General features: G+C 33.9%; 1 protein-coding gene across 1 annotated transcript; it reads right to left on the reverse strand.

The window, feature by feature from the left end:
• Window positions 1-9,582: 9,582 nt before the first annotated feature.
• Window positions 9,583-41,372, reverse strand: LOC131055006 (L-gulonolactone oxidase 2). Its single transcript, XM_057989607.2, has 5 exons — window positions 41,126-41,372; window positions 40,629-40,931; window positions 40,474-40,533; window positions 39,333-40,232; window positions 9,583-9,935 (listed from the first exon to the last, which is right to left on the reverse strand). Exons 1-5 carry the CDS (start codon window positions 41,370-41,372, stop codon window positions 9,583-9,585), a joined length of 1,863 nt encoding a protein of 620 aa, XP_057845590.2.
• Window positions 41,373-72,089: the final 30,717 nt, after the last annotated feature.

Below are 72,089 nucleotides of genomic sequence, written 5' to 3' on the forward strand. Positions count from 1 at the left end.
GTTATAGGAGACACGGAAAGTCATCAGCTTCCGCCCCACAAAATCAGAGAAACCAACCTTAAAAATCATTTCTGCAACTAACAAGTTAAAAGAAAAACAATTATGCACTTTTCATATCGGGTCATCGGCGTAGCCACAAAGCCTGGCTTCCGATGCCCAATAAATCTTCACTGATACTCGATAACCGGCTCCCTTGCTGGCTCTTTTTTTATTGGGTCATCCGGGTAACATCAAATGCCGTTTTTTGATGGCCGATAGCAACTTCTTGCGCTCTGCACTTCCTATCGGGTTTCGAAGTAACATCTACACAACACTCTTGAAGTCCGATGACTATGTCTTCCACTTGCATTTTTCCTATCGAGCGTCGAGATAAGAGGAAATCCCTTCGTCCACTGCTCCGTTATCCGGTTGTGCTTTGTCAGCGGGCCGTCAGCATAAAATGGAAGCAGTCCTCCCGATGACCAATACAAGCAGGTCCACACCACTTCCATTATCATCAAGAGGCTTAGAAGTGAACTCTTGAACCTTCAACCATTTCACAAAGAGTTCAACGGTTCAATTCATTAAAGAAGTACAACAGAGAACAAGTGGCATACAACATAACTGGGAATGAGCAACAACAAAGATTATTAAGCAGACTCGTTGAACCATTTAAACCGCTTGAACCTTTTGAACTGCTTTGAAAATTGGTTCAAAGTTCAAGTACGGAAAATAACTTAAAACAAAGACATCCGCTCGTTATACAACTACACATTGCCACGGCTTACAAAAGACATTTTGAACCTTGAACTAATTTGGTTCACGGGTTCCAAGTTCAAAACAGATGACAATAGAATGCTTGCTTTCACGATGACGAAGACCACTAATGACTCTTTAAAAGCTCTTTGAACCGTGAACGTATTGAACTTTACTTTAGAAAGAGTTCAACGGTTCAAGTACGGAGAAGAACAAAAGACCGACAGAAATAAAGGCACAACACAACAACCCGCAAGTATGAGTATTCAAAATGAAAAGTTGCATGGGAGGACTAACATCTTACAAGAAACCAGAAAGATGAGATTCCATGTAGAATTTCAAAGATGATAAATAAACACAAACTAACCAAAATACAAAAAAAAGGAGTAAAGAAACAACAGGAAAATAGTTAAATTCACATTCAGTACAATTAACCAAGTGATAAAATCACCGCTCAAGGTGATGAGATTTGCATAGCCTTGGGAAGGAGGTGCAAAGACTACCAGTTTTATCACAACAACATGTTCATAAACTCCACTCCCTCTTACGAGAACCCACTGCCATATGCACTAGTAGAAACAACTATTGCTATTGAAACTCCATTCTAGTAAATCATTGCAGGCAGAGCAAGTCCTTCCTTTGCAGCTTCTTCAATAATAACTTTCATCCCCAACTTGTACAGTAATTGTCATTGCATTTTTGTAGATTTCAATTACTGAATTATAGTTTTGGGTGGAGATGATGAGCCCTTACTTTCCTACGCAGGCCAATTTTGATAGACTGTGAGCCAGCCAACACACCACTCTAATCTTTTGCTTGTTTTTCATTTCATGGGCAACTGTCTGTATAAGCTCGGATTCTGATGTGGGCCATGCGGCATTTACAGCCTCACAAGTTTCCCTGATCATCCCAACTACCCAGAGGATTGAATATCTAGCATTCATGGCTTAAATTACTTTCTAACGATTGAGGAAGCACACAAGTCTCATGGTCATCCCAAATGTCCACAGGATTCAAGATGTGGAATCCATGTTTTATTTTGAATTCTATTGAAGGAGGGGGCATGCAGACTGATTGCAAACCCAAGACAAAATCAAAGAGGAGTACAATTACAATGAGAGAGCCAACCATCATAACATACGAATACAGTCACAAATTTTTTGTTGATGGGGAATCAATATAGGAAAAGTTTAATTTGTTGGTGTGCATTTCATGTTCAGGTAGGTGCGGATCTTAGGCTAGGAACCTACACTAATCCACTGTTCAATTTTTAAAGATTTGTATAGATTTCTCCAAGGAAAAAATTAAAGGGTGATTATCAAGCTACCGTTGGGTTCTATCAGTTGATTTTTAGTGTGTGCACACGCTGTCTTAGTTGTTTTTCTTTTTTAGCACAGTCCTCTCTTTAAACAAAATTTTATTCTGATTATAATTATTTCAGCTTTCACTAATATATGAAAAAAAGATTTGTATAGATTTTTCTTCTTATGCCTACATCTTCTAATATTGTCAATCTTAAACTGCTCTTCCTAAATCTTGAAAATGCCAAAAATTAAGTGATTGGTCTTAAGTTCCTTTTCAAAGTTTGGAAAATCCAAAAAGTTGTGAAAGAAAAATCTTTTTTGTACAACAAGACATTTTAGTATTTATAATTTAAATTATTGAATATACTTCACTAGTTTGAATCACATTATTAGATTTAATTATTAAAAGAAAGATAAGTTTTTTATCAGTTAAATGAGGTTATGGTCATTATTATTCAAATAATATATCAAAAGTTTCAAATTGTTTGTATACAATATGAAATTAATGATATTATATTTGGTCATTTTAATTCATAAATTAATATAATAGAGAAGGTTTAAGGGGCAAATAGTGATAATAATAGATAAAGAATTAGCAAACAAAAACACAGAGATTCATAAATTATAAACAAGAAAACAGTAGATTTATAGTGGCTCACCAAATGGCTACATCCACTCTTCAAGAAGGGCAATATATTATTCATCAATGGTTTCTCAGATACATTTCTTGCAGTAGCAATAAGCTCTTTATAAACAACCGTAATCAACATTATCCAAAATGTGAATAGCCAAGAGTTATGAAGGGAAAAATAATTTGACTGTTGGGTTTCACATTCAACAATCTCCCACTTGACACCCAACTTTAATGCTATGAATAATGATATCCCCTGCATTTCCATTCTTAACCTCACATTTTACACAACCTCAAAGAAAATATGCAAGACTTTATCTTCTAAAAAATCTGTTCAGATCAATCTTTTCCAACTCAAATAAGAATTAATAAAACTTAAAAATAATTCATTCATCCATCTAATTGATTTTAAATGTATCCATTAGATCTAACATTTATGTTGTTCTTTAGTCTTAAATATGCCTAAATCACATATAAGAGGATGAGACATGTGATTAAAGTGTTATATAACATCACAATTCACATAGAGAAATCCATAGCCTCCACGAAGAAGGGAGTAATAGAAAGGAATGAATCATTATCTCAATAAGAGAAAACTGTGTTGCTTCCTCTCTAGTGATCTTGTCGAAATTAGTCTTAGGTGATTAGGTCTTACCAAGATGAACATTATAGATTTCCTCTTCATCAAACATATATTATCAAATAATTCTCACTCAACAAACCTTCAAGTTTCTAGGAAATTATGATTTTAGTGCAAATTGTGATCTTGCAAGCATAAATCTTTCCAAAACAAAATATGACAGAAAGAAAAGTTTTATTTGTAAAAATTGATTTTAAATAGTGTAATGTCCCATCTAACTTTTCTTCTATCTTCACAATCTAATGATTATCTTTATGGCTCTTGCATTAGATCGAAGGGACTGATTGATTTTATTACAATGTGATGTTATAACCTTAGAGAACTTGAATTGTGAGTTTTATGTGATTCTTATTTAATATGTTAATAAGTATACAATGAGTCTCAGTTTGTTGTGATTTATAAATTATAAATTCAAAACTCAATTATATAGGATCCCTGTCCCTGATCAATATTTATAATTATGAGAAGGTATGAGTTACATGGATCTGATTTAAATTGGAAGTTCCATTGCTTTTCCTGATATTTATTTAGAAATATGCAACCTTGACGTTGTTCCAGTTATATCTTACTTTATGTGTGTGCCCTTAACCTTGCAAATGGATGGTTAACACCCTCCTTGCACAAGGCTGATAATGGCCCTAGTGAGCACTACAAACTACATACTAAAAACATTGCCTTTGTATATTAAACATATCCTTCACAGGTGAAATCGCCGTCTTCATATTAATTTCTACTTTGAATGATTGCAATTGCTTTTGTTAAATAGATTACTACACTTCAACATTAATCACTTGGGTGTTGTTTATGGATAGGCTTAATATGAAACTAGTCGTTTCTTTGAATGATGATAGCTTCATGAAACCATTGTTGCTAATCAATTTTTGTTATGAATTTAGACTCCATAATGCTCCATAATAAACTACACCCCTTCTTGGTAATGGCTCTTCTTATAGTTTCTATATTAGGTTTTAGTTGTTTTTTTGAATGATGATAGCTTCATGAAACCATTGCTACTAATCAATTTTTGTTGCGAAGTTGACTTCATAATGCTCCATAATAAACTGCACCCCTTCTTGGTAATGGCTCTCTTTATATATTAGGTTTGTTCAAATCACTTATAAAGGTAATACAAGGAGCTTTTTCAAGGTCTCAACACAATATTTATGAAATCTTGTCACCATTCTTTATTTATTATTCATTGCTAGACCATTCATTGTTTCTTCTATTAACTTAAGAGCATTCATTGTTTCTACTACTAGCTAATTTAGAGATGTCTTAAGCCTGCCATGTCTAGATCACACAATTTTCGTTTTAGAAACAGGGATACCAACTTAATACCATTCATTGTTTACGCCACTAACTATGTAGAGATGTCCTAGGTCCTCCATGTATGAAACACACAATGTTTGGTTTCAGAAATGGGGATATTACAAATGGTTTGACCTTGAAAAAGTTATAATTAATTATTAAAAATATACTTCATTTGTCCTTTTCATTGTCCATTACTTACATTAACCATATCATTTTAGCTACATATATAAATGGAAGAAAATAGTAATGACTTGTGATGAGCAAGACTTTGTCACATACATAATAGTTGTGCATATCTTGATTTCCACAATAAACTATAACAATGCACATAATTTAGCCCTACTAAAATAGCATTTAGAAAAACATTACAACTTTCATATTATATGATAATTCTAAACCAATTTATGAAAAAATATAATCTAATATATGTACAATAATATTCAATCATGATATGTTACCTTTAAATTGTCCAAAGACAATAAGGACAAAAATATGAAAGCTACAAATGAATATATCCGGATACTATGAAGGGTGGTTTGCTAATATTATTACAAAAGAATGTGGGTTATGTGCTTTTGGAAAAAAAGTGACATTTTCTCTTATTGTAAGTTGTATTATGCTCTAAAATTATGTCTTTCAACTATCTTAGCTGATTTTCTCCTCTATGGAAGGCTTAATTGTATTGAACCTGAATTATTAGCTTCCTGTCTTTTCTCTTTTGTACATTCCTTTTATTTTAATTAATATGTTTATTTAGCTAGATATATCATAGATTAATAAATCGAGAACTTGACTAATCATCATTATTAAACAAGAGTGATGAAAACAGAGAAATTTTTAACAAACTTGGGTGAAGTTTAACATGGACAACAAATTACACCTCTTTAAATAAGGATGAATTCATGGAAATCCCAACTAGACAGTAAGAATGGAGCAAGAAGATATCAAATTGGTGCAAACTATTGCACCGAATTGACTGCAATCGTTTGACTATGCAATTTCTCTTATTAATACTTTTATGTATTCTCTATAATTTTTATTCTTAATCCAATATTAAAAATTAAGCAAGAAGATATCAAATTGGTATTGCACCTAATTGACTACAATCGTTTGACTATATACAGTTTGTCTTATTGATACTATTGTGTGCTCTCTCTATTTTTATTCTTAATCCAATATTAAGAAAAATAAGCAAGAAGATATCAGATTTCTTGCAATTACTCATAGTTCATTAGCAAACAAAATGATAAAAGATCAACAGGGTGCAAATAGAAACTAAGAGTAACATTAAATGAATCTTCCCCATGATTATTGTAGTGGATTTCTAATATTTAATATTTGCTACTAAATGTGCATTAAAAGTATGTCAAGAGAAGCTTCTAATAACCATCTTTATATGATTATGATCAATTGGTATGTATGACACTAGAAGGTGCATAAGTTAGTTGTTACGCTGGAATACATGATGGTGATGATGACAAATATACTCCCTTTTCTTTATATCATTATCGACATTGCTAGCTAATATTTCATCACATAAAATATATGAGAGAAAATTTGTAATGTCAAGTTCTGGATATGAGAGTAAGAAAATTAGAAGAGTTGTGTTGTTCATAGCTCTAGAACATTGTGTATATCTTGTAAATTCTCTAAAAGTGAGAAATATAGGTCATCTATTGACAACTCCAAAATATCAACTACCAATTCTCTTGCATTCAAAAACTTTAATTCATTAATGGGTATTCCTATTGTTCTATGCTAATATTGTTATCTTTATCTTCATTGCTAGCCGACTTTTTATTACATAAAACATATGAAGGGAATCTATGTTGGAAAGCTATAGATTAGAGATGTGAATATTTAAAAGTGAGAAATCTGGACTTTATGTACACAACTCTAAAACATCCTTTGAATATTGTAATTTTCCCAAATGTCATTGACACTATTCCCCATAGACAACTTTGAAAGGAGGAAGGTATTGGCTTTCCTCCTCTATCATGATCTTTCAATGTTGAAATCTTTGATTCTTCTACAAGTTCAATTTGCTTGTTGTACGATCAAACACTTTCAAATTGTAAGATTTTGTAATTGTTTGATCAACTTAATATTACCCCTCACCATTTTCTAAGATAAAATAAATAATCATATTCTTCATTTTCAACTGCTAAATAAATATTCACACTACATATTAGGAAAGCTTGTAAGCCTTATTTAAATGTCCTTCATGCTCTTATTAAAATGAGATCATATTTTATATGAGATCCTTGCCATTTTCCTCCAATGTCCACGTGAAGTTATGAAAGCCCATCATCAACAAACGTAATTGGTAGGTGATAAAAACATAAATAAAATAATTTCAAAATTTTGATTGCTTGCATTATACATGGACAATATGGAGACACAAAATAAATAAAGAAGAAAAGAAAGCGGAGAAGGAAGGAAATGGCATAGAAAGATAAAAGAGGGTGTGATTCTATAAGGAAGGGTATGTCATCTATGCCATAGAGCCATTGTAAGTTGCAAGTTAAGAAAAATCCTGACATGCCAAGACTTCAATATTTGACTGACAACCTCATTAAAGAGGCATTTTTCTTTTTGGAAAAATTAGAACATCAAGAAGGAGAATCTAAATAGGAGAGGGTAGAGCCATTCTAGGTATGGAAGCGATAACTAGTGATGAAAAGCAAGAGCAATAAAGGCCAATAGGTGAAGAAGAGTGCAAGATAAAGGCTGAGTGTGGGATGTGGTTGTTTGGAGGCATGAGTGAGAGTTGTTTGTGATACCTGGGAAAATTTTAAGACCTTAAGTCTATAATTTATAACTGATGAATATGTCCATTGTTGGGCCACCATAATGAAAACTTGTGGAGAATCGATGTATGCCAATCAAAGAATAAATAAGAGAGGAATTTTGGTAAATATTATAATAAGATCTCTTTTAGTAGACTTGTAGGTAGAAACTCCAATTAGGTACAAGGCATGTGAATTATTTACCATAATGTCAAAAAAATGAGGTTTCATGGAATGGAATGAATTTAGTATACATATAAACTATACTTTTGAAAAGGATTTTGAAACTATCAAGCTAATACAATTAGTATATGTAGAGCTAGAATCTACAACCTGTGCTAGCATACTCCCTGCCTATGTCACCCTTAGAGGGATGGAACAAGGCATGTACATCCATCAATGTATAAGGATTAGAGGGATTCTTCAGTGACAAGGGGAGGAGAGTTACAAGGATGTGTGAAGAGGAATCCCAGTAGTAGGAAGTAAGAAGTGAGAAGAGGAATCCTAGTAGTAGGAAGTAAGATGTGAGAAGAGGAATCCCAGTAGTAGGCAGTAGGATGTGAGAAGAGGAATCCTAGTAGTAGGAAGTAGCATTAGAATAAGAAACACAACAATAGAGGCACAAGGAGGAAGGACTATAGATTTCAATACTAGAATTAAGGATATCTTCAACTCTCCCAAAGCTAAGTATAACATCTTTCAAATACTATTGGGTTTGAAATATTTACTCTTCTCATTATTAAGTAATAATTTTCAATCTGATTTATAATAAAGGATACGACACAAATAGAAAATGATAACTAAAAATGTTAGTGACTTTAAATGATTTTGCAATGTTTTATGAGACTGTTTCATATTAAATTTTAATAGTGATGAGGTAATATTCATATTCCCATGCAGCATGTAGAATGTTGAATAATAAAAAAATATTTTCCAATGTCTCATTCTATCTATAAAATATGTAGAATGTAAAGTAACTTTGACTCACATTATGAGCTTCATTTTTTAATATCAGTAATCAATCAACTTGAAAGCAATTCTATTGGACATATTAATTGGTAGAAGAAGGATACTCAGCGATTTTCATTTATATAATCAATTATGAAATATGTCCACTTGCACATAGAAGCATGCAACTTATGAGCTAATGGGTATTAACTAATATTACTTGATTCTCTCTATGATGAAAGGAATCAGAAAAGGATATTGATCCTCAGAAAAATAACCCCGTGTATGCTCTCTCTCTCTCTCTCTCTCTCTCTCTCTCTCTCTCTCTCCATCCACACACACACAAACACACATATTGTAAGGAAAAGTATTCAAGTAGGGATTTTGGCCTTGTTGAAGAATCCAAGATTATAATCATGCATGACATTACTTAATAAACACTTTTTTGATGACTGTATTTCTTTATGTACGAAACTTCTTATATTGGGTTACAAACATCTCAAAAGATTATAGCTAGCTTAGTGGCATAAAATGTTTGTGTAGCCTTTTTGTTATTATTTCAGGGCTAAGAAATGTACCTAGATCATAACTTCTATCTAAAAGTTTGATTGCTTTCATATGGGAAAAGCTTCCAGCATGCTTGATATTTAATGAAATATTATTAAGGATTATGATGTCATTATTTAGGAACAATAACAATGCTAGATAGTTATTACCCATCTTTCATAAACTTGGTATCAATGTAGCTTTTATTTCAACAAACTATGAGATTTTAGATACTTTTAAATATTGAGAATATATGAAGATGTGATTATAAGCCATTTGTAACCATGTTGTGTGACATATACCAATATCTTATTATTGATCATTAAGATCATAGTTAGATATAAGTGACGATGGATTATACCATAAGGTAGAAGACACTAGAAAGTTAAGAATATTAATATTCATATTATTAAATAAGCATCTCCGTACGATGATACAAAGATATAGTGATGCTGTATGTCCTAAATATGATTTGGTTAAGTTAATCATGCTCAATTAGAGCTAGTCAATTAAATCTTACATGACTTGCATCTGCATATATAGCTTCTTGGATGTAGTGACTATGATTATTATAATGCAATTTATTGTTTATGACCCCATCATGGAATGGTGTCTTGGTCTAGGAATGAGTGTATTTTATGTAAAAAATCAAATCAGGTGATCAACTAAACCTCTATTTCAAGAAGGTGAACCTATAAGAGTTTTAGGATATTCACAATGACAAGCACTTGTTTCAACGCTCATAGCTGTGATTGGACTGCCAACTGCCATATTGAGGCCATCTCCAGGTACATCAACAGAAACAACCTGGTTGGTCACGAAAATTGCCTTCCCATGGGAGGGAAACCATTTTATATCTGCATATTCACTGGCTCTTAGAAAACTCTCGGCTTCTTTTTCTAGATCATTATCATCTTTCACACTGGCCGAAAATGAGGTCTTGAACATAGGCTGCAATGCGAAGGATATTTCAGAGATCGCTCCCAGCGTTCCAATAGATATCTTAGCAGCTTTCAGATCTGGATCTGATTCTATCAAGAAAACAGACAGAAAAAACTCTAAGTCAATAGATCTCAAAAGTATAAGCAATCATAATAGAGAAAACCGAAAAGCTAGGTTGTAAAACTGACTACACAAAAAAACAACCAAAAAAAAAAAGAGTAATGAAACAAAAGGAAAATGGTTAAATTCACATGCAGTACAATTAACGAGTTGAGAGAATCACCGCTCAGTGTGATGAGCTTTGCATATCCTTGGGTAGAGATGATGAGCCCTTGTTTTCCTACACAGGCTAATTTTGATAGGCTGCGAACCAGCCCACTCACCACTCTAATGTTTTGTTCGTTTTTAACTGCATGGGCAACTGCCAGTATAAGTTCGGATTCTGATTTTGGCACTAGTTTTGTAAAGTTATATCTTTGAATCATATTAATATATTTAATTATCAAGGAAATATAGGTTTTTCTTAGGTCGATTATTCTAGATTGTAATCATTATTCATCAATAAATAAATCAAATGGTTTAAAGTGTGTGTCTAGGGCATTTAAAGACATAATCTCATATCTTTCTAACTTATAAATTAATGTAAGAGAAATAGTAGTCTTATTTAATGAGAAGGCTTAAGGGACAAACAAGTTATAAAACATTCATCAATCTAATTGATCCTCAACGTACCCATTGGATTTATTGGCAAGCGACTTAATAGTTGCCAATTTACCAACAATTGTCGAGGTTAAAAACTTCTTGTCATTTTATGCCTCATTCCACTTTTGTTGATAACCAATGTGAAATATCTCCATTTGATTCATGTTAGGGCTTTGTAGAATTTAATTAAGTCCTTGTAAGTTAATTTCGCTAGGTTTCCTTTGTCTAATTGTTAAGTGTGGATATTTGTTAGCCTTTCTCCTCTATTTGTAACATTTGGCCTTTACCTCAAAGGAAGAAGTTAAAGATTTTCCTTTATTAGTGATTTAAGGTGTAGTGGGAAGAAATCAAAATTTAATTTGGTTCAAGAACTACTTAGGTTCTTAATTGATGTATAAGTCCCTTCAAGCATTAGGTTTCCAATGGACGACAAATCTTCAACATAAGGGAACATAAGGAAGAAAGGTATGTTAGCTTATTTCAAAGAACTTAGAACCTGCACCATAGTTTCAAATTGATGAAGAACCTTTGACAAGAGGAAGAAAAAAAAGCGTTGTGGTAGACTTTTGATCCTCTAAGTGCCAAAGAAAATGTTTTATGAATCTTGTTGAAGGGTTATGATTGGGCTGTAAACCTTTAACAAACAAGAAAAAGATAAAAGGGGCTTGTTGGAGCTTCCTTCAAAACTAGAAACCTACAACAAGGTTTCAAGTTCCTATTTTATCTTCAACAAGGTTCTCAATAAGAATTATGTTATGAATGGAGGTTCAAACATCAATATTTTTTTCCAACGAGCATAGAGAAGCAAGTAGATGTCTAGTTGTCAGTGGTTTGTGGTGGTTCCAAAACCAATTTTTGTTGTTGATAAATCCCTAAACTCTAAAATAAATGAATATTTTTAATAGGGTGGCAAACCTTCAACAACTAAGAACTATTAAAATGGTGCTTGATAGGTCCTAAGGAAGGCCATGACGATCGATATGCATTAAAAACATTTAAATATTTTTTAGTTATCAAAGCATTTCGAGGGACCTAAAACTCTATAGAATAGGTCTAGGAGTGCCATTAATACACTTTAACACCCACAAACAACCAAATCAAGGCCAAAGTTTATCATGCCACCTCTAGGTCATTAATTCAATGGATTTCCTAAGCAATTTCATGGTCTTCACACTAAATCCTACAAATATTTATGCATGGGGTATGACTATAACATCTCGTATAATTAGTCTAGCTTAATCATTAAGCTAGTTACTATCTTAATTGTTTAATTACAATCAATTAGGAAAGAAAAATTGAATTATGTTAATTATTACTTGAGGGTTAATTAAGAATGATTATGATGGTGATTACTTACTATGTTAGTCTAAAAAGAACTAGTCACACTCTCTCAAGTTGGAGATAGAGTATCATCACGGAGAAGGTTTTAGCTGATGCCATTAACTTGTCATGATGGAATCACATGCACAAATTAGATTCATGTTGTCATGTTGCATATGATCAGTGTATATATGTGTTGGTTAATTTTATATAGTTCTCTAAAAATGAAATCTAGAGAGCTCATGTTCATGTTGGGTTGTGAGCCAAAATTAGTAAAAGAGTGTGCTACTTGTTGATGTGTTGTTAAAACATTTCATCTAAATGAACCCAAATTAAATGAGAAATAACGTGGAATACAAGTTCATCATTACAACTATGTACATATATAATTGTGATATTTATATATACATACATGCATGTTTATTATCGTAAGTGGCCCAAATTCATGTCAAGCATATTGTTGGGAATGTGTATATCATGCTAAGCTCTATGAATTTTCATTTTTTGGTGTATATCATTAATGTTAAAAAACATTATATTCGATATTAAATTATTATAACAAAGAAATAAAATTAATTTTATTAATGAATACTAGTATACTTGATAGAGATATTATAAGTAATTTTTATTTTATTTGAATATTATTTAAAAGGATAGAATAAAATAAGTATTAAATATATATTAATATTATTATTTTAGAAAAAGATTCCAATAGATTTATTTTACAAAATGTGTATACATTATAAATCTCTCCTCCATGTTTCTAGAAGATGCTTGAACATCTTGCATGAGAGTTAATGAGGAGGATGCTAGAAAAGTTTATAAACTTAAGCTTTATGTATAGTGTTGGAATTTTGTTTTAAGGTATCCAAGGCTTTTTTTTTTGTCAATGGGATTTTTTATATTTTTATTTTCCCTTTGGGAAAAATTATCTAAAGAAAAGGGGAGAGGAAGTAAAACAAGAAGAGGGAGGAATACTAGGATAAGCTTTACTAGGTAGTAAAAGGATTCTTCCGTTCTTATTGCATGTTTGGGGTACATACTAGTTCATACTCTTAAAATTTAATTTTTATGGAATACAAACCATGTTTTTTTGTCTTTAGTTGAATATATGTTCTTGCTTCTTGTGACAAGGGAATGAAGAAACCTTTAGACCATTATGCCAAATTTCCTGGCTGTTATGTTTAAATAGGATATGAGAGGACAATAAATTAATTCAACAAGGATCTAATTGCAACATTCCATAATTATGATGATTTCTTATCATTTTTTTAATCAATTTCTTTGATCTTGAAGGAGTTTTTTAGTATGTGATTTCATCAGAAATGGGCTTGCAAAATCAATTTGCTTAATAGGTTGAACTATCTTAACAAAGACAAGATAGTCTACTTCTTTGAAGATTTTGTATGTTGTATGTCACTAGTTATCTCATCCTATTATCATCAGTAAAATATTTAATGATTGAATAAATAAACTACCTATTAAGTTGGTGCATTTCTAAATAAGATCCTTATAGAGAAAGACTTGAATTACTTCTCCATAATCTTTAGATTGGGCTGCAAATATTTTTTTGGAATAATCTTTGAAAAGCAAAATAAATCTCAGAACATGAAACTTCTTGTTCATTTTTTTTCATAAATTTTGTTCAAACTTCAAGGAAGATATAGGAATTGTTAAGAAGTAAAATTTATCTTCTATATTAATACACTTCTACATTGTTGTCACCAAGGGTATATACAACTTATATCAACTAGCCTTCACATAGATAAAGAGTTATAGTATGTATCAACCAAGTAGATAATGGCGTGATAAGCATCCTAATTAGTAAGCAGGCCATGATAGTTCCAAATGAATGCTCACAAGCTAGAAGCCCATGTCTCGTGTGTTATTATGAAATTGTGTATTATTTAGGTCTATTTGTTTATACTCTCCTTGTTGCTTTGGATTTTGTACCTCCTGTTTCTTTTTGTCTGTCTTATGAAAATTTACGAAAATATTACAAGTCAAGTTGAATAAATGAAAAAAGAAAAGATGAATGTGCAAACCTTGATTTGACATTTAGTAGGAGTTTCATTTAAGATCACTTCCACATCATTCATCCATTGTGATTTAGAACACATTGGAGCACTTTAAAATGTATCTTGTAGCAACATTAATTTGAACTAAATAAGAAAGGTCATTCAAAATTTCTAGAAAAATGTTCACTTATTTGTATGCCTTAACTTATTATAAAAAACTTTAGATTTGGGTAGTTTGAAGCTTAATTTATATTTCATATGGTATAAAACTTTAAACATTTCCCATTGCTCACCTCGTGAAACATTAAGGAGTTTGTTTAAACTCTATTTAAATTATCCTTAGCCAAATGCCTACTTAAAAGATGAGAATTATATATGTGCATACTAAAGAAAAATATTCAGATGTTAGCACAAGATGTGTTTAGCTATCATAGAATTATTGGGGCTTAATTTCACAATAGTATAATGAATAACAAATTTAGGGGTGTTTTTTGAAGAACGATTATGCAAAGTGTATTGAAGAAATAAATGCAAAATTTGTAAGAAATTGTTGTATGGATCATTTATACACATTTTTTGTGTTTTCTTGCTATCTTATTCTGATGATGGATCATGATGCTTAATCCTAAATGATGGTAATAAAGAAACTCACATAGTCAAATCTAGAAAATAGTAAGCAATAACATTTGTTTGAGCTAGCATAAACCTATATAGAATAGATTTGATGAACGTATACGTCAATAAATAGATTGAATTATATGTGATAAAGCTTGTTGAGAATCTAGGATTGATGGTTCCAAGTAGAACTTTAAGCATTTCTTAAGAAATGGTAATCCTGTTATGTTATCTTTTTGTTGTTCTCGAAACCCAGTATGATGTATAGCACATAAACATGTTAATAACCTTCAGTTAGGCAGATAATTCAAATTAAATACATTTCAAAAAGAACTATGCAGGAATTTACTCAGGGACAACACGTTGGAGGTGAAGACTGTAGCCCCTATAATGGATAGTACTGGAAGTAATCCATGAGCAGAAAACTTTATCATTGCAAAATATCATCATCTCAAATATTGATATCGTAGATAGAGAGACTTCAAATGGACTGTAGCTTTGAATATCTTTCCATGACACTCTATCATTAAAACCATTAACCATAAAACTACTCGTGATAAGAACTTACCCACACACCCATTGGTCATGTCTGAATAAATTGATCCAACAACAGATCAATGTACAAGAAGGACAGACTATAGCTTTCAATTTCTTTCCATGATCAACTATTTTTAAAAAGTCTTACCCATAAAACTACTTGTGATAAGGACTTACCTATGCACCCATTGCTCATGCTTGAATAAATTAATCTAATAACAATTCAGTCTACAAAATACTTCTTGGTGCTGCTCATAGATGTATCGGAACAGAGAAATCCACTCCATATTCTAATAAAAAATTATTTCTTTCTTCCAATCCATGATGTCATATCGACTCCTAGCCAAATCCCTTCTTCTAATTCTCCTCTCTGTACATTCTCCTCGGTTTTTCTCACCTCTCAAAAGTTGTCTTATCTTCCTCTACCTTGCCCTTCATCTATTTTTTTATATGCCCTCTTCTCTTGATAGACTTGCTATGCCCTAATTTGGGTCAAAGATAATTATACTTAAGCAGGGGTCTCATGGAGGAGCTTAAGTTTTAGTTTTAAAGAAGATGTAGTTCTATGAAGAAATTATTATTTTCTATTAGATTATTTGGAATTGTTTTCCAAAAAATAGGAGCCCCTATTTTTAGGCCTATAAAATAGGGTGGGGCTAGAAATTGTACCACCAGCTTAGGAATATTTTATGCCACTTGTCAATAATCTGAATTATAGAGAGAAAACTATATTTATTTACCACGAACAACCTTAACACCTAAATCCATTCCATATACAATGTATAGCTCCAATTTTCCCCTTCTTTGTTTCCCCATTTGTTTTCCCAACTACGACTAATGTTGTAATGGCCTTTCCCTCAGTCTGGACAAAATTTTCTATCATTTTATCTTAGATAATCGAAGCCCTTCATCTCGCTTGGATTTTGGTATTCCGGAGGAGGAATGGCTTGGTAAAAGAGTTTCCTACTCACGTGCTAGAGTTTTTGGTTGTGAAGCATTCTCACATGTTCCTAAGGAAAAGAGGACCAAATTGGACCCCAAATCACATCGATGCATCTTCATTGTGTATGATGCAGATCAATTTGGTTTTAGACTATGGGATCTACCTCAAAAGAAAAATTTTCGTAGTAGAGATGTTGTCTTCAATGAGAAGACATTTCTAGCCCTACACATACTAGTTGAACCACATAAGGTATTTGTTCTATTTTTGATAATGGTGACTCACAAGAACCAACCAATCTTAGTTTGCAGTTAGACCCAAATCCATTGGGAGCCTCTATTACTATTTCCAAACATCTTGTGAAGCATTTTGCATTTCCTCTCTCTGCTCATCAACATTATTATTCAACTTATAATGCAGGCCATGAAGTCAGTTTAGAGGCAAAATCATTCATATAACAACCTGGAACAGGGGATTAAAGTTCTCAAAATGATATTGATCGACTATCTAGCTCCCCTATCGAGTTTGGTCTTAGGGAAGATGTTCCTAGTCCCACACAATTCTCTGCTGACTGGGAGAGTGCGTTGGATAGGTTTAAAAAGTGGGATGATATAGCGTTACAGAGTGCCCACATGGAGGGGCCCACTTCATTACCTACCACACACATAAAGTAGAGAAGTGCCTTCAATCACCACCTTGACGAGCTCTCACTACATGTAGATCATGGTGTCACAAAATTTGGGAGGCATGGGAATGTTATTCACACTTCTTAGGCCTCACATGAGGACTCACAAACTCTTCTTGCTACTACCTATGCAAGGCACAACTTGTCACTACCATCACTGTCGGTACTGTAGGACAGAGTTCATATGCCATGGGTTTGTTCACCCTCCACCGTGGCTAAGTCTGTTGTGTAGCCTCCCACCTGTTCTATCCATTCAACGGGTCTGACTGAGGATACATGTCATTATACTCCACCGCATAACCTGCCCTATTCTTTACCATCACAAGAAGAATTGCCTGATAGGTTTGATAATAGTCCCATGCCTGGTTTTGAAATTGTGGGAGGTGATTAAAAAGAAAATTTGTTCCCTGTTCAAAAGAAAACTAAAAACCCAATACCTTCAGTAAGGCGTTCTGCAAGGCAGAGGAAACTTCCCACTAAGTTTCATGACTGCAAATTACTATAAAATAAAGAAGCTACTCTTGAATTGTTAGTTTTTGATTAAGTACAATTTGTTAATTATAGGGATGCTTGTCAAGACTCTAATTCTGATAAATGGATCGCAGCAATGTAAGAAGACATGGGTTCGTTGAAAGTGAATCAATATTGGGATCTAGTGAAGCTCCAACTCGGTTGAAAGCTCTTGAAGAATCATTGGGTTTACAAATTGAAAGAACAAGTTGGAGGCAGGAAATAGTATCATGTCAGACTGGTTGTCAACGAATATGCTCAGAAGAAAGGGATCTATTTTGATGAATTTTTTTCTCTAGTTGTGAGAATGACCACAATCCAGATAGTTTTGGGTTTAGTGGCTGTGTGGGATCTTGAGCTTGAAAAACTTGATGTAAAAATTGTATTTCTCCATGGGGATTTGGAAGAAGAATTGTATATAGAGAAACCTAAAGGCTTTATTAAACAGGGGTAGGAAAACTTATATTTCAGATTAAAACGGAGTTTGTATGGGCTCAAACAAGCTGTGAGTTAGTGGTACCTCAAGTTTCATTAGTTCATGGCTGAGCATAAGTTTGTTAGTTGTGAGTCTGATCCTTGTGTTTAGTACAAGAAGCTTGATAATAGTGAGTTTTTTCTACTCTTGCTATATGTTGATGAAATATTAGTCACCGGTTCTAACAAGAAAGCAAATCATGATTTGAAGCTTCTTTTAGGTCAACGTTCTGCAATGAAGGATTTAGTGACAACAGAGAGAATACTTGGCATGGATATAATTCGGGATAGGCATAAAAAAGAACTCAAATTATCTCAACAAAAATAAGACATATGTTGAGTATTTTTCATTTTATTAAGTTTTGAAGTTCGACTAATTATATTTTAGACATAGGTCTACTTTTGAAAACATAACTTGTTCTATATATATCGAAATTCATTTTTTTTTTTGTTAGAAAGAAGACATCAATAACCAGGACATAGATATTTTTCAGAATTTTTTTGAATTAGTTTACTATTTTTCCTAGTGCGTTGAACAAAGAAGTTCATTTTTGGTGAAAAACCTATATTTAATAAAATTTAAAAGACAAGATCATAATAAACTCACAATGTAATAAAATTATAGTTGTTGGAAAGCTTGCTTTGAGCACTACCATCCTATATTTTTGGGTTGTAAAAATTCTTTTATTTGAGCCTTGAACAAGGGGTTTCAAGGCCAAAGTTCTATAGAAAGTTGAAGAGTTTGGGGTGGAGAATCATAGAAAGGGGGTTCGAATGGACACCCTTTTGAATGAACCCCCTTCAAATGAAGGGGTTCTGAATGAACCCCCTTCTGTTCATTTTATAATGGTTAAAAAAATAGTTAAAAAGGGGTTCACTCAAAGGGAGGGCTTCAAGCGAACCCCATAAAATATTAATAAAAAGGGCGTTTGAGCGAACCCCAGTGATGTCACATGTATGATCAAGGGGGGGCGGGGGGTTCGCTCGAACCCCAAAGGTAGTTTGCTCGAACAACCATAATATGAACAAACACCCGCAAAATTTTTTTTGCCCGTCTGCATTTTTCCTTCATGGGTGAAAGTGGGACCATTATTGTAAGATGATCCAAACAATTGTTCTCTCTTAATAGGTTGAACCATCTTAACAAAGACAAGATAGTCTACTTCTTTGAATATTTTGTATATTGAATGTCACTAGTTATCTCATCCTATTATCATCAGTAAAATATTTAATGATTGAATAAATAAACTACTTATTAAGATGGTGCATTTCTAAATAAGATACTTATGGAGAAAGAGTAGAATTAATTCTCCATAATCTTTAGATTGGGCTGTAAATATTTTTTTGGAATATTCTTTGAAAAGCAAAATAAATCTCAGAACATGAAACTTCTTGTTCTTTTTTTTTTCATAAATTTTGTTCAAACTTCAAGGAAGATATAGGAATTGTTAAGAAGTAAAATTTATCTTCTATATTGTTGTCACCATGGGTATATGAAACTTATATCAACTAGCCTTCACATAGATAAAGAGTTATAGTATGTATCGACCAAGTAGATAATGACTTCATAAGCATCCTTATTAGTAAGTAGGCCATGATAGTTCAAAATGAATGCTCACAAGCTAGAAGCCCATGTCTCATGTGTTATTATGAAATTGTGTATTATTTAGGTCTATATGTTTATACTCTCCTTGTTGCTTTGGATTTTGTACCTCTTGTTTCTTTTTGTTTGTCTTATGAAAATTTACTAAAATATTGCAAGTCAAGTTGAATAAATGAAAAAAATAAGATGAATGTGCAAACCTTGATTTGGCATTTAGTGGGAGTTTCATTTAAGAACACTTCCACATCATTCATCCATTGTGATTTAGAATACATTGGAGCAATTTAAAATGTATCTTGTAGCAACATTAATTTGCACTAAATAAGAAAGGTCATTCAAAATTTCTAGAAAAATGTTCACTTATTTGTATGCCTTAACTTATTATAATATGAGTTCTTATGAAGTATTTGGAATAAGGGTGAAAAAACTATAGATTTGAGAAGTTTGAAGCTTAATTTATATTTCATATGGTATAAAACTTTAAACATTTCCCATTGCTCACCTCGTGAAACATTAAGGAGTTTGTTTAAACTCTATTTAAATTAACCTTAGCCAAATGGCTACTTAAAAATTTAGAATTCTATATGTGCATACTAAAGAAAAATATTCAAATGTTAGCACAAGATGTGTTTGGCTATCATAGAATGATTGGGGCTTAACTTCACAATAGTACAATGAATAACAAATTTAGGGTTTTTTTTTGAAGAACGATTATGAAAAGTGTATTGAAGAAATAATTGAAAAATTTGTAAATATTTGTTTTATGGATCATTTATACACATTTTTTTATGTTCTCTTGCTATCTTACTCTGATGATAGATCATGGTGCTTAATCCTAAATACTGGTAATAAAAAAACTCACATAGTCAAATCCAGAAAATACTAAGCAATAACATTTGTTTGAGCTAGCATAAACCTATATAGAATGGTTCCAAGTGGAACTTGAAGCATTTCTTAAGATTGTTGAGAATCTGGGATTGATGGTTCCGAGTGGAACTTGAAGCATTTCTTAAGAAATGGTAATCCTGTTATGTTATCTTTTTGTTGTTCTCAAAACCCATTATGATGTATTGCACATAAACATGTTGGTAACCTTCAGTTAGGCAGATAATTCAAATTAAATACATTTAAGAAAGAACTATGCAGGAATTTACTCAGGGACAACACGTTGGAGGTGAAGACTGCAACCTCTATAATGGATAGTACTGGAAGTAATCCAAGAGCAGAAAACTTTATTATTGCAAAAGATCATCGTCACAAACATTAATATCGCAGATGGAGAGAATTCAAATGGACTGTAGCTTTGAATATCTTTCCATGACACTCTATCATTAAAACCATTAACCATAAAACTGCTCGTGGTAAGAACTTACCCACACACCCAATGCTCATGTCCGAATAAATTGATCCAACAACAGATCAATCTAAAAAAAGGACAAACTATAGCGTTCAATTTCTTTCCATGATCAACTATTTTTAAAAAGTCTTACCCATAGAACTACTTGTGATAAGGACTTAGCCACACACCCATTGCTAATGCCCGAATAAATTAATCCAATAACAATTTAATCTACAAAATGCTTCTTGGTGCTACTCATAGATGTATCAGAACAGAGAAAACCACTCCATATTATAATAAAAAATTGTTTCTTTCTCCCATTCCATGATGTCATATGGACTCCTAGCCAAATCCCTTCTTCCAATTCTCCTCTCTACACATTCTCCTCGTGTTTTCTCTCCTCTCGTCAAGTTGTCTTATCTTCCTCTAGCTTACCCTTCATCTATTTTTTTTATATGCCCTCTTCTCTTGATAGACCCCCTATGCCCTAATTTGGGTCAAAGATAATTATACTTAAGCAGGGGTCTCATGGAGGAGCTTAAGTTTTATTTTTAAAGAAGAGGTAGTTCCATGAAGAAATTATTATTTTCTATTAGATTATTTGGAGTTGTTTCCCAAAAACTAGGAGCCCCTATTTTTAGACCTATAAAATAGGGTGGGGCTAGAAATTGTCCCACCATCTTAGGAATATTTTATACCACTTGTCAATAATCGAAATTATAGAGGAAAAACTATATTTATTTACCACCAACAACTTTAACACCTAAAACCATTCCATCTATGATGTATAGCTCCAATTTCCCCCTTTTTTGTTTCCCCATTTGTTTTCCCAACTATGACTGATGTTGTAATGGCCTCTCTTTCAGCCTGAACAAACTTTTTTATCATTTTATCTTTTCTTACGCCATACTTTGCATTCTCCTCCCAAAAGTAGAGTCTATATCTACATATTATGGGGTCGTGGGTGATTTAGAGTCTAGCCTGTATGCCACATTTTTCCTCCAATGTGTCCCTGACCTACAAATTGGACATGACTTCACATGAATACTGGAGTAAAATGGTAAGGTTTCCATGCCCCACTAAATGCATCACCTTTGTCTTTCCTTTATTCATGTCATTCTTCATAATTAAGAGATGTTTTCTTATCGATTTGGGCCAGCCTTAAATCATATATTGAGCAACATATTAAGCTTAATGCATGCTTTAAACCATTCTATTAATTTGTTGGTGTAAATGTCATGACTTGGTCTTTGTTTACAAACAGATAATGGAGGATAGTTTTTTTCCTCAGAGTGATAGTTTTTGTGTAGATAATGGTATTCATAGGGTTAAAATTGTTCCCTTTACTCCTCAAGAGAATGGGATAGCTGAAAGACTAAATAGGACAATTCTTGAGAAAGCTCAATGTATGCTTTCTAATGTTGGTTTAGGCAAAGATTTTTGGGTTGAGGCATGCAATACAATGGTGTACTTAGATAACCGAAGCCCTTCATCTCGCTTGGATTTTGATATTTCGGAGGAGGAATGACTGGGTAAAAGAGTTTCCTACTCACGTGCTAGAGTTTTAGGTTGTGAAGCATTCTCACATGTTCCTAAGGAAAAGAGGACCAAATTGGACCCCAAATCATAACGATGCATATTCATTGGGTATGATGAAGATCAATTTGGTTTTAGACTATGGGATCTAGCTCAAAAGAAAATTATTCGTAGTAGAAATGTTGTCTTCAATGAGGAGACATTTCTAGCCCTACATGTACCAGTTGAACCACATAAGATATTTGTTCTATTTTCTATTTTTGATAATGGTGACTCACAGGAACCAACCAATCTCAGTTTGTAGTTAGACCCAAATCCATTGGGAGCCTCTATTACTATTCCCAAACATCTTGTTAAGCATTTTGCATTTCCTCTCTCTGCTCGTCAACATTATTCTTCAACTTATAATGCAGGACATGAAGTCAGTTCAGAGGCAAAATTGTTCATATAATAACCTGGAACACGGGATTCAAGTTCTCAAAATGATATTGATTGACTATCTACCTCCCCTAGCGAGTTTAGTCTTAGGGAAGATGTTCCTAGTCCCACATAATTCTCTGCTGATTGGGAGAGTGTGTTGGATAGGTTTAAAAAGTGGGATGATATAGCATTGTAGAATGCCCACATGGAGGGGCCCACTTCATTACCTACCACGCTCATGAAGCAGAGAAGTGCCTTCAATCACCACCTTGATGAGCTCTCACTACATGTAGATCATGGTGTCACAAAATTTGGGAGGCATGTGAATTTTATTTACACTTCTCGGGCCTCACGTGAGGATTTACAAACTCTGCTTGCTACTACCTGTGCAATGCAGAGCTTGTCACTACCATCACCGTCGGTACTGTAGGACAGAGTTCATACGCCATGGGTTTGTTCACCCTCCACCGTCGCTAACTTTGATATACTGTGAGTCGGCCAACCCACTACTCTAATCTTTTGATTATTTTTCATTGCATGAGAAAACATATGTATAAGCTCAGATTTTGATTGGGTCCATTCAACATTTGACGTCTCACATCTTTCCCAATCATCCCAACTACCCAGATGACTTAATATGTTGCATTCATGGATAAAATTGCTTTCTACTAATGTAGGATGCACACATGTCTTATGGTCATCCCAAAAGTCCAGAGGATTAAATATTTTGAATCTAGGAGGGTGAACTCACAATAATGGTTCCCACTTTTTTGCCACTTTTGACACTGAGATGAACACTTTTAAAATAATCTTCAACTTCCGATAGCTATAACTTTTAAATCATAAAGAATTTGAAGATGATGTAAATTAGTGATTTGTAGTATTTTGTCTCTAGATTCTATATATATTTTTTCCATTTTTTTGAAGTATTTTTTTGAAATTTTTCCATTTCCCTTGAAAAGTAGTTTTTTACAACAAACTACATTTTTAAGAGTGATGTGTCTCCCGAAACACATAACTTTTTTTTTCTATAAATGATAAAAACTCAATTCTTTCAAATTTTGGTTTGTAACATCAATATCCAGGGCTTGTAGTTGGTTTGATAGTGATATGTTCAATATATTTCATTTGATTAAGTTTTGAAGTCCGACTAGTCATAATTCCGACACAGGTTTAAGTTTGAACACATAACTTGTTCTATGTATATCGAAATTCAATATTTTTTTTTGTTAGAAATAAGACATCAATACCTGGGGCTTAGATATTTTTCCGATTTTTTTTGAATTAGTTTCCTATTTTTCCCAATGCGTTGAACAAAGAAGTTCATGTTTGGTGAAAAACCTATGTTTGGTAAAATTAAAAAAACAAGTTCATAATAAACTCAATATGTAATAATATTATATTCATTGGAAAGCTTGCTTTGAGGACTACAATATTACATTTTGGGTTTTCAAGATCATTCCATTTGAGCCTTCAACCAGAGGTTTGAAGGCCAAAAATCTGCAAAAAAATGTAGAAAGCTCCAGAGAAGTGTTAAAAAAGACGTTCGAACGAAAGGGGGTTCGAGCGAACCCCCCATTTTTAGGGGGGTTTGAATGAAGGGGGGTTCGATCGAACCCCCCCAATATAATTGAAAAATGACATAATCAAGCATTAAAGGTGCTTCGCTCAAAAGAGTGGGTTTGAGCGAAGTAGGGGCTTCGCTCAAACCCCAAAGGTAGTCCGTTCGAACACCCCCACTTCGCTTGAACCTCGCCAAACGAAATTCTCCACTTTCACCAATTTCCTTCATTGGCAAAAGCGGGAACCAGCTTTGTGAGTTCACCAAGGATTTATTTTGTATTTTATTGATGGAGGAGGCATATAGGTTGGTTGCAAATCAAAGACAAAATCAAAGAGGAGCAGAATTAAAATGTCGGAGCCAGCCATCATAGCATACAAATACTATCACATAAATTTTACTGATGGGGAATCAATATAGGAAAACATTTAGGTGGGTCTGGATCTTAGGTTATTTAGTTACACTAATCCACTGTTCAATTTTTTAAGATTCATATTAAGAAAAAACTTTTTAAAGTTTCGTATATATTTCATCTTCTAAGGGAGAGTACTGAGTAGTGCAACCTAAATTTCACATAAAATATAATTTTTTCTCAAAAATAAGGATAAGAATGGACATAAAATAAAGATATAGAGGAAGAGAAATAGTAGTAGATCACATTCCAATAACCAACCATTCCTTGTGCACCTAATGCACCAATTAAATTTTTTAAAAGAGTCAAAAAAATGATAATGAAAAGCTCATTAATAAGTTTCACATATAACAATAGTCAATCACTTTTTAACCTTTTTGATCCATAATTGACCCATTTGTGCACCACTACTTGAACATTTGTGCACAACTATTGGGACATTTATCCACAAGTATTGACAATCAATTACTTCATCTCTGATCTTTGTTAGTTATAAATCAATACAAGAGACACATGAGTCCACCTAAAAGAAAAGGTTCAAGGGTCAAACAAATGATAATACATTCATCAATCTAATTAATCTTTAATGTATCTATTGGGTCTAACATTTGTAAAAGATAATTATGTTGTTCTTTGGTCTTAGATATGCCTAACTTACATTGAAGATATAATCTAAGAAGATGTGTGTACAAGAATTCACTTATACATATGAAAATATATACAGATTTAAATGAAAGATGTTATTAAAATGCTATATAACAACACAATTTACATGGAGAAATCTATAGCCTGGACACTAAAAAAGGATTAATTGATTCAAATAGAAAATTATGTAGCTCCCTCTCTAGTGAGGTTATGTCATAGAGTTACATCTTGTAGAAACTATTATTAGGTGATTAGGTCTTTACAAGATGGACATGTTGCATTTATTAATTAGGAAAATATTCAAGACTTAGAAAAAGGTTGATACAAAATATTATTATTAATATTCTTCAAAAGAAATTTTAAAAATGAGTAGATTTTCTTTTTAACAAACACACATTATTAAATAGTTATAATTCAACAAACTTTCAATTTTTAAAAAAAATATAATTTTAATACAAATAATAATCTTTCAATCATCTTTCTTTCCTTGAACTCTCTTTCATCATGATGATGGTAAAAATTACTTAAACACAATCTAATCCAAAAGCCACTAACGAATTTTATATGGATTGTGGAAATCTGATAGCTTTAACATAATTCTACCCAAAACAAAATAGAACAAAAAGATAAATACAAATTGATTTTAAATAATTTGTCCTTTAAAAAATGTCATAACTGATTCTTGAAAATATACTCTATCGATTAGGAAATTAGGGTAAGCATGAAAACTAAAGCATGAATGAGTTGAACTAAGCTAATCACAAACTTAATCAAACATTAATTTCAATACCAATTTGACTAACAAAGTAACCGAAACAAAGCGTAAATCAACACATGATGCAAACCATCATTATGCGCTCCTTCAATTAAACTTCATTGTTGCTCCTTTTTTCTCTAGTGATGACATATTTCTCTCTATATGCTAGGTGCACAAAACATATGAAAGCAAGTGGTGATGGAAATATTTACTAGGAACGTTATTATGTAAATTAAATGACAATGCTAAATGGATTCGACAAAGTAACAATGTATTAACTAGATCGCTAAATGGATCGACATAATGAAATTGCACTAAATGGATTTGATAGAATAATGTTGCATAAACTAGATCATTTGAATGTTGAAGAGGCCTCAATTTATAGAAAATTGATATTTGACAAATGAACAAGATTGAAATGATTTTTGAAAAGATGGATGGATGCAATCGAGTTCACCACAAAGTTACCATTTGGAGAAGGATGAGAATGGAAGAAAATGGATGGGAAGATATTATGAGAAGTAAAAATAAAATCTTTAATTATCTCCTCATAAATAACAAATTAGAAGGTTTAAAGATATTAGAAGATTTGATCGATCAAAAAAAAAAAAAAAGATATTAGAAGATTTTAATAATTAAAAAATATTCAAAAACCTCTACCTAAGAGGATAAAATAGAGGAACTAAAAATTTAAGAAGTAGACAAATCAAGTGAAATTAGGTCACATTGGGTGAGTATGAGAAGAATTGGGCCTATTGGACAAAAAATGAGAAGTATTGGGTCAAAATGAGAAAATTAGGTTAAACTGGGTGAAAGTTGGTAAATCGGGTGAAAGCCAATCAAAGGGCTGAAATGGAATATATGTAAAGCCATGGGACATGAAAAGAAATCAAAATGATGTCACAAAATCGAAATTGGGATGAAATCAAGACAGAAAATGGAAAACAGAAATGAGAGGATATTAAAAGGAGGGAGCAAATTGACCTTATTTGTAGCAGAACCAGTCCTTCCTTTGAGGCTTCTTCAATCACATCTTTCATTATTGCTCCAGATTGGACAACAATTGTCATTGTAGTTTTGTCGATTGCAATTACTGAATTATAGTTTTGGTTGGAGATGATGAGCCCTTGCTTTCCAACATAGGCTAATTTTTCTCTACCATGAGTCATCCTACTCACTACTCTAATCTTTTTCTTGTTCTTCATCGCATGGGCAATTTTCTATATAAGCTTGGATTCTGATTTGGGCCACACAACATTTGCAGCTTCACAAGTTCCTTGGTCATCCCAACTATTCAGAGGACTGAAAATGTGACATTCATCACTAAAGTTACTATCTATCAAAGTTGGGAATGTGAAGCTCAATGGTCATGATCATTCGCATTCTCCATCTTTTCGTTTCATAGCTAAATATGAATGTATAAATATGTATAGTCTATTTATGGTGATATTGGAGATTGGTTAATATATGATTTTCCCTAATTTCCTGTAAATGTAGCCAGTTAGTGGTGAACCTCATTATCTATTGTGTTATGCATTGTTGTGCATTTTGTTTGTTTATGCTTTAATTTAATTATTCTTTATTTTGTTTAAATTAACAACTGATGGAGGAGGCACACAAGTCTCATGGTCATCCCAAGTGTCCAGAGGATTAAAGATGTGGAATCCATGGTTTATTTTGCATTCTATCGATGGAGGCGACATACACGATGTTTGCAAACCCAAGACACAATCAAAGAGGAGCACAATAACAATGAGGGAGCAAGCCATCATAACGTACAAATACAATTACATAAATTTTGCTCACGAGGGATCTTTATAGGAAAATTTATTTTATGCGCCAGTGTGCATCTCATGTTCAGGTAGTTCTGGATCTTAGGCTATGGAACCTAGATGAATCTACCGTTCAACCTTTTAAAGATTCGTATAGATTTCGTCTCGCTAATGTCCAAGTCTTGAACATGCCAGAGTCTGTAGTCCTTCCAAAGTCTTTAAAAAATATATAGAAAATAGTTAGTTGGTCTAACTGTCCTTTCAAAGTTCTGAAAATGCTAAAACTGATGTGAAAGTTCTCTCTGCACATTCTCCTCGTGTTTTCTCTCAATGATTTTCTCTCTCCTCTCCTCAAGTGTTGTCTTATCTTACTCTCCCTTGCCCTTCATCTAGTTTTTTCTATGCCCTCTTCTCTTAATAGACCTGCTATGCCCTAATTTATTTAACACCTAGAATCATTCCATCTATCACATACAGTTCCAATTTTTCCCTTCCTTTGTTTCCCTTTTTCTATTCTGCTTAAATTGATACACATGAAGCTTATACTTTGACTTAAAAGTGTTAAATATTCAGAATTGACTAACATTTTCTAGGCTTAATATGCTGCTTAATGTATGTTGTTACACTAAGAATACACTTCTAGACTTAGAAGTATTAAACAATCAGAATTGACTAACATCCTCTAGACTTAATATGTGTGATTTAAGTCTGGCCTTCCCCACTTCCACTGATGTTGTAATGACCTTGCACGCAATACTCTGTATTCTTCTCCCAAAAATAGAGTCTGTATTTGTAGATTATGAGGTCATGGGTGATTTAGAGTCTACCCTGCATGCCACATTCTTTGCCAAACTGTCTCTGGCCTACAAATTGGACACCCAAGAGGAGTGATACAGATGCCTTCGAGTGAATATTGGAAGAAAATGACAAGGTTGCCATGCCCTACTAAATGCTTCACCTTTTTCTTGCCTTAACTTGCTCCATTCCTCATAATTTAGAGTTGTCTCCTTGTTGGTTTGTGGTATAAATACCACGACTCAACCTTTGTTTCTTTCTTTTCTTTAACAGTCATCCTCAATGGAATTGGTGGAAGTGGGGATATGACAGTATGGGGGTATGGGGTTTTATAAAGATAAATGGTCTTACTCGTCATCTAAACTTTCTCAGAGCTTGTTGCACCTTAGTCAAATAGACGACAATCTATTTCTTTTCATGCAAGAAATGGTTTGCTGTTATTTTTGTGCCTTCATTTCCTTGAGGATCCATAAGGAAAATTATGTTTTTGTTAGTTTCTAAGATCCCATGAAACTTTAGATAGTCTTTGTATATATTTGGTGGCTTGGGATCATTATATTTTGCTTTAGTTTTCGCTTAGACACTCCCTCTACTATAGTAAGCGCGACACCAAACTTAAAACCGGTTTCTAACATATATCAAAACCTCTAAAAGATACATGAGTTTTATGAATTCTTATAAATCATTTGCGAAATGTTTGATGAAATATAAATAATATAGGATTAACAATATTTGATACGGTTTGAAGATACTTTGAACAGTATGCATTTTTACTGACAAGAAACCAGAAAGATAAGATTTCATGTAGAATTTCAAAGATGATAAATAATCACAAAATAACCAAAATATAAAAAAATGAGTAAAGAAACAACAGGAAAATGGTTAAATTCACATGCACTATAATTAACCAAGTGATCAAATCACCGCTCAAGTTGATGAGCTTTGCATAGCCTCAGGAAGGAGGCGCAAAGACTGCCAGTTTTATCCCAACATCATATTAATAAACCCCACTCCCTCTTCCGAGAGCCCACTGCCATGGGTACTAGTAGAAATAACTACTGCTGTTGAAACTCCATTCTAGTAAATCATTGCAAGCAAAGCAAGTCATTCCTTTGCAGCTTCTTCAATCACAAATTTCATCCCCAGCTTGTACAGTAATTGTCATTGCAGTTTTGTAGATTTCTATTACTGAATTATAGTTTTGGGTGGAGATGATGAGCCCTTACTTTCCTACACAGGCCAATTTTGATAGACTGTGAGCCAGCCAACTCACCACTCTAATATTTTTCTTATTTTTAATTTCATGGGCAACTGTCTGTATAAGATCGAATTCTGATGCGAGGCATGCGGCATTTGCAGCCTCACAAGTTTCCCGATCATCCCAACTACCCAAAGGATTGAATATCTGGCATTCATGGCTTAAATTACCTTCTAACAATTGAGGAAGCACACAAGTCTCATGGTCATCCCAAATGTCCAGAGGATTCAAGATGTGGAATCCATGTTTTATTTTGAGGAGTACAATTACAATGAGGGAGCCAACCATCATAACATACAAATACAGTCACAAAAATTTTGTTGATGGGGAATCAATATAGGAAAAGTTTAATTTTTTGGTGTTATAAATTAATATAATAGAGAAGGTTTAAGGGACAAATAGTGATAATAACAAATAAATAATTTGTAAACAATAAGATAACAGATAAATAATTCGTAAACAAAAAAACAGAGATTCAGAAATCATAAACAACAAATAAAACAATAGATTTATAGTGGCTCACCAAATGATTATATCCACTTTTCAAGAAGGGAAATATATTATTCATCAATGGTTTCTCAGATACTTTTCTTACAACAACAATAAGCTCTTTATAAACAACCGTAATCAACATTATCTAGAATGTGAACAACCAAGAGTTATGAAGGGAAAAATAAATTGACTATTGGGTTTCACATTCAACAATATTCCACTTGAAACCCAAATTTAATGCTATGAATAATGATATCCCTGCATTTCCTTTCTTAACCTCACATTTTACACAGCCTCAAAGAAAATATGCAAGACTTTATCTTCTAAAAAATCTGGTCACGGATGCTCCGGATTAATCTTTCCCAACTCAAATAAGAATTAATAAAACTTAAAAATAATGCATTCATCAATCTAATTGACTTTAAATGTATCCATTAGATCTAACATTTATGTTGTTCTTTAATCTTAAATATGCCTAGATCACATATAAGATAGAATATAAGAGGATGTGACATGTGATTAAAATATTATATAATGTATCACAATTCACATAGAGAAATTCATAGCCTCCACGAAGAAGGGGGTAATAGAAAGGAATGAATCATTATCTCAATAAGAGAAAACTATGTTGCTTCCTCTTTAGCGATCTTGTAGAAATTAGTCTTAGGTGATTAGGTCTTTACCAAGATGAACATTATAAATTTCCTCTTCATCAAACATATATTATCAAATAATTCTCACTCAACAAGCCTTCAAATTTCTAGGAAATTATGATTTTAGCACAAATAATGATCTTGCAAGCATAAATCTTTCCAAAACAAATATTACAGAAAGAAAAGTTTTATTTGTGAAAATTGATTAAATTAAATACTGTAAAGTCCCATCTAACTTTTCTTCTATCTTCACAATCTAATGATTATCTTAATGGCTCTTGCATTAGATCGAAGGGACTGATTGGTTTTATTACAATGTGATGTTATAACCTTAGAGAACTTAAATTGTGAGTTTTATTTGAAATTGTAAAACAAGGATAGAAACCTTCTTATTTAATATGTTAATAAGTATACAATTAGTCTCAGTTCGTTGTGATTTATAAATTATAAATTCAAATCTCAATTATATAGGACCCCTGTCCCTGAACAATATTTATAATCATGAGAAGGTATGAGTTGTGGATCTCGTTTAAATTGGAAGTTCCATTTCTTTTCCTAATATTTATTTAGAAATATGCAACCTTGACGTTGTTCCTGCAAATGGATGGTTAACACCCTCCTTGCACAAGGCTGATAATGGCCCAAGTGAGCACTACAATCTACATACTAAAAACATTGCCTTTGTATATTAAACATATCCTTCACAGGTGAAATCGCCGTCTTTATATTAATTTCTACTTTGAAGGATTGCAGTTGCTTTTGTTAAATAGATAGCTACACTTCAACATTAATCACTTGGGTGTTGTTTATGGATAGGCTTAATAAGAAACTAGTCATTTCTTTGAATGATGACAGCTTCATGAAACCATTGTTGCTAATCAATTTTTGTTGTGAAGTTAGACTCCATAGCGCTCCATAATAAACTTCACCCCTTCTCGGCAATGGCTCTTCTTATAGTTTCTATATTAGGTTTTAGTTGTTTTTTGAATGATGATAGCTTCATGAAACCATTGCTGCTAATCAATTTTTGTGGCGAAGTTGACTTCATAATGCTCCATAATAAACTGTGCCCCTTCTTGGTAATGGCTCTCTTTATAGTTTCTCTATTAGGTTTGTTCAATCACTTATAAAGATAATACAAGGCGCTTTTTCAAGTTCTCAATGCAATATTTATGAAATCTTGTCACCATCCTTTATTTATTATTCATTGCTAGACCATTCATTGTTTCTGCTATTAACTTAAGAGCATTCATTGTTTCTACTACTAGCTAATTTAGAGATGTCTTAAGCCTGCCATGTCTAGATCACAAAATTTTGGTTTCAGAAACGAGGATACCAACTTAAGACCATTCGTTGTTTATGCTAATAACTATGTAGAGATGTCCTAGCTACTCCATGTATGAAACACACAATGTTTGGTTTCAGAAATGGGGATATTACAAATGGTTTGACCTTGAAAGAGTTATAATTAACTATTAAAAATATACTTCATTTGTCCTTTTCATCGTCCATTATTTACATTAACCATATCATTTTAGCTAGATATATAAATGGAAGAAAATAGTAATGACTTGTGATGAGCAATACTTTTTCACATACATAATAGTTGTGCATATCTTGATTTCCACAATAAACTATAACAATGCACATAATTTAGCCCTACTAAAATAGCATTTAGAAAAACATTACAACTTTCATATTATATGATAATTCTAAACTAATTTATGAAAAAATATAATCTAATATATGTACAATAATATTCAATCATGATATGTTACTTCCAAATTGTCCAAAGACAGTAAGGACAAAAATATGAAAGCTACAAATGAATATATTCAGATACTATGAAGGGTGGTTTGCTAATATTATTACAAAAGAGTGTGGGTTATGTGCTTTTGGAAAAAAACTCACATTTTCTCTTATTGTAAGTTGTATTACATGCTCTAAAACTGTGTCTTTCAACTATCTTAGCTGATTTTCTCGTCTATGTAAGACTTAATTGTATTCAACCTGAATTATTAGCTTCCTGTCTTTTCTCTTTTGTACATTTCTTTTATTTTAATTAATATGTGTATTTAGCTAGATATTTCGTAGATTAATAAATTGAGAACTTGACTAATCATCATTATTAAACAAGAGTGATGAAAGCAGAGAAATTTTTAACAAACTGGGGTCAAGTTTAACAAGGACAACAAATTACACCTCTTTAAATAAGGTTGAATTCATGGAAATCCCAACTACAAAGTAAGAATGGAGCAAGAAGATATCAAATTGGTGTAAACTATTGCACTGAATTGACTGCAATCGTTTGACTATGCAATTTCTCTTGTTAATACTTTTATATATTCTCTATATTTTTATTCTTGATCCAATATTAAAAATTAAGCAAGAAGATATCAAATTGGTATTGCACCTAATTGACTACAATCGTTTGACTATATACAGTTTGTCTTATTGATACTATTGTGTGCTCTCTCTATTTTTATTCTTAATCCAATATTAAGAAAACTAAGCAAGAAGATATCAGATTTCTTGCAATTACTCATAGTTCATTAGCAAACAAAATGATAAAAGATCAACAAGGTGCAAATAGAAACTAAGAGTAACATTAAATGAATCTTCCCCATGATTATTGTAGTGGATTTCTAATATTTTACATTTGCTACTAAATGTGCATTAAAAGTATGTCAAGCGAAGCTTGTCATAACCATCTTTATATGATTATGATCAACTGGTATATATGACACTAGAAGGTGCATAAGTTAGGTGTTAAGCTGGAATACATGATGGTGATTATGACAAATATACTCCCTTTTCTTTATATCATTATCGCCATTGCTAGCTAATATTTCATCACATAAAATATATGAGAGAAAATTTGTAATGTCAAGGTCTGGATATGAGAGTAAGAAAACTAGAAGAGTTGTGTTGTTCATAGCTCTAGAACATTGTGTATATCTTGTAAATTCTCTAAAAGTGAGAAATATAGGTCATCTATTGACAACTCCGAAATATCAACTACCAATTCTCTTGCATTCAAAAACTTTATTTCATTCATGGGTATTCCTATTGTTCTATGCTAATATTGTTATCTTTATCTTCATTGCTAGCCGACTTTTTATTACATAAAACATATGAAGGGAATCTATGTTGGAAAGCTATAGATTAGAGATGTGAATATTTAAAAGTGAGAAATCTGGACTTTATGTACACAATTCTAAAACATCCTTTGAATATTGTAATTTTCCCAAATGTCATTAACACTATTCCCCATAGAAAACTTTGAAAGGAGGAAGGTTGTGGATTTCCTCCTCTATCACGATCTTTTGATGTTGAAATCTTTGATTTTTCTACAAGTTCAACTTTCTTGTTGTAGGATCAAACACTTTCAAATTGTAAGATTTTGTAATTGTTTGATCAACTTAATATTACCCCTCACCATTTTCTAAGATAAACAAAATAATCATATTCTTCATTTTCAACCGCTAAATAAATGTTCACACTGCATATTAGGAAAGCTTGTAATCCTTATTTAAATGTCTTTCACCCTCTTATTAAAATGAGATCATATTTTATATGTAGCTTGCACTTACCCACTAAAAATAAAATTAGGAATCATAAATTTTAGAGTTGATTCTATATTAAGAAATGTAATATTTTTTTATTTTCAATAAATAATAAAGATAAAATTGGCATTTCATCAAAATAAGTGGGGTAGATATATATTTTCCTTTTATTGTCATCTTATTATAAGGACTTATGTGCTAGTGAACTACGTAAAAGGGAAGATACATATTGTCACATCTCATATAGTCAAGGCCTAGGTATGGGTGTTACAATGGGAAAACCAAATAGAAGATAGTGCATTTAGTAACGTATGAGACCCTTTCCATTTACCTCCAATGTCCACATGAAGTTATGAAAGACCATCATCAACAAACATAATTGGTAGGTGATAAAAACATAAATAAAATAATTTCAAAATTTTGATTGCTTGCATTATACTTTGAGAATATGGAGACACAAAATAAATAAAGAAGAAAAGAAAGGGGAGAAGGAAGGAAATGGCATAGAAAGATAAGAGAGGGTGCGGTTCTATAAGGAAGGGTACATCATCTATGCCATAGAGCCATTGTAAGTTGCAAGTTGAGGGAAATCCTGACATGCAAAGACTTCAATATTTGACAAACAACCTCATTTAAGAGGCATTTTTCTTTGTGGAAAAATTAGAAGAGCAAGAAGGAGAATCTAAATAGGAGAGGGTAGAGCCATTCTAGGTATGGAAGCGATAACAAGTGATGAAAATCAAGAGCAATAAAGGCCAATAGGAGAAGAAGAGTGCAAGATAAAGGCTGAGTGTGGGATGTGGTTGTTTGGAGGCATGAGTGAGAGTTGTGTGTGATACCTGGGAAAATTTTAAGAGCATAAGTCTATAACCTATAACCGATGAATATGTCCATTGTTGGGCCACCATAATGAAAACTTGCGGATAATCAATGCATGCCAATCAAAGCATAAATAAGAGAGGAATTTTGGTAAATGTTGTAATAAGAACTCTTTTAGTAGACTTGGAGGTAGAAACTCCAATTAGATACAAGGCATGTGAATTGTTTACCATAATGTCAAAAAAATGAGGTTTCATGGAATGGAATGAATTTAGTATACATATAAACTAGTTTTTTGAAAAGGATTTTGAAACTATCAAGCTAATACAATTAGTAGATTTAGAGCTAGAATCTACAACCTGTGCTAGCATTCTCTCTGCTTATGTCACCCTTAGAGCTATGGAACAAGGCATGTACATCCATCAATGTATAAGGATTAGAGGGATTCTTCAGTGACATAGGAGGAGGAGAGTTACAAGGATGTGTGAAGAGGAATCCCAGTAGTAGGAAGTAAGATATGAGAAGAGGAATTCCAATAGTAGGAAGTAAGATGTGAGAAGAGGAATCCCAGTAGTATGAAGTAGGATGTGAGAAGAGGAATCCTAGTAGTAGGAAGTAGAATTAGAATCAGAAACACAACAATAGAGGCACAAGGAGGAAGGAATATAGATTTCAATACTAGAATCAAGGATATCTTCAACTCTCCCAAAGCTAAGTATAACATCTTTCAAATACTATTGGGTTTGAAATATTTACTCTTCTCATTATTAAGTAATAATTTTCAATCTGATTTATAATAAAGGATACGACACAAATAGAAAATGATAACTAAAAATGCTAGTGACTTTAAATGGTTTTGCCATGTTTTATGAGACTATTTCATAATTTTAATAGTGATGAAGTAATATTCATATTCCCATGCAACATGTAGAATGTTGAATAATAAAAAAAAAAATTCCAATGTCTCATTCTATCTATAAAATATGTAGAATGTAAAGTAACTTTGACTCACATTATGAGTGTCATTTATTAATATCAATAATCAATCAACTTGAAAGCAATTCTATTAGACATATTAATTAGTAGAAGAAGGATACTCTGTGATTTTTACTTACATAATCAATTATGAAATATGTCCACTTGCACATAGAAGCATGCAACTTATGAGCTAATGGGTATTAACTAATATTACTTGACTCTCTCTATGATGAAAAGAATTGGAAAAGGATATTGATCCTCACAAAAATAACCCCTTGTATGCTCTCTCTCTCTCTCTCTCTCTCTCTCTCTCTCTCTCTCTCTCTCTCTCTCTCTCTCTCTCTCTCTCTCTCTCTCTCTCTCGCTCCACACACACACACATATTGTAAGGAAAAGTATTCAAGTAGGGATTTTGGCCTTGTTGAAGAATCCAAGATTATAATCATGTGCATGGCATCACTTAATAAACACTTTTTTGATGACTGTATTTCTTTATGTACGAAACTTCTTATATTGGGTTACAAATATCTCAAAAGATTATAGCTAGTTTAGTGGCATAAAATGTTTGTGTAGCCATTTTGTTATTATTTCAAGGCTAAGAAATGTGCCTAGATCATAACTTCTATCTAAAAGTTTAGATTGCTTTCATATGGGAAAAGCTTCTAGTGTGCTTGATATTTAATGAAATATTATTAAGGATTATGATGTCATTATTTAAGAACAATAAAAATGCTAGATAGTTATTACCCATCTTTCATAGACTTGGTATCATTGTGCCTTTTATTTCAACAAACTATGAGATTTTAGATACTATTAAATATTGAGAATATACGAAGATGTGTGTAATTATAAGCCATTTGTAACCATGTTGTGTGACATATACCAATATCTTATTATTGACCATTAAGATCACAGTTAGATATAATTGATGAGTACAAATATTATATAGACATATTATTGGATTATTCCATAAGGTAGAAGAGATTAGAAAGTTAAGAATATTAATATTCATATTATTAAATAAGCATCTTTGTACGATGATACAAAGATATAGTGATGCTATATGTCCTAAATATGACTTGGGTAAGTTAATCATGCTCAATTAGAGCTAGTCAATTAAACCTTACATGACTTGCACCTGCATATATAGCTTCTTGGATGTAGTGACTATGATTATTATAATGCAATTTATTGTTTATAACCCCATTATGGAATGGCATCTTGGTCTAGGATTGAGTTTATTTTATGTAAAAAATCAAATCAGGTGATCAACTCAACCTCTATTTCAAGGAGGTGAACCTATAAGAGTTTTAGGATATTCATGTTGAAGAATGGGATGAGGTTTCAAAATGAGATAACGAGCTATGTGGATGGAAGGGTTATAGTATGGGTTGCTATACGATGAACTTGCTTACAATTACCTAGCTATTCTTTAATTTTATTATTTGAAGGGAAGCATTACCAAAATCTTGGCTGGACAGAGTTATCGCTAACGGTCGTTAGGTGATTAAAGTTAGAATACACCAGACTAGGTTGGTTCACTATTAGTGGAAATCCTGGGGATTGAGGACCAACTTGTAGTGTAGTATGGGGTGCACCAACTCCTCTACCTTGTTGGGTTGAGGATAGACCCTCAGTGTAGTATGGGATACACTGAATCTAACATTCCCTTTCTCTCTGGGATGCACTATGGACAAGAGATAATTAGTCAGTGCATTTGAGCCATTTACTATTTTTTTTGCAATGTCAAAATGAGTCAGTCATTATTATCCTTGTGATAACTATATGAGTCAGTCATTGTTATCTTTGTGATAGATGTTGGAGCTACTCATATTGTGTACATGTGATGTATGCCAAAATTAGTCAACTTGTCTACCTGTGTTGTGTATGAGCTACTCAATCGCTCTGTGTGTGTGATATTTGATATGACCCCTATGCATATGTGTAAATTGGTACAACTAATGATTAGTAATGATGTGTATGAAACAAACACCTAATGACAATGCGTATCTTTATTGTGATGAAGCTAAGTTAATAGATTCACTTAACTAATAGTCAAGGTTTAAAGAGAGATCGGATACCTCATCAAGAAGAGAGAATGAACTCCATCTAACATTGAATGCGGACTACAAAGCCTCTGAATTCCCATAAGACTATACGTAGGTAAGGTCATCACGAATGAATCCTTGAGGCTTAGGTATGGGTCTAGGGACTACCCTTATTATGAGAACTTAATAATATTGAGTGTAAGCATATGTGAGTTGATGCTAAGTTATCACCACCATGGTGAATGAAGAAGTTTTAAAATCAACACTTCTAAGCTAGATAGAAAAGATTTTGTCAATTAAGTTCGAAATCAATGTTAGAAAAAAAAAATGGTGGCCTTGGAGCAGATCTTACACATAAAATAGAATCACTTTAGCTCATCTTTGTTAATTGATAATCATGTGTACATGTGATACATAAATGTCATGTATGTATGAGATGAACATTAGGTACACATGTATGTATGAGATGAAAATTAGGTATACATGTATGAGATATACTTGTCATACTAGTGTACATGTATAGAGTTGTTAGCATGAATTTAATTAATTGTTTAATTTAAAAAATGTCAATGATCTCATCTTGGATGCAAGGATGATTTTTATTTTATTTTCTCCTTATGCCTATAAATTATGAAACTCTTGATTGCTTGAAAGGAATATGCACACAAAGAAAATTTAAATGAATCCTTAAAAAACGGGTTTGGGTCTAAAGATATGATCTAATGTAGAGAACTTATATTTTTTGATAAAAGAATTAGTTTATAAGGAAAAGTTGTTCCCATTTTCATAATTTGACAAGGCTAGATAATTGACATTTCTAAATTAAAATAAATGGTTAAGTTGTAGAAATACTTACCATCCATTTCTAATAATCAAACATTAATAAAAATAAATTAAAAAAATTTCGTTATTTAAATAAAGTAATAAATTACTATTGTTCATCTACCAGTGATCATTCCTCTATCTATATAATCTTTCCTCTATCTATATAATCTGGATATATCAACATAGCACTTGCAATTGATTTAGACCTGGGTATCCAAGGCCGGGGAATGACCCACCATCACCATCAAGATGATTTCCTGCAAACACGAGCCTTGTTCCAAATTCTTCCCTCTCGCAGAAATATCCTTTCTCTGGAGCACAATGTTTATCCTCTCTGCACTTGCACATCTTATCCAGAGCACAACCATCCCTGAACTCCTCCACTCTTCTCCCTCCGATCCCAAACAACCCATCAGTCCAATCATTAGAAAAAACTCCACTGGGATCAAACCTATCCTTCACCTCGAGAAACTTCTCCAGGTTTACAGCTCGCTTGGCGACACCATCAAACAAGTGACCTCCAGACTTCCCCCAGTGCAGTACCCCTCTGTGCTTCTCTATCACCATTTGCTGAATTTCTTGAAACACATCTTCATTCCACTTGGGTATGCCTGCTTTCCTTGGCCGATAAGTTTGCACCTCCAAAGTTACCTGATCCTCTGCAGGCCCAAGGTATGCACCTGACTTCTTAACAGAACGCATGAATATTCCACTGACAGAAAAATAACTCCGGTCACACAGGCTTGAGCGACTCAAATCCCTTATTTTCTTTATGTCCTCAATTGCCTCATGGAGATGAAACATTGATACTCTCAGCTCCACGTCGAAGACCACATTAGTGTGCAGCCGTCGATCCCACTTACAGACTGTATTATTTTTATCCAGAATCTTGGTAGGAGTGCAGCTCTTCTGGTTATCTTGATAATTAGGGTGACTTTCTTGGCACCCACCAGATGCTTGCATCCGATGATTGAATCCAATTACAGGATACCCTGTGAACTGTTTCCCGTCATTCAAGAAGCCACTACCCTTTGTCGCGGATGAGAATACCTGCTCCACTTCATTGCAGATTGCATCCACATCTTCATTTGCTTGGATTTCGTCATCTGGATAGCAGAAAAAGCAAGATTACCAGTTAAATATTAGATGTATTTATATAGCCCATATTCTGTTTCTGCTCTGTTTATTTCTCACTTCAAATACATTAACCCTGCTCTTCTCACCTCTCGCTTCAAATAGCTTATACCTAGTAGGCAGCTTCTAGACTGCAATACACAAACTTAAAACAGTTGCTGAAATTTAGAATTGTAACCGTTTTGGAATTAACATCCTACAATAGAAGTTTACCACAGCGTGATATTGCCCTTGCTCTCTTTCCCTCCCACTTCAATAGCCCATACCCTAAAACTAAACAGATTTGCCCAAATAGGTTTACAGGCGAACAGACAGTATAACGTTTTTTAGTGGGTAAGTGTGAAGATCACACTCCAAGTGATAAGCACTTGTTTCAACGCTCATAGCTGTGATTGGACTGCCAACTGCCATGTTGAGGCCATCTCCAGGTACATCAACAGAAACAACCTGGTTGGTCACGAAAATTGCCTTCCCATGGGAGGGAAACCATTTTATATCTGCATATTCACTGGCTCTTAGAAAACTCTCGGCTTCTTTTTCTAGATCATTATCATCTTTCACACTGGCTGAAAATGAGGTCTTGAACATAGGCTGCAATGCGAAGGATATTTCAGAGATCGCTTCCAGCGTTCCAAGAGATATCTTAGCAGCTTTCAGATCTGGATCTGATCCTATCAAGAAAACAGACAGAAATAACTCTAAGTCAATAGATCTCAAAAGTATAAGCAATCATAATAGAGAAAAGCGAGAAGCTAGGTTGTAAAACTGACTACACAAAAAAACAACCAAAAAAAAAAAGAGTAATGAAACAAAAGGAAAATGGTTAAATTCACATGCAGTACAATTAACGAGTTGAGAGAATCACCGCTCAGTGTGATAAGCTTTGCATATCCTTGGGAAGGAGGCGCAGGGACTACCAATTTCATCCCAACAACATATTCATAAACCCCACTTCCTCTTCCTGACAGACCACTGCCATGGGCTCCTGTAGAAACAACTCCTGCTGCCAAAACTCCATTCCAGTAAATCATGGCAGGCAGAGCCAGTCCTTCCTTTGCAGCTTCTTCAACCACATCTTTCATCATTGCTCCGGATTGGACAGTAATTGTCATTGCAGTTTTGTTGATTGCAATGACTGAATTATAGTTTTGGGTGGAGATGATGAGCCCTTGTTTTCCTACACAGGTTAATTTTGATAGTCTGTGAACCAGCCCACTCACCACTCTAATGTTTTGCTCGTTTTTAACTGCATGGGCAACTGCCAGTATAAGTTCGAATTCTTATTTTGGCCAGGCAGCGTTTGCAGCCTCACAAGTTCCTCGGTCATCCCAAAAACCCCAAAAATTGAATATCTGGCATTCATGGCCTAAATTGCTTTCAACTGAAAGAGGCACACAAGTCTCATGGTCATCCCAAATGTGCAGAGAATTATAGATGTGGACTCCATTGTTTATTTTGCATTCTATTGATGGAGGAGGCATACAGGCTAATTGCAAACCCAAGGTAAAATCGAAGAGGAGCACAATCACAATGAAGGAGGCATCCATCACAAACATATGAATACAATCATATAATTTCTGCTGATGGGGAATCTATATAGGAAAAGTTTAATATGCTGGTGTGCATTTCGTGTTCAGGTATGTGTGGATTTTAGGATATGGAGCCTACACAATCCCCACTGTTCAACTTTTTACGATTCGTATAGATTTCGTTTTGCTTCAATGCTAAAAAGTCTCAGTGCCCTTCCAAAGGTAAAAATAAAATTAGTTGGTCTAAGTGCCCTTTCAAAGTTTTGAAGATACTAAAACTTGATTGATTAGATAGCTGACAAACTGCTTTCAAGTCTGGAAAATACTAAAAAGTTATTCTAGGTCATAAAATATTGTTTAGGTGTGGAAATTGTTTCCTTTTATAGAAAAATATATTATTTGTACAATAAAATATATTTAGTATTTATAATTTTAATGGATAAATCTGTTGCACTAGTTTTGTAAAGTTATATGTTTGAATCATATTAATATATTTAATTATCAAGGAAATATAGGTTTTTCTTAGGTCGATTATTCTAGATTGTAATCATTATTCATCAATAAATAAATCAAATGGTTTAAAGTGTGTGTCTAGGGCATTTGAAGACACAATCTCATATCTTTCCAACTTATAGATTAATGTAAGAGAAACATTAGTCTTATCTAATGAGAAGGCTTAAGGGACAAACAAGTTATTAAACATTCATCAATCTAATTGATTCTCAACGTACCCATTGGATTTATTGGCAAGTGACTTAATAGTTGCCAATTTACTAACAATTGTCGAGGTTAAAAACTTCTTGTCATTTTATGCCTCATTCCACTTTTGTTGATAACCAATGTGAAATATCTCCATTTGAGTCATGTTAGGGCTTTGTAGAATTTTATTAAGTCCTTGTAAGTTAATTTCGCTAGGTTTCCTTTGTCTAATTGTTAACTGTGGATGTTTGTTAGCCTTTCTCCTCTATTTGTATCATTTGGCCTTGACCTCAAAGGAAGAAGTTGAAGATTTTCCTTTATTAGTGATTTAAGGTGTAGTGGGAAGAAATCAAAATTTATTTGGTTCAAGAACTACTTAGGTTCGTAATTGATGTATAAGTCCCTTCAAGCGTTAGGTTTCCAATGGACAACAAACCTTCAACATAAGGGAACATAAGGAAGAAAGGTATCTAAGCATATTTCAAAGAACTTAGAACCTGCACCATAGTTTCAAAATCATGAAGAACCTTTGACAAGAGGAAGAAAAAAAAGCGTTGTGGTAGACTTTTGATCCTCTAAGTGCCAAAGAAAATGTTTTATGAAGCTTGTCGAAGGGTTATGATTGGGCTGTAAACCTTTAACAAACAATAAAAAGATAAAACGGGCTTGTTGGAGATTCCTTCAAAACTAGAAACCTACACCAAGGTTTCAAGTTCCTATTTTATCCTCAACAAGGTTCTCAATAAGAATTAAGTTATGAATGGAGGTTCAAACATCAATATTTTTTTCCAACAAGCATAGACAGGCAAGGAGATGTCTAGTTGTCAGTGGTTTGTGGTGGTTCCAAAACCAATTTTTGTTGTTGATAAATCCCTAAACTCTAAAATAGATGAATATTTTTAATAGGGTGGCAAAGCTTCAACAACTAAGAACTATTAAAATGGTGCTTGATAGGTCCTAAGGCAGGCCATGATGATTGATGTGCATTAAAAACATTTAAATATTTTTTAGTTATCAAAGCATTTTGAGGGACCTAAAACTCTATAGAATAGGTCTAGGAGTGCCATTAATACACTTTAACACCCACAAACAACCAAATCAAGGCCAAAGTTTATCATGCCACCTCTAGGTCATTAATTCAATGGATTTCCTAAGCAATTTCATAGTCTTCACACTAAATCCTACAAATATTTATGCATGGGGTATGACAATAACATCTCGTATAATTGGTCTAGCTTAATCATTAAACTAGTTACTATCTTAATTGTTTAATTACAATCAATTAGGAAAGAAAAATTGAATTATTTTAATTATTGCTTGAGGGTTAAGTAAGAATGATTATGATGGTGATTACTTACTATGTTAGTCTAAAAAGAACTAGTCACACTCTCTCAAGTTGGAGATAGAGTATCATCAAGGAGAAGGTTTTAGCTGATGTCGGTAACTTGTCATGATGGAATCACATGCACAAATTAGATTCATGTAGTCATGTTGCATATGATACGTGTATATATGTGTTGGTTAATTTCATATAGTTCTCTAGAAATGAAATCTAGAGAGCTCATGTTCGTGTTGGGCTATGAGCCAAAATTAGTAAAAGAGTGTGCTACTTGTTGATGTGTTGTTAAAACGTTTCATCAAAATGAGCCCAAATTAAATGGGAAATAATGTGGAATACAAGTTCATCATTACAACTATGTACATATATAATTGTGATATTTATATATACATACATGCATGTTTATTATCGTAAGTGGCCCAAATTCATCTCAAGCATGTATTGTTGGGAATGTGTATATCATGCTAAGTTCTATGAATTTCCATTTTTTGGTGTATATCGTTAATTTTCAAAACATTATATTCGATATTAAATTATTATAACAAAGAAATATAATTAATTTTATTAATGAATACTATTATACTTGCTAGAGATATTATAGGTAATTTTTATTTTATTTAAATATTATTTAAAAGGATAGAATAAAATAAGTATTAAATATATATTAATATTATTATTTTAGAAAAATCTTGCAATAAATTTATTTTACAAAATGTGTATATATTATAAATCTCTCCTCTATGTTTCTAGAAGATGCTTCAGCATCTTGCATGAGAGTTAATGAGGAGGATGCTAGCAAAGTTTATACACTTAATCTTTATGTCTAGTAGTTGGAATTTTGTTTTAAGGTATCTAAGGATTTTTTTTATCAATGGGATTTTTTATATTTTTATTTTCCCTTTGGGAAAAATTATCTAAAGTAAAGGGGAGAGGAAGTAAAACGAGAAGAGGAAGGAATACTATTATAAGCTTTACTAGGCAGTAAAAGGATTCTTTCATTCTTATTGCATGTTTGGGGTACATACTAGTTCATACTCTAAAAATTTAAATTTAATGGAATACAAACCATATTTTTTTTCTTTAGTTGAATATATGTTCTTGCTTCTTGTAACAAGGGAATGAAGAAAGCTTTAGACCATTATGCCAAATTTCTTGGTTGTTATGTTTAAACAGGATATGAGAGACAATAAATGAAATCAACAAGGATCTATTTGCAACATTTCATAATTATGATGATTTCTTACCATTTTTTAAATCAATTTCTTTGATCTTAAAGGAGTTTTTTAGTATGTGATTTGATCAAAAATGGGCTTGCAAAATCCATTTTCTTAATAGGTTGAACTATCTTAACAAAGACAAGATAGTCTACTTCTTTGAAGATTTTGTATGTTGTATGTCACTAGTTATCTTATCCTATTATCATCAGTAAAATATTTAATGATTGAATAAATAAACTACCTATTAAGATGGTGCATTTCTAAATAAGATCCTTATGGAGAAAGACTAGAATTACTTCTCCATAATCTTTAGATTGGGCTGTAAATATTTTTTTGGAATAATCTTTGAAAAGCAAAATAAATCTCAGAACATGAAACTTCTTGTTCATTTTTTTTTCATAAATTTTGTTCAAACTTCAAGGAAGATATAGGAATTGTTACGAAATAAAAGTTATCCTCTATATTGTTGTCACCATGGGTATATGAAACTTATATCAACTAGCCTTCACATAGATAAAGAGTTATAGTATGTATCAACCAAGTAGATAATGTCTTGATAAGAATCCTAATTAGTAAGCAGGCCATGATAGTTCAAAATGAATGCTCACAAGCTAGAAGCCCACATCTCGTGTGTTATTATGAAATTGTGTATTATTTAGGTCTATTTGTTTATACTCTCCTTGTTGCTTTGGATTTTGTCCTCCTGTTTTTTTTTGTTTGTCTTATGCAAATTTACTAAAATATTGCAAGTCAAGTTGAATAAATGAAAACAATAAGATGAATGTACACACCTTGATTTGGCATTTAGTGGGAGTTTCATTTAAGATAAATTCCACATCATTCATCCATTGTGATTTAGAACGCATTGGAACACTTTAAAATGTATCTTGTAGCAACATTAATTTGAACTAAATAAGAAAGGTCATTCAAAATTTCTAGAAAAAATGTTCAATCATTTGTATGCCTTAAATTATTATAATATTATGAGTTCTTATGAAGTATTTGGAATAAGGGTGCAAAAGCTATAGATTTGGGTAGTTTGAAGCTTAATTTATATTTCATATGGTATAAAACTTTAAACATTTCCCATTGCTCACCTCGTGAAACATTAAGGAGTTTGTTTCAACTCTATTTAAATTATCCTTAGCCAAATGGCTACTTAAAAATTTAGAATTCTATATATGTATAGTAAAGAAAAATATTTAGATGTTAGCACAAGATGTGTTTGGCTATCATAGAATGATTGGGGCTTAACTTCACAATAGTACAATGAATAACAAATTTAGGGGTGTTTTTTGAAGAATGATTATGCAAAGTGTATTGAAGAAATAAATGCAAAATTTGTAAACATTTGTTTTATGGATCATTTATACACATTTTTTGTGTTCTCTTGCTATCTTACTCTGATGATGGATCATTGTGCTTAATCCTAAATGGTGGTAATTAAAAAACTCACATAATCAAATCTAGAAAATACTAAGCAATAACATTTGTTTGAGCTAGCATAAACCTATATAGAATAGGTTCGATGAACATATACGTCAATAAATATATTGAATTATATGTGATAAAGATTGTTGAGAATCTAGGATTGATGGTTTTGTTGTCCTTGATTTCAGCGCGGCCAAAAGCGTGAGGCAACCCTACAAAAATGGTCTATTTCGTACCTTGAAATCTCCGAGAGAGCTTGATCGACTTCGTTGGTTAGCTCATTTATCTTTTTTGCTTTTCATTTTATTGTTTTCTAAGTTTCAAAGATTTGCAGTTTTACCTGCAGGTCGGACTTTAAAGTCTGACCTGCAGGGTCCTTTCTTTTTATAAGGTAATTGCACATCGTATTTTAAAACCCGATGTGCAAAGGTTGGGTTTTTATCCCTGCAGATCAGACTTTAAAGTCTGACCTGTAGGTAATCCTTCCCCTACAGTTTGGACTTTAAAGTCCAGTTTGTAGGTTTTCCGGTTAAAAGTTGCATGTTGGACTTTAAAGTCCGACTTGCAAGGGTTTATTCCTGCATGTCGGACTTTAAAGTCCGACACGTACTGCGTGATTGGTAATTAATATCGCATTAATTGCTAATTTGGTGTTTATTTATTAAGCTTTGGGGGTTTATTTCTTCATTTTGATTTGCATTTTCCCCTCTGTGCATGCCTCCTTTTCCCCCCTCCATTCTCGCTTGTCGGCCTTGTGGATTTATCAAGTCTCCATTGGATTTTTCTCTCGTCGTGGCAGATTGAGGTAGGTTTTTTTATTTTATTTCATGTTTTTCCTTGTCCTCCATGTTTTCCCTTTCCTTTTCACCTTTGTTTTTGGTTTTGCTTGGTTGTTGCCTTCGGAGGGTAATTGGACTTTAAAATCTGATTGCCCTTTTAATCCTTTATTTCTCCTAGCCTGCACACTGAGTTTTAAAGCCTGATATGTAGGCTGATCAATGGAGATCCCTGACATATCGTATTTTATAGTCCTATATGCAGGAGGGTAAACCTCGCATATTAGACTTTAAAATCTGATATGTGAGGGGAGAGATTTTTCAGTTGACATGTCGGGTTTTAAAACCCGACATGTCAACCGGTTGCTTTTCCCCCAGCTAGCACATCGGACTTTAAAGTCCGATGTGCTAATGATTTTTTCCCAACTTATAACTTTCCCCTATTTGCACATCGGACTTTAAAGTCTGATATGCAAGTAAAGATGTTTTATCCTTGCGCATCGGACTTTAAAGTCCAATGTGCCGATGAGTTTCCCCTATTTGCACATCAGACTTTAAATTCCGATATGCAATTAAATATCTCCTCGCACATCGGACTTTAAAGTCCTATGTGCAAATTTTGACTCTTAATGTGCAAATCAGACTTTTTTCCCTGACTTGCTATTTTTGACAGTTTTACTTCCAAGCCTTTTTTGAGTCCGATTTTTTGATCCAATTGATAAAAGTTGATTTTATTGATGATGATAACTATCAAAGAAGCTAATCCTCAGTGTTGAATCCAATCATTTGAAAATGTCAAAGCCCTCTCACGATAAATCAGAGCCTTCCTCGAGCCAGTTGGAATCTTCTCCAAGTAAAACATCAACAAAAAAGATGAAGTACAAGTATGACAAATACTTGAATTTGTACCCGGAAAGTTCAGTAGACTCAAACATCAAGGAGATCAAAGATACAGAAATTGGACATTTCAGTATGCAGGAGTTTATTGACCGAGTTGAGAAAGCTCCTGCCCGCCTAACAAACCTGATCAAATCAGAGTTGCATAAATATGCATCCTTCCCAGTTGCAGGTCATGATCCAGAATTTGTACTTGCAGTAGCAAATCACTTCGATCTGAATACAAGAAAGGTTAGATATGCTGATCAAAATGTCATCATGACTCTGGATAGTGTTTTCTTCAACAGTGTTTTCAAAGGTTCTCTAGTTGAAGAAGTAGCTGACATTTCTTAGGAAAGTGCTCAAGAGTACTATGAGAAAAATGAGACCAAATGCAAGAAAGTGATCAATACTGTGTACCTCTTTACTGCCATAAATTTCACCACCTCGCGATGGCCCAAGTTTTTTCACAGGAGTGACTTCAATGAGGAGTATAACAAAATGGTCAACATGGTATCAAGAGTGAAGGGTTTAAAGGACTCTCACTACTTTCAAAGATGGATGTGTTACTACATGAATATAATCAGGAAAGGGGCTACTAGGATTGACTGGGGTGAGCAGATCAGTGATGCACTTTATGCACAATTGAAAGAAGTCAAAGTAACATTGAAATTTTATATGACTTCCTACCTGGTTTATGTAGTCGCTTCAATGAGACAATATCTAGGTTTGTCCACTAAAGGTGATAGGAGATTAGTTCCTGTCTGGGAATACTATGATCAACTTACGATCAAGAATCAAGGTAGCCACTTTAGAAAAGTTAATGATACCTTATTTGCTATGTGGAAGTGCATGTTTGATAAGAGCCTGCAGAAGAAAAGATTATTAGAGGCTGCATATAACAGGTTGTCTCATTTTGGATGCATTTTCCTTCAGTTCCCAACATTCACTTACATCTGGATCGAATGTTTCTCAAGTGAACCCTTTAATCTACCAAGGTATCCTTCTGACAAGATCGTTCTCATGGAGTTGTGTCGACAACTAATCTATGTGCATGAAAAGCGATTGCAAGCACATAAGACTGGTTTGAAGTTCCCATAATCAATTGGCAGGTACTCATTTCTAACCAACCCCAAAGCCAAAAACATGGAGGAAGAAATGCAATGGAACACCATGAGAAGATTCAAGGCATGGAACAATTTTAATTTTCGTGGCATGAAGAACAAACTCAAGAGGATTTACACCCATGTCTATACATTTAAAGATGTATGGGCAGACTATCAAAATGAAGAAGATATAAGAAGGATGGATTTCAGTCGGTTTACCCTGGAACAAATTGAAAATTTGGATTTAGCAAAGATCTCAATGACCATGGAAGATATTGATGACATAATAGACCTTATCTATTATGAAAAGAAGATTGTCGACTCCCCGCTCCTACCAGTGCAATGGTAAAAAAAGGAAAGTAAATCTATCTCTCAAAGATCTCTCCTATTTTGGAAAACACCAATGCATGGTTGCTTAAAAATAATCTTAGAATGAAATAGCTTCCTGCTAGTTCTAGAGATGACAATAATAGTGATGGCCCGGCTGGTAAGGCAATTACAGCTGAAACAAGAACCAAGGCCAAAGCAGATTCACGAGCATTATCCTCAGCTCCTGTAATGCAATCCAAGGGGAAAGAGCCCAAAATCAAGTTCACAATTAAAGGGTCAAAGAAAGCTGAATCATCCTCAACAGCATAGAAGACAGATATGAAGGAGCCAGAACAAAAGACTGCTGGAGATACTGGAAAAGAGAAAGAGGTGGAAGAAGGTGAAATTACTCAACAAGAGGAAACACAGGTTGAAGAAACTTCACATCTTGGTGAAGTTAATGTTCCAACCACTTCACAGGCATCGACTCATTCACAAATGATTATTCATTCCATCAATTCTGATTCTGATCAAGAGGAAGAGGAATTTTATAATAAGGACCTTGGTATGGGCATGACTCAATCAGAGACTGCTCAACGATTCTTCACACTATCCAACTTTCCCAACCTTGATGATATTCCTTCAACCACTATTGAATCTTCAATATTGGAGTTTCCTAAAGCTATGGAGCAAGCATTTGCGAAATAGAAAATGATGACCTTACCTTCTACAGTGGTCATAACAGAGATTCCATCTCAAGTAAGAAGTTATTTCTACTACGGCAGTTATAACAGACATTCCATCTCTAGTTACTACTCAAGTTCTTTCAACTGCACCTTCCACTTTCCCCTCTGTGGTCGTAACTAAAGAAGGGTAAACATCAGTAGGTGTTGTTGCATCAGTAGGTATATCACTAGATACTTCAGCATTGATATCAGTCACCGCTGCCATTTCAAGCCAGCATGCTCCTGAAATACCAAGTGACACTCAACAAGAAGCTACTACCCCAATGGTTAATCCTAAATTACCACCTTGGATGGAGGTAGCGATAGTTCTGATACTTAATGTTAAGTATAGATGCCAAACAAATAAGATGAGAGGGGGGGGTGAATCATACAAACTTAATCTTCCATAAAAACATTAGATTTAACCTCGATAACATATACTTTAGTAATATAACAAAAATTGCTAAACATGCAAACTCAAAAGCATATAAACATCATAACACTCATAACACCAGATTTAACGTGGAAACCCAAATAGAGAAAAACCACTGTGGGATTTCAGACCCACTAAGAAATATACTCTTCTAGAGTATGCTCGGTTAAAAGCAAATCCTGTTAAAGATTACAAACACATTGCTAGATGTGACTCAGTTAAGGGATTTCCCTCAGATCTATTAGGATCTTCACCTTGTTAGAAGTGACCTTGTTAAAGGATTTCAAACACTCAATCAAAATGTCACCTTGCTAGAGGGTTTTACAAATAAGACTGTTAAGTCCACTCAGTTAAGAGATTTTCTGTCACTTTACAAAATAACAGTAATAAAAATCTATCTGCAACTTCACATCTAAAATGCTAAAGCAAGTTCTTATTTGCTCAATACAATATAGACATAGAACTAATCTTGTCCATCTACTGGGCTCTATACTCTTATATTCAAAACAGGTCTTCAAGCTTCAGTGCTCGGTAATCACTATGTAACATCCCTGTGCATACACTTGCCTGCATACATTGTTTATTAAATAGTTCCTTATTTATAAACAATAGCTAACCACTTAATCTCCTTGATCATATTTCCCATGATAAATCATAGCCATCAGATCTACAAACTTTGACCAGGTTCAGTGTATCCTTCGATCTAAAAATGTTTTACCCCACCTTGGAACTTGTGCTAGGGTATTGTGGTTCAATCTGCGTTGTAGATCTTCCTGCCGATTTTCCTTTGCCATAGATTGTTTAACAAACTTCATTCACGGCATACCAATCATTTAATCATAGCCATCTCATCAGCTTCCTTCATTTAATAATGCTTTTATTCATTCAATGCATTCTGTTATTACTCAGTTGCAACTCAGTAAATACTAAACTTTACTCGGTAGACATTATGCATTCATTAACTGATAGCGATAACCTTAGGGTTTACCGACTACGTTCTTTGCTCAGTAACATAGTATAGTATTAACCTTACAATTAATAGCATATGTATGATATCAAAACAATCTAAAAATCATGATCTTATCATTGTCTAACTTGGTAATAGTTGCCCATTGAATAACTTATTTCTCCCCTTATTCATCATATTCTTTCTGTGTCTTTTACTGACATCTTTATACTCATCAAATCATACTTCTTAAGATATGGCAACATCATACTGAATTAGAAAATCAATTATCTTGACATCAATGACAAAATAATAATATTAAGACAGTAAACATCCTTAATCAGTTATATCCATAATCATCAACAACCTTCTCAATATCCTTATTGAAATGCCAACAAAATCTCCTTGTCTGTTATAATGCCAACAGGTAGTAGCACCTAAGAGGAAGAAATGGGTGATTTTGCCTGATGAGTTTAAATTTGAGCAATTGGTTCCTCCAAAGCCTAAGGGAACAAAGAAGCCGAAGACTGTTTCCCGGGTGTTAGTAGACCCGACCTCTAAAATGAAGTATGTTGAAGTCATGGTGCCCTCATCAGATAAGAATAAGGATGATATACAATTTGAGGATTACATCATGCAAACTCTTTGATATGAAGACTTGACCAAGAGAGGGGTGAGAAGAATGAATTAAAACATAAATGTGAACAATTGACTAATGTTCTTCTGAAAGTTACCCAATCCTCTCAGGAAGTTGAGCCCATAGGATCCTCAATAGACGTTGAAGCTCTCAATAAAATTGAACAGGTAGGAGCCAAGGGCCAAGTTGTGGACGAGTGGATAGAATGGCTGAAGTCAAAAGGGTCTCATCTCCTAAGTTCAACAGTTGGGTTGTGGACATATTTTGAAGTGATCCAAAGTCAAATGCAAAGTGTTAAAACTTCACTATCTAAAGAGATTGAAAATATTGAAAAAAGTACAACACTTTGGAGCAAAATGGAGGACTTCAGAATAGACATCCTCGTTGAAAATAAAGTGGTTCCTTCAAGAGGAAAATATATCCAAATTTTGTTGCTACTGTCTTACAAGAAAGAGACAATAAATTTGATGATAGCAGAGCTGGATCGAGAACGAAAGGAAGGTGATGATGAGATTGATCTCATTTCTACCAAGATTGTTGACCTTCCTTGTTATCTGTATGATGACAATCAGAATATTGTTACTAGCAATGCCATCACACAGGAATTTATGTCCTTAATGGATCACTGCACTAGACAAGACTTTTCACTTGATGCATTTGATAAGTTATTGGAAATTCAAGTCAGTTTTGAGGTCCTCGCATCCATGCTAAAGGACGGGAAAAAGAAATTTGTAGAGGCTGGGGATACCATCTCTCATGTTCGTGTGATCACAAATTCTACCCAAATGCCGAACCAAGCAAAGATGGAGGCTATCTTGACTAGGTTCGAGGAATTCCACAAATCAAATGAGGAGGAGAAAAATGAATAAAATGCCCCTTTTTGGCATTTTCTTTCCATGTAGTTACATTTTTAGATGTTGCAAGTTTTCTCACAACTGCATATTTTATTTCTATTGTATTTGTAGTCAAGTGGGACTATGCAGTTGAATTAGTCAACTGTGCCCACATTTTTCTCCAATTTCCTTATATATAAGGGGGACCCTTATTTGTATATTTTTATCTTGGATTATGGTAAGCAAAACTCTGCTAAATTTTTGCCTCAACTAAGACTTTGAGCTTTGTTGTGAGAATTTGATCAAGAAAATAAAGAAAACAATTTATTTGATCCCAAACTTTGTGTTGTGTTTAAAAAGAATTGCTTATATGACTTAATGTTCTTAAGTTCACGACTTATATATGTTCTTGAATTTCTTGATATAGGAAGTATTGTTAAGCAGATTAAAGAGCTCTTAAATTATGAAAGTAGACTTTGTGCTCCTTGAGTATTTGAGAAATTTTCTATTGTTAAGTAATTAGTAGTAGGCTTTGTATTGCTACTATTTCTTGTACTTTTTAGGATTAAGGAATTATACTTGAAGACTTTGAGCTACAAGTCGAATTCCTTTTCATTGTGATAATTAGTTTAGTTGGTGTTATATTTGAGAAAGACTTTGTGCTTCTTGTTTATAAAACATTGATATAGTTTGTTGGATAAAATAGTTAATTTCCCTAAGTATCAAAGTGAGAGAATACATTAACTCTGAAAAAAGAGAGTTATATGCCCAACACTAACCCACAGATTTAAATTTCTTATTAATTAGAGAAGAAATTTCAAAGGGAACCTCCCCTTGATGAGAGGAGAGATTTATTTCTCAATATAGCTGTGAGTGAATCATATATTTTGTCATTGGTATGCTAGTGACAAAATATTCACCCTACAGGTTCCAAGTGGAACTTGAAGCATTTCTTAAGAAATGGTAATCCTGTTATGTTATCTTTTTGTTGTTCTCAAAACCCAGTATGATGTATTGCACATAAACATGTTGGTAACCTTTAGTTAGGTAGATAATTCAAATTAAATACATTTCAAAAAGAACTATACAGGAATTTACTCAGGGACAACACGTTGGAGGTGAAGACTGTGGCCTCTATAATGGATAGTAATGGAAGTAATCAATGAGCAAAAAAATTTATCATTGCAAAAGATAATTGTCACAAATATTAATATCACAGATGGAGAGACTTCAAATGGACTATAGCTTTGAATATCTTTCCATGACACTCTATCATTAAAACCATTAACCATAAAACTGCTCGTGATAAGAACTTAGCCACACATAGAGTGCTCATGTCCGAATAAATTGATGCAACAACAGATCAATCTACAAGAAGGACAGACTATAGCTTTCAATTTCTTTTCATGATCAACTATTTTTAAAAAGTCTTAATCATTGAACTACTTGTGATAAGGACTTACCCACACACCCATTGCTCATGCCCGAATAAATTAATCCAATAACAATTCAATCTAAAAAATGCTTCTTGGTGTTGCTCATTGATGTATCGAAACAGAGAAAAGCACTCCATATTATAATAAAAAATTGTTTCTTTCTCCCAGTCCATGATGTCATATTTACTCCTAGCCAAATTTCTTCTTCCAATTCTCCTCTCTGCACATTCTCCATGTGTTTTCTCTCCTCTCCTCAAGTTGTCTTATCTTCCTCTACCTTGCCCTTCATCTATTTTTTTATATGCCCTCTTCTCTTGATAGACCTGCTATGCCCAAATTTGGGGCAAAGATAATCATATTTAAGCAAGGGTCTCATGGAAGAGCTTAAGTTTTATTTTTAAAGAAGAGGTAGTTCCATAAAGAAATTATTATTTTCTATTAGATTATTTGGAATTGTTTCCCAAAAAATAGGAGCCCCTATTTTTAGACCTATAAAATAGGGTGGGGCTAGAAATTGTCCCACCATCTTAGGAATATTTTATGCCACTTGTCAATAATCTCAATTATAGAGGAAAAAATATATTTAGTTACTACCAACAGCCTTAACACCTAAACCCATTCCATCTACCATGTATAGCTCCAACTTCCCCCTTCTTTGTTTCCCCATTTGTTTTCCCAACTACGACTGATGTTGTAATGGCCTTTCCCTTAGTCTCGACAAAATTTTCTATCATTTTATCTTTTCTCACGCCATACTCTACATTCTCCTCCCACAAGTAGAGTCTATATCTGCATATTATGGGGTCGTGGGTGATTTAGAGTCTACCCTGTATGCCACATTTTTCCCCCAACATGTCTCTAACCTACAAATTGGACATGACTTCATGTGAATACTAGAGGAAAATGGTAAGGTTGTCATGCCCCACTAAATGCATCACCTTTGTCTTGCCTTTATTCGTGTCATTCTTCATAATTAAGAGATGTTTTTTTATCGATTTGGGCCAGCCTTAAACCATATATTGAGCAACATATTAACCTTAATGCATGCTTTAAAGCATTCTATTAATTTGTTGGTGTAAATGTCATGACTTGGCCTTTGTTTACAAACAGATAATGGAGGATAGTTTTGTTCCTCCGAGTGAGAGTTTTTGTGAAGATAATGTTATTCATAGGGTTAAAATTGTTCCCTTTACTCCTCAAGAGAATGGGATAGCTGAAAGACTAAATAGGACAATTCTTGAGAAAGCTCAATGTATGCTTTCTAATATTGGTTTAGGCAAAGAATTTTGGGTTGAGGCATGTAATAAAATGGTGTACATAGATAACTAAAGCCCTTCATCTCGCTTGGATTTTGGTATTCTGGAGGAGGAATGGCTGGGTAAAAGAATTTCCTACTCACGTACTAGAGTTTTTGGTTGTGAAGTGTTCTCACATGTTCCTAAGGAAAAGAGGACCAAATTGGACCCCAAATCACAGCGATGCATCTTCATTGGGTATGATGAAGATCAATTAGGTTTTATACTATGGGATCTAGCTCAAAAGAAAATTGTTCGTAGTAGAGATGTTGTCTTCAATGAGAAGACATTTCTAGCCCTACACGTGCCAGTTCAACCACATAAGGTATTTATTCTATTTTCTATTTTTGATAATGGTGACTCACAGGAACCAACCAATCTCAGCTTGCAATCAGACCCAAATCCATTGGGAGCCTCTATTACTATTTCCAAACATCCTGTGAAGCATTTTGCATTTCTTGTCTTTGCTCGTCAACATTATTCTTCAACTTATAATGTAAGCCATGAAGTCAGTACAGAGGCAAAATCATTCATGTAACAACTTGGAACTGGAACAGGGGATTCAATTTCTCAAAATGATATTGATCAACTATCTACCTCCCCTAGCGAGTTTAGTCTTAGGGAAAATGTTTCTAGTCGCACACAATTCTCTGCTGACTGGGAGAGTGCATTGGATAGGTTTAAAAAGTGGTATGATATAGCATTGCAGAATGCCGACATGGAGGGGCCCACTTCATTTCCTACCACGCACAGGAAGCAAAAAAGTGCCTTCAATCACCACCTTGACAAGCTCTCACTACATGTAGATCATCGTGTCATGAAATTTGGGAGGCATGGGAATGTTATTCACACTTCTCAGGCCTCACATGAGGAATCACAAATTCTTCTTGCTACTACCTATGCAACGCAGAGCTTGTCGCTACCATTACCTTTGGTACTATAGGACACGGTTCATACGCCATGGGTTTGTTCACCCTCCACTGTGGGTAAGTCCATTGTGCAACCTCCCATGTGTTCTTTACATTCAATGGGTCTAACTGAGGAAACATCTCATTATACTACACCGCATAACCTGCCTTATTCTTTACCATCATAGGAAGAATCCCCTGATAGGTTTGATAATAGTCCCATGCCTGGTTTTGAAATTGTGGGAGGTGATTAACAAGAAAATTTGTTCCATGTTCAAAAGAAAACTAAAAACCCAATACCTTCAGCAAGGCGTTTTGTAAGGTAGAGGAAACTCCCCACTAAGTTTCATGACTACAGATTACTATAAACTGAAGAAGCTACTCCTGAATTGTTCGTTTCTAATTAAGTACAATCTGTTAATTATAGGGATGCTTGTCAAGACTCTAATTTTGATAAATGGATCGTAGCAATGTAAGAAGACGTGGGTTCATTGAAAGTGAATCACACTTGGGATCTAGTGAAGCTCCCACCCGGTTGAAATCTCTTGAAGTATCATTGGGTTTACAAATTGAAAGAAGAAGTTGGAGGTAGGAAACAATATCATGCTAGACTGGTTGTCAACGAATATGCTCAGAAGAAAGGGATCTATTTTGATCATTTTTTTTCTCTAGTTATGAGAATGACTACAATCCAGATAGTTTTGGGTTTAGTGGTTGTGTGGGATCTTGAGCTTGAAAAACTTGATGTAAAAATTGTGTTTCTCCATGGGTATGTGGAAGAAGAATTATATATAGAGAAACCTAAAGGCTTTATTAAACAGGGGCAGTAAAAATTATATTGCAGATTAAAATAGAGCTTGTATGGGCTCAAACAAGCTCTAAGGTAGTTGTACCTCAAGTTTCATCAGTTCATGGATGGGCATTAGTTTTTTAGTTGTGAGTCTAATCCTTGCGTTTAGTACAAGAAGCTTGATAATAGTGAGTGTTTTCTAATCTTGCTATATATTGATGACATGTTAGTCACCGTATCTAACAAGAAAGCAGTTCATGATTTGAAGCTTCTTTTACCTCAGCATTTTGCAATAAAGGATTTAGTGGCAGTAGAGAGAATACTTGGCATGGATATAATTCGGGATAGGCAGAAAAAAGAACTCAAATTATCTCAAGAAAAATATGTTCTCAAAGTTTTGGATAGGTTTGGAATGAAGGATGCCAAGGCAATTGGTACTCCTTTAGCTGATCATTTTTTTTTATCCTCTCCTATGTGTCCCAAGGCACAAGAAGATCAAGATTACATGAAATGCATCCCTTATTCCTCTGTAGTTAGCAGTCTTATGTATGCCATGGTCTCTACTCATCCAGATATTTCTCATGCAGTGGGAGTTGCGAGAAGATTCATAAGCAATCTCGGTAAACCTCATTGGGAGGCTGTCAAGTGGATATTGAGGTATCTTAAGAGTACTTCAGACTATGTTTTGTGTTTTGGTGGAAATAATGTATAGTTACAAGGTATTATTGATTCTAATTTAGCTGGAGATTAAACAAACACAAATCTACTACTAGTTATGCTTTCTTATTTGTTGGAGCTTCTATTAGTTGTATTTATAGATTACAACATGGGTGAAGTCACAATAATGGTTCCCACTTTTTTGCCACTTTTGACACTGAGATGAACCTTTTTAAAATAATCTTCAACTTTGGAGAACTATAAATTTTAAACTATTAAGAAATTGAAGATGATGTAAGTTAGTGATTTGTATCATTTTGTCTGTACATTCTAAATATATTTTTAAATTTTTTTTCTAAAGATGTTTAAAAAAAAAAAATCATCTCACTCAAAAAGTAGTTTTTTACAGCAAACTACAGTTTTAAAGAGTGATGTGCCTCCTGAAACACATCACTTTTTTCTATAAATGCTTAAAACTAAATTATTTCAAATTTTGGTTTCTAACATCAATATCCAGGGCTTCTAGTTTGTTTGAAAGTGATATGTTGAGTATTTTTCATTTTATTAAGTTTTGAAGTCCGACTAATTATATTTTAGACATAGGTCTACTTTTGAAAACATAACTTGTTCTATATACATCGAAATTTAAAGTTTTTTTTTGTTAGAAAGAAGACATCAATAACTAGGACATAGATATTTTTCAGAATTTTTTTGAATTAGTTTACTATTTTTCCTAGTGTGTTGAACAGAGAAGTTCACCTTCGGTGAAAAACCTATATTTAGTAAAATTTAAATGACAAGATCATAATAAACTCACAATTTAATAAAATTATAGTTGTTGGAAAGCTTGCTTTAAGCACTACCATCCTATATTTTTGGGTTGTAAAAATTATTTTATTTGAGCCTTGAACAAGGGGTTTCAAGGCCAAAATTCTATAGGAAGTTGAAGAGTTTGGGGTGGAGAATCATAGAAAGGGGGTTCAAATGAACACTTGTTCGAATGAACCCCCTTCCGTTCATTTTATAATGGTTTAAAAAATAGTTAAAAAGGGGTTCACTCAAAGGAAGGGGTTCGAGAGAACCCCATAAAATATTAATAAAAAGGGCATTTGAGCGAACCCCGGTGAGGGTAAATGCACAAAGATGGTGGTCAAAAAGGGGGGTATAAGTGGACACTTTTTTTCAAAAATTAGGTGAACCTGAAATTAGAGGCAAAATTTAAAATTCATCCACTCAAGATATGAAGATAATCAAAGAACAAATATTGTAGTACTCTGAATCTAGTTTCCAAACTACTAAACTTTTTCAAAATTGGATAAGATTAAGGGGGTCAAATCCTTCGCGCATGAAAAACTGACCCTATTTTTTTCTGAAAAACATAACATAGTGTCTGATGTACACATCAAAAACGTCATAGTTAGATTTAGTATTTTGACAAATCCTTTGACAAAAAGATAGTGAAGAGTGAGCACTAGAAGATGTGTATTTTTTTGTAATTTTTTGTTGAGTATTTTTTTTTTAATGATTTTTTCAATCAAGCACATCCTGAAAATTCGTACTTGTTTGTGCGCGAAGCATAAGTTGCACTAAACAAATCGAAAATACAAATTTATTTTTTTTAAATTGTAAAGAATCAAATGCACTACAATAATATATAAATTGTTTTAAATTTGGATATGTATATCAAAAGTTATTCAAAAAATGGTGCACCTATGTCTGTGAGAACTATGGAGACACTAGTAAAAGAAATTCAATAATAATATGTTATTGTTGTTCAAATTGAAAAAAAATTATATGGTTAGAAAGCTCAGAAATGGGTGAAAATATGGTGGCAATTTTAGAAATACCCACTTTATGAAGTGTAAACCTGATGATGACAAAGTCGATAACCCAAGTTGATAAAATAAAACACGTCAAAAATGAGAGAAATGGACGGAAATCAAACTTCCAATCCGTAGCTTTGTCATCTAGGCCTATTTCCAAGCCTAAAAAGTCAAAAGCGCGTATGGGGTACGTATGGTTTAAAAAGCGCGTACGGGGTATTTATAGTGTAAGAAGCGCGTACGTGCTATTGTATAATATGATATTCTATGTATAATATGTGTATATTCATATAATATATGTAATATATAATATGTGTATAATATGAAATTGTATATATAATATGTTTATATACATATAATATATTAAACATATATATACACATGTAAGTGTATCGTCTCTCCCTCTCAAACGCATACAAGGTCTCTCTCTCTCTCTCTCTCTCTCTCTCTCTCTCTCTCTCTCTCTCTCTCTCTCTCTCTCTCTCTCTCTCTCTCTTCTTCTTCTCTCCCTCCATACCCCACTGCAACTGTGTCTGCACTTCTATAGAAGTAAGTGAATTTATTTCTAATCTGCAACTTCCTCTTTGATTTTTATCATGTATTCTCTCCCTCCCTCTACCTCTCCCTTCCCTGCATGTTCTCTCCCTCTCTCCCTCTCCCTCTCTCTCCCTCTCCCCTCTCCTCTCCTTCTCCCCTCCCTCTCTCTCCCTCTCCCACCCCTCTCTCTCTCTCTCTCTCTCTCTCTCTCTCTCTCTCTCTCTCTCTCTCTCTCTCTCTCTCTAACTCTCCCTTCCCCCCATGTTCTCTCCCTCTCTCCCTCTCTCCCTCTCCCCTCTCCTCTCCCTCTCTCCCTCTCTTTCCCTCTCCCCTCTCTCTCCCTCTCTCTCCCCTCTCTCTCCTCTCTCTCTCTCTCTCTCTCTCTCTCTCTCTCTCTCTCTCTCTCTCTCTCTCTCTCTCTCTCTCTCTCTCTCTCTCCCCCTTCCCTCCCCCCTCTTCTCTCCCTCTCTCCCTCCCTCTACCTCTCCCTTCCACCCATGTTCTCTCCCTCTCTCTCCCTCTCCGCTCTCCTCTCCCTCTCTCTCCCTCTCCCCTCTCCTCTCCCTCTCTCTCCCTCTCCCCTCTCCTCTCCCTCTCTCCCTCTCTCTCCCTCTCTCTCCCTCTCCCCTCTCCTCTCCTTCTCTCCCTTCCCCCCCTCTTCTCTCCCTCTCTCCCTCTCCCTTGCTCCATACCCCTTCCATAACTTTTTTAAGGCTTATTAGCGCGTACGCGATACTTTTTACTCATAAGCGCATATGCAGTACTTATTACTCATAAGTCGAGAATACCATTGGGCTTACCAACATTTTATGGCCTAGCAGTGCGTACGCAGTTATCAATGTAGCACGTACGCGGATTATAGACATAGTTTTAGTTTCCCAAGAGCCTCAATGGCCTCAAAAGAAGTTTTTGAGGTCATTGAAGGCCCCATTGGAACTGTGTCTGCACTTCTATCACTGTTGTATACATAAAAGTAAGTGAATTTTTTTTTTTTTTGCATGATTTCAAATGATTGAATTGTTGTTTTTATTAGTTTTTTTGTTTTTGCATGGTTTCAAATGATTAAATTGTGATTGTTTAATAGTTTGATTCCAAAAAATAGTGATAAGATGCATACTTATGGTTATTTATTTATTTTTGAACTTTTCTTTACATATATATGTAATATGATTCTATTTAGGTCAACCGATCTCAACCATGGGAAAGAACAAGCGAGGAATGATGGAACAACGAGAGGCTCAAAAGGAAAGACAAAGGCAGCGTATGAAGAAATTGTGTGACATAAGAACAATGGGAGAAGAAGGTATGTCAACCTCAACATCTCAATTCAATTTACCAAATGAATATAATGCACCTAATGCAATTGAAGAAGAAACATTTGATAATTTACCATTTGAACCTAATGCAATTGAAGAAGAAACATTTGATAATTTACCGTTTGAACCTAATGCAATTGAAGAAGATACCGCATTGAATAATCAATTAAATGATGAACATATTACACCTTCTCTACTTGATGAATTGAATGTACATAATGCACTGATGTGAACACCTCCAAGAATCATTCGTAGGAAACCAAAGTATCTAATTGACATTGATGAGAAAATATTGAAGTCAATGCCCAATAAAATAAATGAACGAACTTGTAGGAGAATGGTTAAAAGAATATGGCAAAACAATTTTAAAAACTTAAATCAAACCGCAAGATGTCAATTAATTGTTCAAATGATTAAAAATTTGAATTTTAGAGAGACAATGAAAATTCTAGGCCTAAGATCATCTGAAAGTAACAGCGAAAGAACTATTGTCAGAAATCTATTTGATGCATATCAATCTATTGGTTCAAAATCACGTAGTAAAGATTCTAATGCTACTCGACGTGTCATTACATCAACCATAATGAGCAAGAAAATAAAAAAAGATCGTTTGATAAGCAAAACAAGTAAGTCATTGAACGTTAGTAGAACAACATTAAGTAAAGCATTAAAGAGGCGAGAACAAATAGAGGAACCTAACAATAATTCTCTTTGGGCATTCTCGGGTAGACTACCAGGCAAAGACAAGGTTGTTGTAGATGCATTAAAAATATTAATTGAAAATTTTTGGCATGACAACACAAGAGTATCACCCAACCAAAGAGATGTTAGAAGGCGAATTGGGTCTAAAAATCGTGAGGCACATGCGAAACACTATTTGGATATGACTCAAACTAAATTTTATGAAAGATTGCTTCAAAAGATTCCTCAAATAAAAATTTCTCAAATATTTTTTGAAATGGCAAAACCTTTTTATATTAAGATTAATCATGTACGCACCATGTGTTGTTGTAGGATGCATATTGAATTTTCCATGCCTTGTTTGGAAGGTTCTTGTGCTATATGTGGTGGTTTGCAATGTTAACCAAGATGCATACATTTGGAGAGCACACATGAAATTGGTACGAAACTAGTTTCTTTTGGAAAATACAAGACAATCACATATGGAGTTAAAGATGGAATAGATTTGAAGAGATGTGAGCTAGTGAAAAATGATATATGTGTAGCTCAATTTATGAAAATGTTTCAAGAGAAACTAGTTTATGAGTACATAATGCATACACATAGACCTCGATGGTTAGATGAGCAATTCAAGTTGTGTAAGGACACATTTCCTCTTGGCACCATTGTCTCTATCGTTGATTTTGCTGAAAATTATACTCTACAACCTCAAAATGAAGTGCAATCCATGTATTATCACTCTACACAAGTTTCTATTTTTGTACACATAGCATTCATGCATGCAGATGATAGCACAGAGGAGGATAGAAAGGTTGTAAGAGAGTATCACTTCTACATAAGTGATGATCGTACTCATTCATCAAAGTTTGTACAAGGATGCTTTAAAGTTTTCTATGATAGTTTAAGGGAAAGGAACATATGATACAACCAACACTTAATATGGCCAGATAATTGCACCGCACAATTCAAGAATGCAAGGATGTTTTATTAGCTGACAAGGATGCATGTGACAAGCGGTGTACAACATTTTTGGAATTTCACTGAGGCTGGACATGGTAAGGGAGAGCACGATGGTGTAGGAGCATGTGTGAAAAGAGCCCTAGCTAGGGAAGAATTGAAGTACGAAGGTGGTGCTGAGTTGGTAGATGCAGAAACAATTGTGCGATGGTGTAAGTCTACGATGGGTCCACTGGTAATTTATACGAGACAGATGGTATGTTTTTGCTCTTCATGCATGTATTGTTTGTGGGAAGAATGTGAATCAGAAGAGTGGGTTGACAAATGGTCTTGTAGACCATTGGTTCCCATTGATTCATATCAAATTCCCAAAGCACTACAATTGAGCCAGATGGAGACATCAGTGGATTTTGACCATGTATCCGACCTAGTGGATTTAGGTGATTTTTTGAGTTAATTTTTTTGCAAGTATTCTTTTTGGTTCATTTTGTTGTACATCATACTTTATTTTTGGTATTAATCAACACTTTATAAAATGCAGGTCATGTGTATGCAGTTGTTGTAGAGGAGAACAATGAAGAAGGAATAGATTACTATTTGTGTCGTTGTGTTGAGCCTAAAAGAAAATTGACAACCACAATCATTGACGAAGAGGGTATTGAGTACCCAATAGGGTCTGTTGTCGTGACAGGAACATGGCTTCAGAGATACCCTATCAAGAATTTTGATGTTTGGTTGTTCGAGGACTTTGAAACACACAGACATATTCTTCATTTCTCTAACCTTGTTGTTGCAACAAATATTCATTTGATGAAGTATCATGGTAGACCTCATAACAAGATTTTATGGAAAGTTCGTGAATCTGACCACAAGGTAATACTTGACACAATACAGGTTAGAGCCAATCCTGAAGGCTCACTTGATTGATTCTACGGTTCAGAGTAGAATGATTTTGAGAATTTTGTATGAATTGTCGACGAATTGTTCTATATTCATTTTTTGTATATATAAATGCCCATGAGCTGATTTTTACACGTTTAGGGGCATAATTTTGTATATTTAAGTGGCAATGAGCTGATTTGTACATATGTACATGCCAAATTTTGTATATTAAAATGGCGATGAGCTGAATCGCACATATTGTAATGCCAAATTTTGTATAAAAGCCCATGAGATGATTTGTATATTAAAATGGCGATGAGCTGAATCGCATATATTGTAATGCCAAATTTTGTATAAAAGCCCATGAGATTATTTGTAAGACAATTTTTTGTATAATCAAATAGCCAAGAGCTGATTTGAATAATATGTGACAATGTTTTGTGACTATTTTTTGTGTCAATGTTTTGTGACTATGTTTTGAGTATATGTGATGTGTCCCTGGTCAATCATAAGCATTCTTGATTCTTGTATAATCATGGATAATTATTTGAGTCATTATCACGTCATAGGGGTGATAGATTGAGACTAGATACAATTTGAGCAAAAATTGTCATTGTTGTCAAAAAAATTGTCAAAAAGGTTGTCAAGCAACTTCTTCATTACGTCGGTAGGGTATGACTCTCAATGTTCTGGTGCTTTGGGATGCATGACAGGGGCATGCCTAGCATAAACATACCCACCCAGATGCGCTTGCGATGTCGGTTTGTGCACATGAGGAACAAAATCAATTCTAGCCAATCTTGCAACTTTTCCTTCCAAGCAACTGATGGTTTTTTGAGCAGGCGAAAAAATGCTACTAATTGAAAATGGTTTCGAGTTGTCAAAAACCGAGATAGGCCATTGTAGAGGAGCCTCACACGACCCCACGGGATCAAACAGATCGACCATATGAGTCGTGGATTGGAAGAAACAGTCCGTCAAATTTTGACAATTTTTTGGACTCAGGGCACTTGAGAGATCTCAGCGGTAGGGTATGACTCTCGACATTCTGGTGCTTTGGGATGGATGATAGGGGCATGCCTAGTGTAAACATGCCCTCCCAGATGCGCTTGTGATGTTGGTTTGTGCCCCATTGTAGAGGAGCCTCACGCGACCCCACGGGATCAAACAGATCGACCATATGTGTCATGGATTGGAAGAAACAGTCCATCAAATTTTGATAATTTTTTGGACTCAGGGCACTTGAGAGATTTCACCGGTAGGGTATGACTCTCGATGTTCTGGTGCTTTGGGATGTATGATAAGAGCATGCCTAGCGTAAACATGCCCACCCGGACGCGCTCGCGACGTCGGTTTGTGCACACGAGGAATAGAATCAATTCTAGCCAATCTTGCAACTTTTCCTTGCAAGCAACTGATGGTTTTTTGAGCAGGCGAAAAAATGCTACTAATTAAAAATGGCCTCAAGTCGTCAAAAATCGAGATAGGCCATTATAGATGACCCTCACGCGACCCCATGGGATCAAACAGATCGACCGTATGTGTCGTGGATTGGAAGAAACAGTCCATCAAATTTTGATAATTTTTTGGACTCAGGGCACTTGAGAGATCTCACCGGTAGGGTATGACTCTCGACGTTCTGGTGCTTTGGGATGCATGACAGGGGCATGCCTAGCATAAACATGCCCACCCGGATGCGCTCGCGATGTCGATTTGTGCACACGAGGAATAAAATTTGACCATTGCAAGCATGAGGGTGCTCTCGCACCAAACACATTGTTGTTTAAATTCATATTGTCGATTTTTGTTGTTTATATTCATATTGTTAATTACATATGCCAATATTCATTTAAATTTATAAAAGGGCAGCCACCAAATACAACGAATACACAATAATGAACTGAATACAAGGAGTTTTGTACGGTTAATTCAACATTTTAGAAATTTTATCAAATCATATTCCACGATTGCAATGCTTTATATCCTATATTTTTGTTGTTTATATTCATATTGTTGATTACATATACAAATATTCATTTAAATTTATAAAAGGACAACCACAAAATACAATGAATACAAAATAATGAACTCATTACACATTTATTGGATCGAATATCGATATTTATATATATAAAAAAAGGCATGTCTGCCATGTCAATACAAGTATTACAAAAAATGTGGTATATGCCATGTCCAAATCGATATACAATAAAAATGTAGAATATATCTACATGTATTGGTCATTCTATGACCAAAAATAACACTATATGATCCTAAACTTCTGGTGGATCATCAAAATCAAGCCTCTTCGGTGCAGTACGCAGCTCTGTAGATGGCTGCAAAACCATAATTCAAAAGCCAAGTTAGAATTCTTTTGTAGAAAATAGTTCACAATTGACATCATAACTATGCATTTAACTTTAATTCCTTTGCAATTGAAATGTAGATTACCTCATTGGCTAATCCAAGAGCTAATGTCTTCGCTCTCCTCTCCTTGTCACTCTTAGGAGTTTTCTTGAAGACTTACTTAAATGGACCCACGTTATGGCCGTATTGCAAAGGAGTCTATTTTAGATTAAATATACAATTAATACAATGTACTAACATAAATATATCAAAAACACTTAAAAGCTATAATATAGAGAACAATGACGTACCTGTGCCTCAGATGCTTCTCCAATGGACTGAGGATGGCTCACCATCGATATAGAAACGGTCGCTATTACCTATACAAAAAATGTACAAAGATTAAATACAATTAATATAATGATAAGTATTGAAGGTTGAAAACAATTAATTTTACATATCAAACAAAAGTGTGTCGGATCCTGATATGCTTCTCTAGTGCAAGGAGGAGGGTTTGCCATTGACGAAATAGGTATGGATATTTGTTATATGAAAAAAATATAAGATTATAATATATCACAAGTTCACATGTACGTGTGCATATAAACATGAAATAAAGAAAATAAAGTAGAGATACATACCTCCGCCCTCTCTTGATTCGTAGGTGAATCAGGTGCATTCAACATATCCACAAAGCTCAATGGCCATTGTACATGTAAAATAGACAAAAAACACTAACCAATTTACAAACCCCAACTAATACTTGATTTCAACATTTTCAAACAATTGTACAACTAAAAATGTGTTCAATTACCTTCTTCACACGTTTTGGCGTCTTTGAGATATTCTTTTTCTTCGGACGAGCCCTAGACGTAGAGGGGGTGCCCTAAAAATAGAAAATTAACATGGGATATTAGTACCGATAATAAATTAAACATAATTTTAAAAATCTAAAATGAAATGACTTGCATATTCCATCAAAACAATACATAAAAAGAGTTGTACAAAATGTGATACCGTATAGCCTTGTAGGCCAAAATCGATCGCCAACAATGTGATGTCATCAATCTGGGACATTTTGTCCCCTGTCAACACCTACAAACCAGAAATTGGAACAAGCATTAAAGATAGTTAGTATATCTTGTATTTTTTTGAATTCAAAGTGTACTATTCTATTTTAACATGTTACAAAATTTATACCTCAGGCGTCGAAGTTGTAGCTGTGGTAAGTGGGGGAGGTGTATGGGATACCGCTGCTGCATCCTGAAATGCATATTATTTATCTCCATTTAAATCGATGTATAAATGAAAATTCATTTATGTAATTACAAAATTAAAGTGACTGATAAATAAAATGTTATGAATTCAAATCAACACACATGTGTCTGTGGCTCATGGGCAAACACCATGTCCATCAACTCATCTGTCAGCATGACATCCTCAATCGTGTGAGCCTGACATCTACAACCGCAAATCGTGCATAGATGATATGAGTATCCATCTGCACTGGCTGCATCATCTATCCCCGAGCAACTGACACACATATGCTCGATGGGCTCTCTATCGCCCTCTAACGGCTCATCATCCAATACAATAGGGTGTGCTAATGATGTCCCATGCTGGATGATGGCACCAGTCAATGTTGTGGCCGCCTGAAGAGTCTGTAGCTCCATCGACTCTTTCAGCTCTAATGGGATAGCTTGATGCACCTTGGGTTTGGGTACTAGGGGGCGGCGACTCTCCATGGCTAATCGCCTACGGGCTCCAGGTCTATCTTGGGCAGAGCCACTACCTCTACCATGAAACTCTCTCATGTCAAAATAATTTGGGCACACATTGAGCACAAACTCATAATATATTTTTCTCAAAAAATATAATGGCACCTCATAATTATTACAAGGTGGATCGTCAAAGACCATCCACCACCTTTGCCAAAAAAGATTCTTCATCTGCACATTGGTACACCAATGTATGGGAAACCTCTTTGCATAAGGAGGTAATGACTGACCAGTTTTGGGGTCAACAAAAAGGGCACATATTTGTTGTTTAGAAATATTTTTGTTTTTAACTCCATTGTATGATAGCCCATTGGCATAGAATTGACGACACCTATCCCTAAAGCTTCCCCATTTGGTAATTTCAGTGGAAATAGCTATGGCACCACTAGCTAATGTTTCTAGGCTAGTGGCCAGGGATTGATGATGGTCAAGTTCATAAGTTTTCAATTTTACAATCAGTCTATTGATTTTGGATGTATTTTGCCCTAACTGATTAATTAATTCTTCCTGTGTTTCGGCTGTGCGGTCAAAAGGAGGAATTGGGGGTTGTTCTTGTGTGTTTTCAGGAGGTGCATTTGGTTGTTCTTGTGGGTTTTTAGGAGGTGCATTTGGTTGTTCTTGTTCTGGATTAGAAGAATCTGGTTTTTGAAACAAAAAATGAAAAAACCTAATCAAAATTAATGAAATTAAATTCAAAATGTAAAACAAATTGCATAAACCAAAAAGAAAGACAAAAAAAACAAAAACTAACCTTGATCCATAGCCTGAGGACAAATTTCACACCCCGTTCGTGGTTTAGCTAAAAAAATGGGAAAAAAAGAAAGTAAAAAACACGCTTTTCCGGTAAATGAGGACCCAGTTTTTTTTAAAAACTTTTTTCATCAGGCACCGCGTACAAGGTTTTACTAGGATTATTAGCACGTACGCGCTCATTTTCCTATAATCAGCTCGTACGCGCTAATTTTTTTAGGTGTAGCACGTACACGCTCAGTTTCCTAAGCTTAGCGCATACGCACTACCTTTTCTAGGCTCAGGAAGAACAAACCTAAGCGTGTACGTGGGAATTTGAAATTTTAAAACCGCATACACGCTGCCTGTTTTTCCAAGCTTTTTTGGGGTGGTGTCCACTTTTCTAACCACCATCTTTGTGCACACGCCCGTGATGTCACATGTACGATCGAAGGGGGGGTTCGTTCGAACCCCAAAGGTAGTTTTCTCGAACACCCATAATATCAACGAACACCCCCAGAAAAAAAAATTTGCCCGTCTGCATTTTTCCTTCATTGGTGAAAGTGGGACCATTATTGTGAGATGACCCAAACAGTTGTTCTTTACTAATAGGTTGAACTATCTTAACAAAGACAAGATAGTCTACTTCTTTGAAGATTTTGTATGTTGTATTTCACTAGTTATCTCATCCTATTATCATCAATAGAATATTTAATGATTGAATAAATAAACTACCTATTAAGATGGTGCATTTCTAAATAAGATCCTTATGGAGAAAGACTAGAACTACTTCTCCATAATCTTTAGATTGGGCTGTAAATAATATTTTGGAATAATCTTTGAAAAGAAAAATAAATCTCAAAACATGAAACTTCTTGATCATTTTTTTTTCATAAATTTTGTTCAAACTTCAAGGAAGATATAGGAATTGTTAAGAAGTAAAATTTATCTTCTATATTGTTGTCACCATGGGTATATGAAATGTATATCAACTAGCCTTCATATAGATAAAGAGTTATAGTATGTATCAACCAAGTAGATAATGGCTTGATAAGCATCCTAATTAGTATGCAGGCCATGATAGTTCAAAATGAATGCTCACAAGCTAGAAGCCCATGTCTCGTGTGTTATTATGAAATTGTGTATTATTTAGGTCTATTTGTTTATACTCTCCTTGTTGCTTTTGATTTTGTACCTCCGGTTTCTTTTTGTTTGTCTTATAAAAATTTACTAAAATATTGCAAGTCAAGTTGAATAAATGAAAAAAATAAGATGAATGTGCAAACCTTGATTTGGCATTTAGTGGGAGTTTCATTTAAGATCACTTCCACATCATTCATCCATTGTGATTTAGAACACATTGGAGCACTTTAAAATGTATCTTGTAGCAACATTAATTTGAACTAAATAAGAAGGTCATTCAAAATTTCTAGAAAAATGTTCACTTATTTGTATGCCTTAACTTATTATAATATGAGTTCTTATGAAGCATTTGGAATAAGGGTGCAAAAACTATAGATTTGGGTAGTTTGAAGCTTAATTTATATTTCATATGGTATAAAACTTTACACATTTCCCATTGCTCACCTCGTGAAACATTAAGGAGTTTGTTTCAACTCTATTTAAATTATCCTTAGCCAAATGGCTACTTAAAAATTTAGAATTCTATATGTGCATACTAAAGAAAAATATTCAGATGTTAGCACAAGATGTTTTTGGCTATCATAGAATGATTTGGGCTTAACTTCACAATAGTACAATGAATAACAAATTTAGGGGTGTTTTTTGAAGAACGATTATGCAAAGTGTATTGAAGAAATAAATGCAAAATTTATAAACATTTGTTTTATGGATCATTTATACACATTTTTTGTGTTCTCTTGCTATCTTAATCTGATGATGGATCATTGTGCTTAATCCTAAATGGTGGTCATAAAAAAACTCACATAGTCAAATCCAAAAAATACTAAGCAATAACATTTGTTTGATCTAGCATAAACCTATATAGAACAAGTTCGATGAACGTATACGTCAATAAATAAATTGAATTATATGTGATAAAGATTGTTGAGAATCTAGGATTGATGGTTCCAAGTGGAACTTGAAGCATTTCTTAAGAAATGGTAATCCTTTTATGTTATCTTTTTGTTGTTCTCGAAACCCAGTATGATGTAATGCACATAAACATGTTGGTAACCTTCAGTTAGGCAGATAATTCAAATTAAATACATTTCAAAAAGAACTATGCAAGAATTTACTCATGGACAACACGTTGGAGGTGAAGACTGCAGCCTCTATAATAGATAGTACTAGAAGTAATCCATGAGCAAAAAACTTTATCATTGCAAAAGATCATCGTCACAAATATTAATATCGCAGGTGGAGAGACTTCAAATGGACTATAGCTTTCAATATATTTCCATGACACTCTATCATTAAAACCATTAACCATAAAACTGCTCATGATAAGAACTTACCCACACACCCAGTGCTCATGTCCGAATAAACTGATCCAACAACAAATCAATCTACAAGAAGGATAGACTATAGCTTTCAATTTCTTTCCATGATCAACTATTTTTATAAAGTCTTACCCATAGAGCTACTTGTGATAAGGACTTACCCACGCACCCATTGCTCATGCCTGAATAAATTAATCTAGTAACCATTCAATCTACAAAATGCTGCTTGGTGTGGCTCATAGATGTATCAGAACAGAGAAAACAAATCCATATTCTAATAAAAAATTGCTTCTTTCTCCCAGTCGATGATGTCATATTGACTCCTAGCCAAATCCCTTCTTCCAATTCTCCTCTCTGCACATTCTCCTCGTGTTTT

The sequence above is a fragment of the Cryptomeria japonica genome, chromosome 7 (assembly GCF_030272615.1).
Source record: "Cryptomeria japonica chromosome 7, Sugi_1.0, whole genome shotgun sequence".
Classification (NCBI taxonomy): domain Eukaryota; kingdom Viridiplantae; phylum Streptophyta; class Pinopsida; order Cupressales; family Cupressaceae; genus Cryptomeria; species Cryptomeria japonica.

Coding starts and splice junctions, on each gene's coding strand:
- LOC131055006 (XM_057989607.2), bottom strand. CDS start 41,372: ATGACAATTACTGTCCAATCCGGAGCAATGATGAAAGATGTGGTTGAA. Junction 40,932..41,125: donor AAAGCTTATCACACTGAGCG/GTGATTCTCTCA, acceptor TTTTCTTGATAG/GATCAGATCCAGATCTGAAA. Junction 9,936..39,332: donor CCCCGGCCTTGGATACCCAG/GTCTAAATCAAT, acceptor TTTTCTTGATAG/AATCAGATCCAGATCTGAAA.